Below are 72,089 nucleotides of genomic sequence, written 5' to 3'. Positions count from 1 at the left end.
ATAATAGCTAAGGTTACAGTGTTCTCCCAACAGGTATGAGTAGTAATACACAAAATCTCCTCTGAAGTCTGAACTGACATTTTACTCTTTGTGGAGATTTGGCAACTCAACCTTAAAATATGAGTGCAAATCCAAGGCACTCAGAATAACTGAAAAAAGTCATTGATCACAGAACATCATACATATCACACTTTACTCATCTTCAAATCTAAACTTAATTGTCAGTATCAAGTTATAGCATAATGTAACATTAATAAATCACAGTTCCTAAAATCAGGCATATAAACAATAAAATTGAAAATCTGACCAAAAAACCATCTAAACACTTATGATGCATTAATTTCCGACAAGGGTTTCTGTTAAGTGTAACTGAAAAATAATAATCTCTTTGCACTTTTACCTCATAGGATAAAAACACCTGACTAAATGTAGTACATGTGCATAAGGTCTAAAACTATAAACATCTTACACAGGTATGGGATTAAATATTCACTGTGTCAAATCAGACAATGATTTTTGAGACATAACAAACATCAAAAATATAGCATCAAATTGAAAATATAAACCTGACTAAACAAAAGCACAATTTCTGTTTCAAAGAATACATTGACCAAAACTTCAAAACAAATGCACAATGAGCGAGATATTTGAAAGTCAGGTATGTGATAGGCTACCAGCATCTAGATTATTTAAAATATTGTTTAACTCAAGAGAAAGTGGAAACATATTTTAGCTGAAAATAGAGAAACACTTTAAATGAACCTTATAATAATATGTAAAGCAAGTTTATCAGAAGATATTCAATATCATCAAAGTATGGAAATATGAAATAAATATTATGGGATACCACTTCAAATACACACTGAAATAACAATAGTAAGAAATATGAACTGTGACATATGGCAATAATGTTGAAATTTAGTACAATCCTGAGCTGGCAGGAATTTACAATGGTCCAGTTACTTTGGAAAACAGCATGAACATTCCTCAAAAGAGATTTACCCTATGACCCAGTCTTTCTGCTTTTAGGCATATAACCAATATATCTAAAAATATTTTTCTATAGAAATCTTTATTAAGACTTTTTCTAAGTGTCTGACTTAGTTTACAGGTGACATTTTCTTCCAGACATGACAGTTGTGTTAGTAGTATCTCCCTCTTTCTTTCTTTTTCTTTTATGCTTAGATAAATGTGGCATAAGTGTTTCTTGACTGAATGATTAATTTAGATTTGTTCCATGGGCCTAAATATTTAGGTTATCACTTTGTCTCCCATCCTGTTTACTATCAAGAGAGAGAGGTCAGTCAGTAGGGCCATAAAAGTATGATAAGTGAGAGAGAAATCAACGCAGAATATCTATGAACACTGACAGTCATTGCTGCTGTTCACTGAAATTTGTGAGTTCCAAAAGCAACAGCTTGAATATATTGAACATTCCTTCCTCTTTTATTTCATAAACTCTGCTGTAGTAGTTCTTGTCTCCCTCAGGAGAACAATTAGATGCCCCTCACTCCTCCTTAACATTTCATTCATAAAACAAATGTTTGAAGGACTCTTTATGTAGGCTAGTCTATTGTAAGACACATGACAACTATTTTCAAATAGGAGAGTAGTGTCTTTTTTTTTCTCTACAGGCCAATCAGAGCAGTAGTCACTCAAGCACAATTATGTCCAGACCATCAAGCTACAGCTACAAAAAACACAACAGCATCCCCAGGTCCCAGGTGAAGTTGTTGACTTGAGAAAACTTTCTAAGACTGGTTTCTCCCAAAATATCCAAATTTTCTGAAGTAATTCCTTACTGAAAGAAATTCTGTTTTATTTCATTTTGAAATACATCTCCACATTGCTGGTATGGATCTTTGTGAACTAGCTGCAATATTTTAATTTTAACTCTCTTTTGTTGAGACCAAACTTAAGAGTTGCAGATAATATTTTCTATGATTTTTTTGTCTTTTTCAGCTGCTTTATGGATGTATTACTGAAGATGTAAAATATAGAATGAGTGAAAAGAGACAACTGAAAGAAAAGACAATTGATTGAACAAAGATATAAAATTACTTACTAGGGTTTTGTAGAGTGCATAAAGGGGGTAGAATGAAGTAATTAGTACTCTCTCTCACTCACACACATATCAAAATAATATATATAAGATACAAAGAAGATTCAAAGCTCACATAATTCCCTTTTATTAAGAAACAGCACATCTCAATGTTTTCTTTTATCTGGAAAAAAATGTTATAAAGGTATTATATGTATAGCTAGTAATCTCTTTAAGTTCACTGACCTTTGTGTTGGTCCAATTCTTCCAAAGGGATCTCTGTGAATAACTTTAGAAGCATGGAGATATTAAAAACACCTGGCAGGGTGACTATAGATAGCAATAAACTATGCATTCCAAATATCTGGAAGGAACTTAAAAGCTTCTATGACATAGTAAATGTCCAAAGAAATAGATATGAATATCGAGATTTGAACTTACTAAGTACACACATAATTGAAATATCACATGGTACTCCATATATATGTACAGTCAGCAGTTCAAATTAAATTAAGAGAAAAATCACTAGGCCCACAGTTTTAACACAGGTGTTTTTTCTTAAACAACTTTCAGAATCAGGCTATACATTTGTTTATAGGTCTTTTTCCTTGAATTCTTAGCCAGGAATCATGAAGGCAGCAGTCCTCTTTATGTGGAAAAAGCATGTTTCTATCACATGAAAAAAATTACAGTATATTTGGATCTTTTTACACAGATTCTGATTCAGAAAATGAAGAATAAAAATGTTTATTACCTATAAAAGTAAATCAAAGTCCGATGCAAGTTCAGTAAGAAGGCAGAAACAGATGTTTATTTTTTATTTTCCTTTGAGCTGTTGGGTCAGAAGTATTACCAACCTATTTTATTCCATGGACATAACATCAAGGCTAGAGCATAGAGTAGCTATATCTTTCTTCTGTTTAAATTTACTAGTTTTTCTTCTGTGGAATTTATTTTAAATTTTGTACTTTATCAACTTTGAAAATAATTCTCTATCAGGATCAAACATTTCATATTTGAAATCTATATCTAATAAAATCAAGACAAATATTTATAACTCTTTGAAAAAAATTTTCAAAAAGCAATCAAGTAACGTTTGCTAGGCATTCCTACTCTCAGATACCCTACATTTGTTCCCATATTCCTAGCAGGATGTAAGAAATAAAATTTCCTGTTATATCTTTATTTCTATACATCTTTGCAACTTAGATTTCCTGTGACAGATAAGAGAAAGAATAGTCAAGAATGTCTAACACTCTGTTATTATTTGTGTGGCCTACTGGTGGAGCAGGGTCATCTGTCAATGTGTTACTTTCAATGGTTAATAAACTGCCTTGGCCTTTTGATAGGCCAGCCCTTAGGTGGGTGGAGTAGACAGAACAGAATGCTGGGAGAAAGAAGCAGAGTCAGGCAGATGCCATAATTCTCCAGCCCGAGACAGACGTAGGTTGGAATCTTGCCAGGAAGCCACAACATTGTGGTAAACACAGATTAATAGATATGGTTTAATCAAGATGTGAGAGCTAGCCAGTAAGAGGTTAGCACTAATGGGCCAGGCAGTGTTTAAATGAATACAATTTGTGTGCTGCTATTTCAGGTGGAAAGCTAGCCATGGAGGAGTCAGGCGAGATGAAAAGCAGGCCTGCTTGCCTTATCACTACAGCCTACTGCTAATATTAAGTCACGATTGGAGAATTTCATAACTGAGAATGACTAAAACTCTAATTACATAGGTTAAGTTGTAATCTTGTAATTATATACACACACATATGTGTGTGTGTGTATTAGTGATATCTCGTCTTTATATCATCCTGGATTTTATACTTAGAGCCTTTCCTTGAATTATATAACAAAGAGAAATACTCCTGTCACTAATTATGAAATTGATTTATATAAGTGAAAGTAGTATGCTTTTTACTGGTCTCACCATGCAATAAAATGCATTGGACCTTATGCTTCCAGAGAATATTATTATGGGCAGTTTGGTGAATATTGGTCCAGACCATGTAGGCAATAACCATCCTGATGAGAAATGGTTGTGACCCTAATATATGTTTTTACCTATGTAAGCTGGGCAGTAGAGTCCAGGTGAAGTAAAGCAGAGACAGTGTACCTCATTTTAGTTCAAGAATATGAAAGTTTATATTGCTTCTTTAAAGAAATAAAAAAAACATATTACCTGATAATATCTAAAACTGTGCACAGCCACCTCCCACCTGCTAATCCCAACCCAACCAATTGTTGCTTTCACCCACCAAATACCCTTTCCATTTATAAGTCTCTATCTTTCTTTTTCTTTCCTACTTGACCCATTGGGTTTAATGAGGCATACAGACATGTACATGGGAGTGAATTGATCTATTGTAATAGAAAGAATTTACCAGAAGGTACAACACTGAAGAAAATGTTTTACTCTACATTGGTAACCTTTGATTACTATTAGCTCCCAGGGGCAACTCATTTTGAAGTACTAATACAATCTGTTTCATTAGAGAATTAAACAATTTTATTTTTTATGTCTATGTATGTGTGGGTATATGACTATTTTGTTTGTTGTGTATATGTGTACAAGTGGGTGTGTGTGAATTTGAATGTGGATATATGATGGAGGAAGGTCATTGGTTAAAAAATAAAGAAACTGCTTGACCCTCATAGGTTAGAACATAGGTGGGTGGAGTAAACAGAACAGAATGCTGAGAGGAAGAGGAAGTGAACTCAGATGCCATGCTCCCCCCTCCCGGGCAGATGCAGGGCAGCTCCTCTCAGAGCCAGATGCAATGAAGCAAGCCGCCAGGTCAAACATGCTGAATCTTTCCCGGTAAGACTGATGCTACACAGATTATTAGAGATGGGTTGATCGGGATATGAGAATTAGCCAGTAAGGGCTAGAGCTAATGGGCCAAGCAGTGTTTAAAATAATACAGTTTGTGTGTTGTTATTTTGGGGCATAAGCTAGCCAGGCGACCAAGAGCTGGGGCAGCAGGAACACAGCCCGCAGCTCCCACTACAGATATAGGTGCACAAACATGTGGAAAAATAAAGTTAATATCTGGTATGTTCCTCAATCATGCTATACTCCATTTATTGAGGAAGAGTCTCACATTGAACACAGCGTTCATCAATTTCAGCTATTCTATTTAGATAGCTTACTTTGGGGATCCCATGAGTCTGGGTGGTGGCCTGACATGCAATTTTTAAAAACTGGGTTCTGAAAGACTAAGTTGGTTCCCACACTTGTACAGCATACTCTTGCATTGAGTCATTTCCAACTCAAAACCAAAACATTAATGCCTTTTGTTGAGAAGTGAAATAAATAACAGTTTTTGTAACACTAATTTATAATTTTTTATTATTTTGCATTTATTTCCTACATATTCCCACTTTACTCAGACATTATATTTCTTACCATGATTCAACCTCAGGGAGAAAAAAGTCATTTTAACCTTATCTAGTTCACCTTACAACTTTTTTTTTATTTTTTTGTGGATTCACTTACAAATTGTTACACACAGTTTGAGAACATGACAAGATTTTACTTGAACTAAGACACAGGATGTGTAGCAATATGTGACTTGAAGTGTTTTCAAAATTAGAAATGAGAGGGGCTGAGGAGTTCCATCTGGACGGGTGAGTGTGTGCTATCCAGGGGCAGACTGTCCCGGAAGAGAGCACAAACCCCCCTCCCCAAGCTCCTGCTGCAGGGTCCCTTTTCTCACACAGGACCCAGCCCCCCACCTCCCCCCCAAGCCTGTCCTGCTGTCTGCTAGGTCCTCTGCTCAAGAACAATTTTCCCGCTCCTACACTAAGGCTACCCACCCAGAGCGGTGAGTGCCTACCTATCGGGCAGGCCTCAAGTTTCCCCGCAAGGGAGCGCAGGCACCTTCAGCTTGGGATGCAGGGTCTCCTGTACTCTACTGGACCCTATCCTGTGTGCCATGTTCTTCCTTTTGTCCCTGGCTCATTGGGCTACCAGGCATCCCTGTTTAGGTGCTGAAGAGTTCCATCTGGACAGGTGAGTGTGTGCTATACAGGGGCGGATGATCCCAGAAGAGAGGACAAACCCTCCAGCTCCTGCTGCAGGGCTTTCTTTCCTACACACAACCCCCCCCCCCAAAGCCTGCCTTATCTGCAAGGTCCTTTGCTGAGGAACAGTTTCCTGCTCCTACACTAAGGGTACCCATTCAGACTGGAGAGTGCCTGCCTATCGGGCAGGCCTCAAGGAACCCCAAAAGGGAGCGCAGGCACTTTCAGCTTGTGCTGCAGGGTCTTGTGTTCTACTCGACCCTGACCTAGCCCGCACATTTGCCCTTTTGTCCGCGGGTCATTGGACTACCAGGCATCCATGTTTTGGTGCTGAGGAGTCCATCTGAAAGGTAACAGTTCCTGCTCCTACACTGAGGAGATACACACAGGGAGTCAGTCACAGCAAAGACTGGACCAAAACACCAGGCCTCTCTTGGTTCCATCTGAAGGAAGAGATGGGCAGGCGCCAATGCAAGAATTCCTCCAACAACCTGAAAGGCAACATGACATCACCAGAATCCAGGAATCCTGAAATAAGAAGAGTTGTACACCCTACTCCAGAAGAATTAGAAGAATTCGACTCAGAAGTCCGGGCGGCAGAGGCACTGGCGCGCAGGCAGGCCCAGGCGGCGGAGGCACCAGCAGTCAGGCCCAGGTGGCAGAGGCACCGGCAGGCAGGCCTAGGCGGCGGAGGCACCGGCAGGCAGGCAAGTCCGGGTGGCGGAGGCACTGGATGCGGGATAGTGTGGGCAAGAAACAGTGAAGCCCGCACTGAGAGCAGATTGTCCCGCTACAATTAAATCAAACCCATTAGATAGCATCGATAAGAGGAGATGGGCAGACTCCAAGGCAAGAATTCACCCAACAATCTGAAAAACAACATGAAAACACCAGAACCCAATGATCTTACAACACAAGGACTTGAACACCCTAACACAGGAGAAGAGGAAAAAACTGACTTTTTGAAAGAAATAGAGTCCCTTAAACAACATGTAAAAAACGCCCTCATAGAAATGGATTAAAAGTATAACAAAAAGTTTGAAGAAATGAGTAAATACGTAAATGATACCCTGGGAAGCCAAGAAAAAATGATCAAACAGGTAATGGAAACAGTCCAAGAATTGAAAACTGAAATGGAAGCAAGGAAGAAAGCACAAACTAAGGACCAGTTGGATATGGCAAATATAGGTCAACGAGCAGACACTACAGAAACAAGCATAATCAATAGAATACAAGAGATAGAAGAAAGAATCTCAGATTCTGAAGACACCATAGAGAAAATAAATGGACTTATCAAAAAAAAAAAACACCAAAACCAACAAATTCTCATCACAAAACATTCAGGAAATATGGGACACAATAAAAAGACCATACCTAAGAATAATAGGGATACAAGAAGGAGAAGAGGCACAGCTCAAAGGTCCAGAAAATATTTTTAACAAAATTATAGAAGAAAACTTTCCCAACATAAAGAAAGATATTCCTTTAAATATTCAAGAAGCATACAGAACACCAAACAGACTGGATAAAAAAAAAATGCCCCCTCGCCATATAATAATCAAAACACAAAATATACAGATTAAAGAAAGAATATTAAGAGCTGCAAAGGAAAAAGGTCAAGTAACTTATAAAGGTAAACCGATCAGACTTACACCTGACTTCTCTATGGAAACCATGAAAGCCAGAAGGTCCTGGATAGAGGTACTACAGAAACAAAGAGACAATGGATGCAAACCCAAACTACTATACCCAGCCAAGCTATCATTCACTATCAATGGAGAAAACAAGACATTCCAGGATAAGAACAAATTTAAACAATACGTTGCCACAAATCCAGCCCTACAGAAAGTAATATAAGGAAAATCACAACCCAAGGAATCCAACATTGCCAACACTGCCTACAATAACCCAGGCATCTAGCGACCCTTCAACAGCACAACTCAAAGAAGGGAGACACACAAACTCATCTACCAAAAGCAATGAGAATAACTGGAGTAAACAACCACTGGTCATTAATATCACTTAATATTAATGGTCTTAATTCACCAATAAAAAGGGACAGGCTAAGAGATTGGATACGAAAACAGGATCCAACAGTCTGCTGTTTGTATGAAACTCTTCTAAAACAGGGTCAGGTTTCCCTGCTGGCTAGTGGCCCCACTTACAAAATGCCCCTGCTCCATTTCCTGGCTCCCGCTGTGGGCCAAGATCCCTCTCACCACTCAGAAGGGTCTTCAAGAACAGGACCAGGCTCCTCATTTGCCATGACCTCACCAACAAAAGGCCTACCACTCTGCAGGCCAGCAACCAAAAGAAAAACTCCCACTGCCCTCTGCCCCAAGCACTCGACCCAGCGCCCAAACAGGCTGAACTGGGTGATCCTGTGGCCCCCAGGAAAGAAGGGAGAAGGAAGGAAGCCCCTGGCTGCAAGCTGCGATGGGTCATGGAGAGAGAGGTCGCAGCAGAAGAGGGTAGCCCCTGCAGAGGGGAGCAGTCCCGCAAAATGACTGGGGAGTCAAGGGTGTCGGGGAATGCCCCCGCTCCATTTCCTGGGTCCCTCTGCAGGCCAGGAACACTCTCACCACTCAGGAGGTTCTTCAGGGACAGGATCAGGCTCCCCGTTCGCCAGGGACCTCGCCAACAAAAGACCTACCACTCTGCAGGCCAGCCACCAAAAATCCTACTTGATTTATTTGTAGTGGGACAATCTGCTCTCAGTGTGGGCTTCACTGTTTCATGCTTGGACCATCAGAAAATATAGTATTTAGAATATAGTATTTAGAATATAGTATTTAGAATATAGATTTCTAAGTTAATTTTTTTAGTGTGCCTGGGTTAAGGTCACCTGTGTTTGAATCAAAATAAAGGTATCTCTCCTCCCTTTGAGATGGGAAATGTTCCCAGTCAACAGTTAATGACGTGATTATAAGGAAAATAATTTTGTTAAAGTCAAAGATTCTTTCTTAAAGCAAAATACATTTAGGAGTGCATCACATAAATTAGAATTGTATCCCTTCTGGAAAAGATGTTTGAAGTCTTAAATCCTAGTAACTTAGAATGTCCTATTTTTTGAAAATAAGGACTTGAATATAATAAAAAGTTGCAATTATTAATGAGGCCATATCTATGTGATTGATTTTTTTTGTAAAATAGGAAATATGGACTTGGAGACAGACACACCCAGAGGCAAATATGCCATCAGGAAACACAAGAAGGCTACTTGACACAGTGAAATGAAAAAACGTCTAAGAACATCAAAGTCCAGATTGCAAAAATCATAGGTGGGAAAAAAGAAAAAATTCCATGTGCTAGCTTTAGAATGAACAAGACTCTGTAAACCCTGAGATTTTGTGCTTCCAGCCTCCAAACTATGAGAGAATTACTATTGTTAGTCTAAGACAATAAATTTATAGCATATCTTATATAAACCAATAAACTCCACTAATTGAAGTATTTTATATTCTAGTACCTACACATAGCATCTGTCTTTTATACCAACATTCAGTAAACAAGACAAAAAGTTTTAAACTAACTTGTCTAAATAAAGAAGAATGTGCAAGCTTAATTTAGTATATGAGCATACTTCATGAAGATGAAAGAATGAAGATACTGATCAGAAGAGAAAGAATCATGAGACTTGCTGCAAAACTAAACAGGATACATGAGCCCTTAACTGATTCCTTCTGAAAACACAAGCATTGCTACAAACTGAAAGCAGACGTCTAACTTTCTGAACTTTGGAAGATTAATAAATTTTTACCTAAATCCCTAATTTTATAAACATTGATGATAACAGTCATTAAAATAAACACACTAAAATTATTTAGTCTAGCTCATTGGAAATAGAGGAAAAGAATATGTCAGACATGAGCATATATGCACAAACACATAGGAAAACAAGTACATAACAATATATATGCTAACTTTAGTATAACGTCAATTATAAAACAAAACAGAAAAAAATATACAAGTTCTCTATAACCTCTTATACACACTTATCTTGTTACTCTAACTAAAGTAACCAAAATGCAACACCAGAAATTGTGTGAATTCATAGCAAATATTACCCTTTCCAAAGAAAATGGACTCTAGAACCATAGTCTGTCTCCTAGAACAAATCCCTTCTATGTGCATCATTTTCACATCTAATAATCAAAGACCATTATTACCTCATAGGTTAACTGATTAACCATGTATTTATGGCCTAATATCAGCTTCTCTTATTGATTTTCAGATGTGAATTGCTTTTGGGCTATACAGTGTGATTACTAAATGTTTCTGGTATTATTCAGTTTATTTATTTATTTATATTTAATTTTTAATTTAAGTTTATCTTCCATCTATAGTTCTCCTCTCAACTCTCCTCCCCACCATGTGCCCCAATTTGCTTCTTCCAACAGGTGTAGGCTTTCATGTAAGTCAACAAAGTCTGGCCCATTAAGTTGGAGGAGGAACAAGCTCCTCCCCTGTGCATTAAGGCTGAGCATTACGTTCCAAAAAAAGGGAATGGTCTCCAATAAGATAGCTCATGCACCAGGGATAGATCTTGGTCCTACTGCCAGGTGCCTCACAGATAGTCCAAGCTTTACCACTGTCTCCTACATACAGAGGGCCTAGTTCTTCACATACAGAATCTACAGCTGTCAGTATAGAGTTCATGAGTTTTTAAGAGGTTGGTTCAGTAGTCTCCATATTTTCCCTGTCATGATCTTTATCCCCCTGTTCATATATTCACTCATATCTTTGCGACTGGATTTCTGGAGCTTGGCCTGTTGCTTGGTTTTGTATCTCTGCATCTGGCTCCATCAGTTCCTGGATGAAAGCTCTGTGATGACAGTTGGGGTATTCACAAATTAGATCACAGGGGAAGGCCAGTTCAGTCCCTCTTTCCACTACTGCTAGGAGTCTTAGCTGAGGTTGTCCTTGTGGATTCTTGGGAATTTCCCTAATATCAGGTTTATCTCAATAACAAAAAGGCTCTCTCTATCAAAATTTTTTTTGGTGCTCTCCCATTTAGTCCCTCTCCCCCTCAAACACCCTGTTCCCTCATGTTCTTATCCTCTATCTCCTCCCCTTTGCTGTCCTCCCTCACACCCAGTTTACCCATGAGATCTCATTTAATTCAACTTCCCTGGGTGATCCAAGTATTACCTCTTAGAATGGTTCTTGATACCTAGCTTCTCTAGAAGTATGGATTGTAGTTTGTCTGTCCTTTGCTTTACATTTATTATCCACTAATGAGTGAGTATATACCATGCTTTTCTTTCTGAGTCTGGGTTAGGTTACTCAGGATAGCTTGTTCGAGTTTCATCCATTTGTCTGCAAATTTCATGATGTCCTTAATTTTTACTTCTGTGTAATACTCCATGGTACCACATTTTCTTTATCCATTCCTCAGTTGAGGGGCACCTAGGTTGTTTCCATGTTCTGGTTATTAAAAATAATGTTACTATGAACATTGCAAAACAAATGTCCTTGTAGTATGATTGAGTATCCTTTGGGTATATGCCTAGGAGTGATATCTCTGAATCTTTGGGTAGATTGGTTCACATATTTTTGAGTAAAATGCCATACTGATTTTCAAAGTACATGTTTGCACTCCCAACAACAGTAGAGGAGTGGTCCCCTGACTCCACATCCTCTCCAATATAAATGTGTATCTGCTTTTCCATATAAAGTTAAGTATCATTTTTTCAAGATCTGTGAAGAATTTTTTTTTGATTTTGATGGGCATTGTATTGAATCTGTAGATTGCTTTTGGTAAGATTGCCATTTTTACTATGTTAATGCTGCCTATCCAAGAGCATCGGAGATCTTTCCACTTTCTGGTGTCTTCTTTAGTTTTTTTCTTCAAAGATTTAAAGTTCTTATCATACAAGTCTTATACTTGTTTGGTTAGAGTTACTCTGAGATATTATATGCTCTTTGTGAAGGGTGTTGTTTCCCTGACTTCCTTCCCAACCCTTTTATCATCTGTGTACAGGAGGGCTACTGATTATTTTTAGTTTATCTTATATCCTGCTACATTACTGAAAGTGTGTATAAGTTGTAGAGGTTTCTTGGGAGAATTTTTGGGTTTTCTTCACCCTGCCCCTGTAAACATGTTCAGTTCTACTGTCTTCATGGCAAGGTGAATGGTACATTTTCTAAGTGTTGTAGAAGATAGAGGTGCTGTGTCGTGGGGGGGGTTGGGTAATACTTCCCTTGCACAAACTGCCATATGGTAGAAGAATGGCAAGGCCGGATCTCACATTCTTGTTCTTTCACCAAAAAAAAAAATCAGTTCTACTTTTCTGCGTAGTCGAGGTACAGGGCCCATGTTCCTGAATGTTCCAGTCCTTGAGGGGTAGGGTCATTTCTACCTAGTGATGAAATCAGGGGAAATATGGGCCAATGCTGTGCAGCCCTATCCTATCAGTATTTGGTGGTAACAGGATTCAAGGTCATGAACACAGACCAAGGCTGTAGTAGGAGCTGTGGGCCTCTTCCCACAGCCCGGCTCATGGCTGCCTGGCTAGCTTATGCCCCGAAATAAAAACACACAAATTGTATTCTTTTAAACACTGCTTGACCCTTTTCTGTTCATATGTGTAGCACCCAAGGTGCGCTTACCGGGAAGATTCTAGCCTACGTCCATCCTGGGTTGGAGTTTCATCGCGTCTGCTCTGGAGAGGAGAGAATGGCGTCTGTCTCTGAGAGGAGCTGCCTTGCATCTGAGCTCACTTCCTCTTCCTCCCAGAATTCTATTCTGTTTACTCCACCCACCTATGTTTTAACCTATGAGGGCCAAGCAGTTTCTTTATTACTTAACCAATGAAATCAACAGATTGATATGACACTCCCACATCACAAGGCAGTGGCAATACTTCAGGCCCAGGCATGTACTTTAGCAGATTCACATGTCTGGACATTAACATGTCTCATGTACAAGCAAGGTACCCACCTAAACTGTCTACTCACCACCTTCCTTCATCTCTTCATATCTGCCTTTCTCCACAGTACATGAATCTTTTTGTCTCTCTCTTTCTCCTCTATACCCATCATATATTGCTCACCATAACATTATCTTAACTCCAGGCATTGCAACTTGACAGCCAGCTCAAATGTTGCACTCACAGGCAAGGCAAAGAGCCCCTAGGGAGGTGTGTGGGTTTTTTCCTCTGCTTAGACATAATGACACTAGAATTTCCCAGATTAACACATTAAACTCTATGAATATTTAGATGTTTTTGTGGAACTTATACTTACATGGATGACATTTATAAATTGTATCTGTAGGTTTTTTACACCAGTGAAACCAGTACATGGGAAGTAGTCTCAGAAGGATCTGGCCCAGCTACAGCTCCATAAGTGAATTTCAGGCCAATCTAGGATAAATTAGAGGCTATTTCTAAAACTAAATTAATAGATAAAAACTGTACTAATAAATATGTCATGAGGTCATACTGATTATATTTAGAATATACTTGTTTATTACTCAGGTAATGTTTATTTGCTTGAGATGGTTATGAAGCAAATCTAGAATCACCTTTATGCCATCCAAACATTGCATCACTAATCTAATTTTTCAATAGAGAATAATTTTGGATACACTAGAAAATCATTTTGAAGTTTAAGAAGATAATTGTATAAGCTGCATCAAGTACATTTTAAAAATATCTATTGTGTTCTTAGGTGTTTCTTAGTGTTCCTGCTTCTCTGTACAGGTTTTATTGGAAGCCAGAAGAAGGGGCTTAGCCTGCAACTGGAATTCCAAGCAGTTCTTAGTCACCTAAAGTGGGTGCTGGGACATGAACTGGGATATTTCATGGAAGTATCAAATGCTCTTGGATGCCAAGTCTCTCCCAGTCCCAAAGCATAGAATTTTTGAATAGGACATTTGTTTTAGGCTTGTTCTCCATCAACAACCAACTGTGATAATATAGTTGATATTTTGATTCATCAATCATAATTTTACTTAATTATGTTCAAAAATGAAGCTTACATTTTAATTATGTTAACAGGATTCATGTGGTTAATAAAACAGTTTATATATAATATCTATTAAAATTAAATATATTTTATTGAAAGATAATACATTGAAGTTTTGTAGTCAAAATAGTATTACAGTACTTATATTAGCATGTTCTATGACAAAATACTTATTTAAAGTAAATATTTATCAAGTTTCACAATATGTTTTCATTTCAAAGGCCACTGTTGTATCTTCAAAGTGAGGCTGATGTTTCCATGCTGTGATCCTTCACTAAGAACCAGTTTCATTCTGTTCCTTGTGTTGTAAGTTTTTTTCATTTGTACTGCAGTGTTACTGAAGCCAGGGATGTTTTCAGTTCATTTTACTAATACGGCATATTGCTGGCATGTTTTACATTTTCTTGATAAATTAGTGTAGAGAGGCACCCAGGCACCCCCTCCCTTCTTCAGAGCCATAAGACTTCCGACCTCAGCAAGTTTTGAGGCTGGGAGGGGTGGTGAGTGCAACCTGGCATGAATTCCTTTATTTTATTAAGCCTGCAGGCAGCAAGCTAGGCCTTTTGTCTTCGAAGTCCTGGCCAGCAAGGGGCTCTGATCCTGTACCAGAAGATCCATCAGTTGAGTGAGTGTGTTCCTGACTGGAGGCAGAAGACCCAGAAATGGAGTACAGACATTCTTCAACCCACAAAACTTCCCGGTCATTATGCAAGGGATTCTCTCCCAGGCTACTGCCTCTCTCTTCCTATCCAATCCCAGCTTGAACCCAGGCACACCTTCCCTTCTTTGGGGCCATAAAATCCCCCAGCTCAGCCTGCTTTGGGACTGGTAGGGGTGGTGAGTGCAACCCAGTGGAAGTTCCTTTGTTTCACTAAGCCTGCAGGCAGCAAGCTAAGCCTTTTGTCTGCGAGGTCCCTGGCCAGAAAGGGGCCTTTATTATGTACCAGAAGATCCATTGGAGAGTATTTGAAGGATGAGATGGGCAGGTGCCAATGCAAGAATTTCTCCAACAATCTGAAAGACAGCATGATATCACCAGAACCCAATGAACATACAACAGGAAGACTTGACCACCCTAATACAGAAAAAATAGAAAAATTGACATTATGAAAGTGATAGAATCCCTTAAACAGGATATGAAAAACTCCCTTAAAGAAATGGATGAAAAGAATAGCAAAAAGTTTGAAGAAATGAATAAATATGTAAAAGATACCCTAGGAAACCAAGAAAAAACAAACAGATAATGGAAATAGTTCAAGACTTGAAAACTGAAATGGAGGCAATGAAGAAAACACAAACCAAGGGTCGGCTGTATATGGAAAATCTGGGTAAATGAACAGAGATGACAGAGACAAGCATAACCAACAGAATATAAGAGAAAGAAGAAAGAATCTCAGGTGCTGAAGACACCATAGGGAAAATAAACACACTGATGAAAGAAAACAGCAAATCTAACAAATTCTCAGCATAAAACATCCAGGAAATCTGGGACACCATAAAAAGACAAAACCTAAGAATAATAGGGATAGAAGAAGGAGAATTACAGATCAAAGGCCCAGAAAATATATTCAACAAAATTATAGAAGTAAACCTTCCCAACATAAAGAAGGATATTCCTATGAAGGTAAAAGAAGCATAGAGAACACCAAATAGACTTGATCAAAAAAAATCCCTGAAAGCGTAAATCACAAACAATCCCACACCAGTTTGGAATTATGATTAATAGAACGGTTATTTATTTAAGGGGGAAAAACTTACAGATCACCATCCCAGACAACAGCCCTCTGTGCAATCAGAAAGGGAGCCTAGTCGCCCGAAGTGGAGCCAGAAGCGGAGCCAGAAGCCAGATAGCGAGTGGAGGGAAGTTGCTGCCTTTTTAAAGGATGAGAGACCACGCCCCAATGGGCTGGTATCTCAATGGCTATTGGCTGAAGGAGCAGAAGGAGCTCCCGCAACACCTCCCCCTTTTGTTTAAGTAAGAGAGTTCTAAACCTACGATGAAATTATATACAATAAGTACAAATATCCTATTCTAAATAGCTTAAGTCTTGTATAATAAATAACTTGGCCAAGTCATGAGAGGAAAGTAACTACATTTATATAGTCCTCAACCCCATCAAAGATCTGAGAAGGGAAATAATGTTAAGCAACAAATCAAAGAGACAACTAGCTATCTGGGCAATCACCCAAAGTCACGTTTACAGCATTGAAGCAACCAATTTTGGCTAAGGCCTAACATAACTGACATACGATTTTCATAGGCAAGAAACTTTTCAAAACTATCTTACGCTGTCCTTGCAGGATATGACAGTCCTGTTTTATCCATTTATGGATACTCTGTATCTGTCAGTGGTTGAGGTATGGGCATTTCTTTGCGCAAAGGCCAGTTCTGCCAAGAAGAAAGGCTCCAGGTAGAGTGTCTTTGGCGCTCAACATTCTTTCAGGAATAGATGGGTGTTGCCAGGAGCAATTGTGTCTCACTACCACAAAACTGAGTTAGATTAAAGGCCATTTTCTACAGCTCTTTGAAGAGGTTGAATATAATCTATCTATACTGAATATTATGTATCTAAAGATCCTGATTAGTCTAATTATAAATGAAAAACATAGATATGGCAAATATATATAATATATATCAACACATAAAATGTTTTAAACAGAGGTAGAAGCATGCATACATACAATAGTCAATATAATTTAACCTTGTATCAATATACAAGAATTTATACCAATATATTTATCTAAAACCAGTAACTCACAATTACAAATCTATTATCCCATTATCCAATTATCCCTCTTTTTTTCAAAATGATCCCTGAACTTATAAAATTCCTCCCCCAACCCTCAACTGTATACTAATTATAATCAACCCCTAAATGATGTCCCTAAACCCAAGGACAAACTTTACTGGGAGAAGGGACATCATCCTCTAGAATTACTTCCAGCTGTCATGGGGGTGACGTTCTTTCTGGGGGATCTTGTGAAAGTAAAATGATCGTTAAATTTCAAGATCAATGTCTTTTAAAATTGCAAAGAGTCTCTGAGTATTTTGTGCAGGTCTGGCCAGAATGTTGTATAAGATGTGTACCATTTCAGCTAACCAAGTTGGAAATGTCTTGTGCAGCTGGTACCAAAAACAGTCTTTTAGTAGCACTATCAGTATCATGACATCATATCAACCAGGTGGAGTTGTTGTTATGGGGCCCCATCTTCTTCCTGGAAACTTCAAATGTCACTGCAGGAAAAACTCATGGTTCATTGTGAAAAACTTAAAAATTAATCATATAGATATATATAGACATACATATATTCAATGAAAGTCATGATAGATATATTCAATGAAAGGTATGATAGATATGAAGAAAAGCAAAGATGTTTTCTAAACTCATATTTCTTTCTGTCCCATATCATGGGTCTGGACATGAGACAGAAACTCTGGGTTTTTCTCTTAACAACAGGCTTGGAATTAGAGAGGGACTGAGCCAGAGTCCAACTCCAAAACTAGCTCTATAAATTTAGAAATATGATTTAGTATATTCTACTTATGGAACCTATTCAGTTTTCTTGATAGTCCATATTGGGTTGTCATTTTTCCATCTGTCAGAATTCAAACATCCAGGGTCTCTTGAATTTTTCAAAGATGAATATTTTCCTGTGGAGATAAGAACAGAACCCTGACCCATTCTATATGTTTTTCTTACCACCTATATGAATATCATCATTGTGGATGAGCTGTCATTTCACCTTTCCAAGAGGTTTCTCCTCTTCAAATCGAACCTTTATTAATTTTGATAGTATCCACAATTTTTCTTCTCCTGTGTAAACAAGAGCAAAACCCCTTCCCCAACGTAGCACATCTCCTGGCTTCTATTGAGAGGTCAGCACATCTTTGAAATAAATTGGTTGATTTAGTTCAGCAGACTTTTCCATTATCCAGTGTCTTTCTGCCACTGTTGTTCCTTTCTCATTAGCGCTAAGAAAATTCAAGGTTAATATAGCATTATGCAATCTATTTCTGTGGTTATTTTCCATCCCTTTCTGTTTGTTCAGCATATCCTTTATAGTATTATTTGATCTTTCTAAAACTGCCTGACCTGTAGGATTATTTGGTATACCTGTAATGTGTTTTATATTATAATAATAATCAAAAAAGTGTTTAATTTTCTCAGATATATATGCTGGTCCATTGTCTGTCTTTATTTGTGCAGGTATACCCATGATGGCCATAACTTCCAATAAATGTGTGATTACTGAATCAGCCTTTTCTGAGCTCAGGGCAGTAGCCCATTGAAAACCTGAATACGTGTCTCTGGTGTGGCGTACATATTTTAATTTACCAAATTCCATAATGTGGAACACATCCATCTCCAAGATTTCATTTCTTTGGGTTACTCCCTGTAGGCAGTGGTATTTGATTATAGAAAGAACAAGTAGGACATCTTTTTATAATGTCCTTATCTTGTTGCCATGTAATGGAAAATTCTTTCTTTAGGCCTTTACTATTGATGTGATGGTTTTTATGAAATTCTGAGGCCTGCAACATGCTTCCAATTAATAATTGATCAATCTCAGCGTTACCTGTGCTAGAAAACCAGGCAGACCCGTATTGGACCAGATGTGTGTAATGTACATTGGACAAATCCTATTCCTGATTATGTCTTGTACCTGGATAAACAATGAAGTCAACCCTGTGTCATCTGGTATAAATTCAGTGGTTTCAATATGCAAGATAACTCTTTTGCATATTGTGAATCTGTAACTATATTAAGAGGTTCTTTAAAATTCCTTAGCACCATAAGAATGGCATAATTCTGCCTTCTGGACAGAATTATAAGGGCTTTGTTCCACCTTACTCAATTCATCTGACTTGTAACCGGCTTTCCCTGATTTATGTGCATCAGTATAAAATGTACAGTCTCCAGTTATTGGAGCATCACGTACAATTCTAGGAAGAATTCAAGAAGTTCTTTTTATGAGGTTAAGTATATCACTTTTCTGATAGTTCTTATTAATTTCTCCCAATAATTAGCACAAGGTCTTTGCCATGGTTCATTGTGTTCCCATAACTTTTTTATTTCCTCAGTAGTAAAAGTATCTATACTTGATAGTTGATGAAGTCTCAGCTTACCTTTCATAATTAATTCAGAGACTTTTTCCACGTAAGTTTTTAATTTTTCCTTTGTTTATTAGGTATAAATATCCACTCTAAAATAATATCTTCCCTCTGCATTAAAATTCCTGTAGGAGAAATTCTGGAAGGCAATAGGACTAGGATGCAGCTAAGATTTGGGTTCACCCTATCCACATGTGCCTCCTGTTATTTTTCCTCAATCATTGTCAGTTCCTTTTCTGCTTCAGTTATCAGTTTTCTGGAACTATTCAAATTTTTATCACAATCTAAGGTTTTGTTTAAATGAACTATTAGATCAGGTGTTATCCCAACAGCTGGTCATAGACTGGACATGTCTCCTAACAATCTTTGGAAGTCATTAAGAGTCTGTAACCGGTCTCTCCTAATTTGTGCCTTTTGTGTTTTAATTTTCTCTAACCCTATTTTGTAACCTAGGTAATTAATGGAATTTCCTCCTTTAATCTTTTCCGGAGCAATTTGTAATCCCCATTTAGTAAAGACTTTCTTTACTTTTTCAAACATCCTTTCTAAAGTATCTATTTGAATCAGATAAAAATGTCATCCATGTAATGATAAATTATGGACATGGGAAATTGCTTATGAATTATTTCCAATGGCTTACTTACAAAATATTGGCACAATGTGGGAATATTGAGCATACCCTGTGGGAGGACAGTCCATTGATAGCTCCTAGTAGGATGAGAATTATTATAAGTAGGCACTGTGAAGGCAAACTTTTCTTTATCTTTTTCTTGTAAAGGTATAGTGAAGAAACAATCCTTTAAATCAATAACTATGAAAGGCCATCCATCCCTTAGGAAATAGAGAGGGCAAAGGAATTGCAGATTGCAGAGGACCCATAGGTTGAATAACCTTGTTGATAGCCCTGAGATCTGTCACCATTCTCCATTTACCAGATTTTTTTTCTTAACAACAAATACAGGAGAATTCCAAGGGCTGGTAGATTCTTCTATATGTCCAGTATCTAATTGCTCTTGTACCAGCTGTTCTAAAGCCTGCAACTTTTCCTCAGCTAAAGGTCATTGCCGGGTCCATATTGGTTTCTCAGTCAACCATTTTAGAGGCAGGGCTGTTGGTACCTCTGAAGGGCCATCAATTGCTTTTTGTTCTTGTACAGCCCAAATGGCCGGTATCTGCTGTCTGTAATATCTTCTAATATTTTCCTCAGAAATATAGGCTCTAGAAGCAGCAGAAATGTTAATTTTGGTATTCCATTGCTGAAGTAGGTCCTGGTCCCATAAATTCACTGCAATATTGGCTACATATGGCCTTAGTTTTCCAATTTGCCCTTATGGCCCTATGCATTAAACCCATCTTGTGCTTTGTCTTACTCAAGAGAGGGTTCCAATTCCCAGGAACTGAACATCTACCTCCTGAAGAGGCCAATTCAGATGCCAGGATTCTAGAGTAATGATACTTACCTGTTTCCAGTAAGCCTGTAATAAAAATGTCATTTACACACACTCTTGGCTTTGGTCTTTGTTCATTTATAGAAGTCTGCCAAAAAAGACATAACTCATCCTTCAGTCCATTATTGCTTTTAACAGTAGGCATGGGGCTTTCTAATTTTCCTGATGAGGCACATTCTCTACAGTAACTGAAAATGACTGGACCACATTCGCTATGGGGGCCTGCGAGAGGCCTCTCATTGCATTTCCCAATGGTCTATCTCTTGTTGATCTACACTCATTTGTCCAATGCCTGCCTTTTCCACATCTCCTACATTAACCCGAAGGCTGAGTCCTCCTATTTCTGTTATTTCTAGAAGAGGCATTATTGTTATTATTATTTCTGGAAATTTGTTGACTGCAATTCCTTTGATAAGTCCCATTTTACCACAATTAAAACATTTGGTATCTTGATGCCTTCTTTTACCATTGGAAATTGCTTCTTCTACCCATGCTTCAGTGCCATAGTCAAATGTATTAACATTCATTGTATACAAGAACCATTCATCCAAGGGTGCTGATCTCATATTTAAAGGTTCCAGGATCCTTTTACATTCTACATTGGCATTCTCATAAGCCAAAGACTCAATTATTACACGTCTTGCTTCAGGGTCAGGTATCCCTATTTGTACAGCCTTAGCTAGTTTTTTTTTTTTTTTAAAGTCACTAAAGGGTTCTCTCTGACCCTGTTTAACCCTGATATACAATTCCACTCTCTGTCCTGGGTCCTGAGCCCTATCCCAAGCCCTCAAAGCTGCAGTGGCACATATGGATAAGATGTTATCATCATACAGAGCTTGTTCTTGAGGATCATAGAAAAGTCCTTCACCTAGAATTTGATCTAGGGAGATCTCATTTCCTTTCACTGTTTCCTGTTTTTCTAAAAGTCTGGCTTCTTCCTTGAAAAGGCACCTGAAATGCAACAGAGGCCTGCTCTCGGGAACAGCTGAAGTCAATTGAGCCCAGTCCTGATGTGTGGCCTTTTTACTGAAAGCCCAGGTTTTGGGTATCTCTAACAAAGGATGAACGTAGTCCGTAATTCACAATGGCTTGTTTAATTTCTTTTACCGGACTTCTCTATGGTCACCATGAAAGCTAGAAGGTCCTGTATAGATGTACTGCAGACACTATGAGATCATGGATACAAGTCCAGACTACTATACCCAGAAAAATTTTGTTCACTATCAATGGAGAAAACAAAATATTCCAGGACAAAAACAAATTTAAACAATATGTAGCCATAAATCCAGCCTTACAGAAAGTAATAGAAGGAAAATCACAACCCAAAGAATCCAACAATGCCCACAATAACTGAGACATCTAGCAACCCTTCACCAACACAATTCAAAGAAGGGAAACACACAAACTCTACTACCAAAAAAAAAAAAATAACTGGAGTTAACCAACACTAGTCATTAATATAACTTAATATCAATGGACTCAATTACCTATAAAAAGGCACAGGCTAAGAGATTGGATGTGAAAACAGGATCCAACATTCTGTTGTCTACAAGAAACACACATCAACCACAAAGACAGACATCTACTCAGAGTAAAGGGTTGGGAAAAGTTTTTTTTTAAAACATATTTATTTATTTATTATGTATACAATATTCTGTCTGTGTATATGCCTGCAAGCCAGAAGAGGGCACCAGACCTCATTACAGATGGTTGTGAGCCACCATGTGGTTGCTGGGAATTGAACTCAGGACCTTTGGAAGAGCAGGCGATGCTCTTAACCACTGAGCCATCTCTCCAGCCCGGGAAAAGTTTTTTTTTTCAGTCAAATTGACCTAAGAAACAAGCAGGTGTGAACATACTAATTTCTAACAAAATTAACTTCAAACTAAAATCAATCAGAAGTGATGGAGATGGACATTTTATACTCATAGGAACAATTCATCAGGATGAAGTCTCAATTCTGAATATCTATGCCCCTAATATCATTAGAGACTTAACAGCACAGTTGAAATCTCTAGAAAAAAAAGATGCAGACTCAACCAGGAGTAGTAGAAGACTGGATAAATTGAACTTGTGGCTGAAGTCAACAAAATAGAAACACAGAAAACAATCCAAAGAATCAATGAATCAAAGAGCTGGTTGTTTGAGAAAGTCAACACAATTGACAAACCTTTATCCAAACTAAAAAAAGGCAGAGAGAGATCATGCAAATTAACAAGATCAGAAATGAAAAGGGGGACATAACAACAGACACTGAGGAAATTCAGAGAATAATTATGTCTTACTACAAATCCTTATATGCCACAAAGTTAGAAAATGTAAAAGAAATGGACTTGTTTTTAGATAAGTACCATTTACCAAAAACCTCCCAACCAAAAAAATCCCACGATCTGATGGTTTTAATGCAGAATTTTATCAGAACTTCCAAGAAGAGCTGATACCTATATTCCATAATGTGTGCCACATAATAGAATCAGAAGAGTCATTGCCAAACTCTTTTTATGAAGCTACAGTCACCTTGATTACAAAACCACACAAAGACCCAAACAAGAATGAGAATTACAGAACAATCTCACTCGTGAACATTGATGCAAGAATTCTCAATATAATTCTGGCAAAACGAATCCAAAAACACATCCAAAAAATTATACATTATGATCAAGTAGGCTTCATCCCAGAGAGGCATGGCTGGTCTAAAATAAGAAAATCTATCAATGTAATCCATTATATAAATAAACTGCAGAAAAAAATGATCATTTCATTAAATGCTGAAAAAGCATTTGACAAATTCAACACCCTTTTATGATAAAGGTCTTGAAGAGATTAGGGATACAAGGTTCATTCACAAATTTAATAAAAACAATATACAGCATGACAACAGCTAACATCAAATTAAATGGAGAGAAACTCAAAGGCATCCCACTAAAATCAGGAACAAGACAAGTTGTCCACTTTCTCCATACCTCTTCAATATAGTGCTTGAAGTTCTAGCAATAGCAATAAGACAGCATAAGGAAATCAAGAAGATAAGTTTTGGAAAGGAAGAAGTCAAACTTTCATTATTTGCAGATGATATAATAGTATACATAAGTGACCCCAAAAACTCTACCAAAGAACTCCTACAGCTGATAAACACCTTTAGTAATGTGGCAAGATACAAGATCAACTCCAAAAAATCAGTTGCTTTGTTATACAAAAGAACAAAGAAGCAGAAAGTGTAATCAGAGAAACATCACCTTTCATGATAGCCACAAATAGCATAAAGTATCTTGGGGTAACTCTAACAAAGGAAGTGAAAGATTGATTTAACAAGAACTTTAGGTCTTTGAAGAATGAAACTGAAGAGGATACCAGAAAATGGAAGGATCTCCTATGATCTTGGATTGGGAGGATCAATATAGTAAAAATGGCAATTCTATCAAAAGCAATGTATAGATTCAATGCCATCCCCATCAAAATCCCAACAAAATTTTTCACAGACCTTTAGAGAACAATAATTAACTTCATATGGAAAAGAAAAAAACGTAGGATAGCCAAAACTATCCTATATAATAAAAGTACTTCTGGAAGCATTAGCATCCCTGACTTCAAACTCTATTACAGAGCTACAGGAATGAACACAGCTTGGTATTGGCACAAAAACAGAGATGTTGAACAATGCAATCGCATTGAAGACCCAGATATTAACCAACAAACCTATGAACACCTGATTTTCGACAAAGGAGTTAAAATTATACAATGGAAGAAAGAAAGCATCTTTAACAGATGCTGCTGGCATAACTGGATGTCAACCTGTAGAGGAATGAAAATAGATACATTTCTATCACCAGGCACAAATTCAAGTCCAAATGGATTAAAGACCTCAATATTAATCTGACCACATTGTGCCTTATAGAAGAGAAAGTGGGAAGTAGTCTACAACACATGGGCACAAGAGACCACTTCCTATGTAGAGCACCTGTAGCACTGACAATAAGAGCAACAATGAATAAATGGGACCTCCTAAATTCGAGAAGCTTCTATAATGCAAAAGACACTGTTATTAATACAAAAAGGCATCCTACTGATTAGGAGAAGATCTTCACCAATCCCACAACAGACATAGGTCTTATCTCCAAAATATATAAAGAACAAAAGAAACTATATTTTAAAACTCTAATTAACCCAATTAAAAAATGGGGCACTGAACTGAACAGAGAATTCTCAACAGAAGAATTTCAAATGGCCAAAAGACTCTTAAGGTCATGCTCAACCTCCTTAGCGATCAGGGAAATGCAAATCAAAACAACTTTGAGATATCATCTTACACCTGTCAGAATGGCTAAAATCTAAAACACCAATAATATTCTTTGCTGGAGAGGATGTGGAGTAAGGGAACACACATCTATTGCTGGTGGGACCACTATGGAAATCAGTGTGGCGGCTTCTCAGGAAGTTCAGTATCAACCTATTCCAGGATCCAGCAATACCACTCTTGGGAATATACTCAAGAGATGTCCTATCATACTACAAAAGCATTTGTTCAACTATGTTCATAGCAGTATTATTTGTAATAGCCAGAACCTGAATACCACCTAGATGCCCATCAATGGAAGAATAGATAAAGAAAGTGTGGAATATATATACATAAGAGTACTACTCAATGATAAAAAAAAATAACATCTTGAATTTTGCATGCAAATGGATGGAAATAGAAAACACTATCTTGATTGAGGTAACCCGGACCCAAAGTTGAATATGGTATATACTCACTCATAAGTGGATTCTCGCCACAATTAAAAGACATTGAGCCTATAATCCATGATCCTAGAGAAGCTAAATAAGAAGGTGAACCCAAAGAAAAACATATAGTTATCCTCCTGGATATTGGAAGTAGACACGATTGCCAGGCAAAAATTAGGAGATTGGGGGTAGTGGTGGGGTGGGGGTAAGGGGAGATGGCGAGATAGAAGTGAAAAGGAGAGGACGGGGAGAGCTTCTGGAATGGAATGGGTGGGAAGGAGGAAGGGTGAATATGGGAGCAGGGAAGTATATATTTTAATTAAGGGAGCCATTTTAGGGATGGCAGTAGACTTGACTCTGGAAGGGTTCCCAGGTGTCCAAGGAGATGTTCCCAGCTTGGGCAGCTGAGGAAAAGGCATGTGAACTTGCCCTATCCTATAGCCACACTGATGAATGTCATGCATATCACCATAAAACCTTCATCTGGTGATGGATGGAGATAGAGACAGAGACCCACATTGGAGCACTGGACTGAGCTCCCAAGGTCCAAATGAGGAACAGAAGGAGGGAGAACATGAGCAAGGAAGTCAGGACCGCGAGGGATGCATCCACCCACTGAGACAGTGGGACTGATCTAATTGGAGCTCACCAAGGCCAGCTGGACTGGGACTGAATGAGCAGGTGATCCAACTGTACTATCTGAACGTGGCTAACAATGAGGGCTGACTGAGAAGCCAAGGACAATGGCACTGGGTTTTGATTCTACTGCATGTACTGGCTTTGTGGGAGCTTAGTCTGTCTGTCTGCTCACTTTCTAAGACCTGAATGGAGGGGGAGGCACTTGGACTTCCCACAGGGCAGAAAACCCTGACTGCTCTTTGGACTGGAGAGGAAGGTGGAGGGGGAATGGGGGTAGGGGGAGGGAAATGGGAAGAGGTAGAAATTTTAATAAAAAAAACTTAAAAAATAATTTAGTGTAGAGAATAGGAGCCAAGCTGAAAGTCCTTTTTTCTTTGCTTGTTAGATTCTACAAAATCTCAGGGTACAAACACAAAGTGAGTTCAGGGTCCTCCAAATATTTGTAATTGCTCCGGCGATCATCAGCAAATCTTGTCAGAAGGAATGTTGACAGCTGACTTTCTTCAGTCACTGATTAGCACTATATATGGCTGAAAACCACAAAATAAAAAAAAAATTGGATGTTTTTGTTGTTGACAAGTTTCATATGGAGACAAGAAAGAGTAAAATTACACCCTCTGGAAATAAATACTATTCTTTCTTATAGTTTGTTCAGAAGAAATCAGTGTCATTAGAAAGTCAAGGTTGCTCTACATAAAAACTTACACATACTAGTTTGCCTTTTTTTCTTTTTTTTTAAGTTTTATTTCTTAATTACATGTACAGGGTTTGTCTTTATGTATCTCTGTAGAGCAGAAGAGGGCTAAAGATCTTGTTACAGATTGTTGTGAGTTACCATGTGGTTGCTAGGAATTGAACTCAGGACTTCTGGAAGAACAGCTAGTGCTCTTAACCTCTAAGTCATCTCTACAGCCCCAAGTATGCCTTCTTAACTCTAATAAAACTAAAATGACTTTTCTTCATTTTTTATTTAAAATTAGAAAACAGAAAAAAATACACAGAGGGAAACAAATTATTAATGTATGGTTGAAAAAGGTTTGACTCTTTTACACAATAAAATTATCTGGAATAGGAATGCTAGTAGAATGAATTAGTAAGAAACAAGGGAATCATTTTAAGAGTTAAAAAAAGAAACATAAATTTCTACTTTCTGAAACTGCAGTGTTTTAACTTTATATAAATATGTTGCAATTTAAGAAATTTAAAACATAATATTGAAAAATACATTGAAATTAAATCATTTATTTGATTGAATTATTCATATTTAATTTGGAATAAATGGTTGAATCATATGATTCTACAGAACCATCATACTAAATGCCTCTCTAATGTAACATATTTTATTCCACTCATAAACCTAAATTGATCTTATCTTATCTACCAAAATATTTGCCTTTTATTTAAAATTTCATTAATTTAATACTCAAATGTATTGCAAATTTATCATATATATATAATTAACTTAGATAATGCCATTTTTTGACGATTAAATCATTTAAATACGAAATACTTCCAGTGGTTTGAACTAAGTTGCCACGTCTTTACTAAATGTTATGATTTGAATAGGAAATGCCTTATAGGTTCATGGGTTGAACTCTTTGACTTTGGCCAATAAGTCTCCTTTCTCAGGATACAGAAATAATAGAAAATAGGGCCTAGCTTTGGGACATAAGGAAGGCATGCCTTACAAGGTTACAACTGTTTTCATTATCTTTCTATTTTTTCTTTTCTTTTCTTTCTTTTGTTTTTTTTTTGGTTTTTTTTTTTTTTTTTTTTTTTTGGTTTTTCGAGACAGGGTTTCTCTGTGGTTTTGGAGTTTCTTTTTTTTTTTGCATACCATAGGATGAACAACAATTGCATCACATACTTTCACAGTCAGCCTTGATGAGCACATGGCAGAAGCCCAACATAGATACGATGATTGAGCTCAAACAAATATTTACTTTCTTTGCATTCTTTTCTAAGAACCAGTTATTGGTTGATGATTCCCATTTCTGTGCCACTTGTACCTCAGCACATCTTGCAGAAAGGAAAATGTTACAAGTATGTTACCTAAAGGAAAAATAAAACTGCATTATTTCATTCCTTGTGCATCTAGTCTATATGTTTGGACTTTTGCACAAAACTAAATTTATCAATATTAAGAAAAAGGAGATGTCCTTTCTCCCAAAGATTAACCTAGAATTGGGATTGGCCAAGCATTAAGTGCTTCTCCAATACTTTTTTTTTTTTATCTTAAATGAAGTTCAAATTTGGGAGCATAAATTCACGTGGTATAACATCTGTATTTGTGGTCTCAAATATTCTATTTTGAAGCAGGATTAATATCTTTTCTTTCAGACTTCTATCTCCTAGCATTAGTTGGTAGAACCTTATCCCTCTTGAGATTCACAGTCACTTGATAGTATATAAAGGATAAAAGCATTGACCATTGATTTGTTCTGATTTAATTTCACTTTAACTTTTTAAAAAATATCACCGTTAGTTATATCTAAGTCATAGTGACACACAGTTTACCCTCTAAGCTCTAAACAAATTGAATGATTCATGGAGCAGGGTTGTAAATACACCATTTTGATGGTGAGTGAAGATGAATCTGAGAATTTCAATTTGCCAAGGTCCAGAACAATATAAATATATTGTATATCTCTCCAAATATAATTGCTATATATAAAATCATGAATCCTGCTACATTACCAAAATGTTTATGAGTTGTAGTATTTCCTTGGTAGAATTTTTGGGATCGCTTATGTAATCTATTATATCATCAGAAAATTTTCCAATTTGAATCTTCTTGATCTCCTTTTCTTTTGTCTTATTGTGCTAGCTAGGACCTCAAGAAATATATTGAATAGATATGGAGAAAGTGGACAACCTTGTCTTGTTTCTGATTTCAGTGGAATTGCTGGGAGTTTCTCTCTATTCAGTTTGATGTTGGCTTTTGGCTTGCTATATACTGCCTTTATTATGTTTAAGTATGTTCATTGTATCTCTGCTCTCTCCAAAAAGTTTATAATGAAGGGATGTTGTATTTTGTCGAAAGTTTTTTCAGCATCTAATGAGATGATCATGTTGCTTTTATTTTTCAGTTTGTTTATATGGTGGATTATGTTGATAGATTTTCATATGTTGAACTATCCCTGCATCTCTGAGATGCAGCTGACTTGATTATGTTGGATGATAATTCTGATGTGTTCTTAGATTCGATTTGCCAGGATTTAATTTAGTATTTTTGCATCAATGTTCATGAGTGAAGTTGGTCTGTAATTCTCTTTCTTAGTAATATCTTTTTGTGCTTTGGGTATCAGGGTAATTGTAGCCTTATAATAAGAATTTGGCAATGTTTCTTCTGTTTCTATTGTTTGGAATAATTTGAGGAGTATTGGTATTAGTTCGTTGAAAGTCTTGTAGAATTCTGAGCTGAAACCATCTGTTTCTGGGCTTTTTCTATTTTTGGGGGGAGACTTTTGATGATTGTTTCTATTTCTTCAGCAGTTATAGGTCTCTTTAATTTGCTTATCTGCTCTTAATTTAATTTTTGTACATGATATTTATCCAGTAAGTTATCAATTTCCTTTAAGTTTTCTAATTTTGTGGAGTACAGGTGTGCAAAATATGACCTGATGATTCTCTGGATTTCCTCCATGTCTGTTGTCATGTCCCCTTTTCATTTCTAATTTTGTTAATTTAGATATTCTCTCTCTGCTTTTTGGTTAGATTAGATAAAAGCTTGTCTATTTTGTTGATTTTCTTGAAAAATCAAATCTGTCTCATTGGTCCTTTGTATTGTTTTATTTATTTATTTATTTTTTTATTTCAGCTCTCAATTTGACTATTTCTTGCCATCTAGTTCTTGGGTGAATTTGCTTCTTTTTGTTCTAAAGTTTTTTAAATGTTCCATTAATTAACTAGTGTTGGATTTTTCCAGATTTTTTATGTAGGCATTTATTATGAATTTTCTCCTTTCTTTCTTTCTTTCTTTCTTTCTTTCTTTCTTTCTTTCTTTCTTTCTTTCTTTCTTTCTTTCTTTTTTCTTAAAAATTTCCACCTCCTTCCATTCTCCCATTTCCCTCCCACTCCCCCCAATTCCCCTTTCCTCTCACTCTCCAGTCCTAGAAGTCAGGGTGCCCTGCCTGTGGGTAGTCCAAGGCCCTCCTCACTCCATCCAGGTCTAGGAATGTGAGCATCCAAACAGACTAGGTTCCTAAAAAGCCAGTACATGCAGTAGAATCAAAACCTGGTGTCATTATCATTGCTGTCTCATTCAGCCCTCATTGTCAGCCACATTCAGAGAGTCTGGTTTGATCACATGCTCCTTCAGTCCCAGTCTAACTGACCTTGGTGAGCTCCCATTAGATCAGTCAGACCGTCTCCATGGGTGGACACAACCCTCACAGTCCATCCATTGCCAGATGAAGGTTCTATAATGATATGCAAGATAAAGATATTCATCAGTGTGCCTATGGGATAAGGCCAGTTTGGGTACCCTCTCCTCTGCTGCCCAAAAACCTAGCTGGGGACATCCCCTTGGAAACATGGGAACCCCTCTAAAGCCAAATATCTTGCCAACCCTGAAATGGCTCCCTTATGATATCTTCTTCCCTGCTCCCATATCCACCCTTCCTCCATCTGAACCATCCCACTCCCCCAAGCTCTCTCCAATCCTCTTTTTCTCCCTTTTTTCTCCCCATTCCCCTGACCTCACCCCCTCCCCCGTGCTCCCAACTTTTGCCTGGAGATCTTGTCTACTTCCAATATCCAGGAGGATAAATATATGTTTTTCTTTGTATTCACGTTCTTATTTAGCTTCTCTAGGATTATGAATTATATACTCAATGTTCTTTGTTTATGGCTAGAATCAACTTGTGAGTGAGTACATGCCATATTCCTATTTTGGGGTCTGGGTTATCTCACCCAGTATAGTGTTTTCTATTTCCATTCATTTGCATGCAAAATTCAAGATGTCATTGTTTTTCACCACTGAGTAGAACTCTAAAGTATATGTGTGCCACACCTTCTTTATCCATTCTTCAATTGAGTAGCACCTAGGTTATTAACAGGTTCTGAGTAATACAAATAGTGCTTCTATGAACAAAGTTGAACAAATGCTTTTGTAGTATGATTGGGCATCTCTTGGGTATATACCCAAGCATGGAATTGTCAGATCCTAAGGGAGGTAGACTCCCAGTTCCATGAGAAACTGCCACACTGATTTCCAAAGTGGCTGCACAAGTTTGCATTCCCACAGGCAACGGATGCGTGTTTGCCTTACTCCACATCCTCTCCAGCAAAGGATATCATTTGTGTTTTAGATTTTAGCCATTCTGAAAGGTGTAAGATGGTATCTCCTAGTTGTTTTAATTTGCATTTCCCTGATTGCTAAGGAGGTTGAGCATGACAGTAAGTGTCTTTTGGCCATTTGAACTTCTTTTGTTGAGAATTCTCTGTTCAGTTCAGTACCCTATTTTTAATTGGGTTAATTAGAGTTTTAATGTCTAGTTTCTTGAGTTCTTTATATATTTTGGAGATCAGACCTTTGTCTGATGCGGGGTTGGTGAAGATCTTCTCCCATTGAGTAGGTTGCCTTTTTTTCCTAATGATAGTGTCCTTTGTCTAACAGAAGCTTCTCAGTTTTAGGAGGTCCTATTTATTCACTGTTGCTCTTATTGTCTGTGCTATTGGGGTTATATGCAGGATGTGGTCTCCTGTGCCCATGTTTTGCAGACTACTTCCCACCTTTTCTTCTATCAAGTTCAGTGTGGTCAGATTAATATTGAGGTCTTTAATCCATTTGGACTTGAGTTTTGTGCGTGGTGATAGATATGGATCTATTTTCATTCCTCTACAGGTTGACATCCAGTTATGCCAGCAGCATCTGTTAAAGATGCTTTCTTTCTTCCATTGTATAATTTTAGATCCTTTGTCGAAAATCAGGTGTTCATAGGTTTGTGGATTAATATATGGGTCTTCAATGAGATTGCATTGGTCAACATCTCTGTTTTTATGTCAATATCTAGCTGTTTTCAATACTGTACATACAATGCATAGAGTTTGATGTCAGGGATGGTAATGCATCTGGAAGTACTTTTCTTGTATAGGATTGTTTTGGCAATTTTGTGTTTTTGTTTTTCCATATAAAGTTGATTATTGTTCTCTCAAGGTCTGTGAAAAATTTTGTTGGAACTTTGATGGGGATGGCATTGAATCTATACATTGCTTTTGATAGAATTGCCATTTTTACTATGCTGATCTGTCATGATGAGCCAAGCTGGCTTGCTTTCTATCCCATCCAGCTCCTGCACAGCTAACTTAGCCCCAGAAATAATAACAAACAAATTCTATTTATTTAAATACTGCCTGGCCCATTATATCTAGCCTCTTCTTGGCTAGCTCTCATATCTTGCTTTAACTTATATCTAGTAAACTGTGTATTACTATGGGGTTGTGACTTACTGGCAAGATTCTAATGCAGGTTCATCTGGGGCCAGAGCTTTGTGGCGGTTGCCTGACTCTGATTTCTTTCTCCCAGCATTCTGTTCTGTCTTCTCCACCTACCTATGTTCTGACCTATCAGGCAAATCAGTTTTCTTTATTAATTAACCAATGGAACAACAAATAGGGAGAAGACCCTCCTACATCATTGATCCTTCCAATCCAAAGTATGGGAGATCCTTCCATTTTCTGGTATCCTCTTCAATTTCTTTCTTTAAAGACCTAAAGTTCTTGTCAAATAGATATTTCATTTCCTTGGTTAGAGTTACCCCAAGATACTTTATGCTATTTGTGGCTATCATGAAAGGTGATGTTTTTCTGATTTCCCTCTCTGTTTCTTTGTTCTTTGTGTATAGGAGGGCAACTGATTTTTTGGGTTTGATCTTCTATCCTGCCGCATTACTAAAGGTGTTTATCAGCTGTAGGAGTTCTTTTGTGGTCTTTGAGGTCACTTACATACACTATCATATCATCTGCAAATAAGAAAAATTTGACTTCTTCCTTTCCAATTAAAATACCCTTGATCTCCTAATGATGTCTTATTGCTATTGCTAGAACGTCAAGTACTATATTAAAGAGGTATGGAGAGATTGGACAGCCTTGTCTTGTTTCTGATTTTAGTGGAATGGCTTTGAGTTTCTCCCCATTTCATTTGATGTTAGTTGTCGGCTTCCTGTATATTGCCTTTATTATATTTAGGTATGAACCATGCATCGCTAATCTCTCCAAGACCTTTATCAAAAAAGGGTGTTGAATTCTGTCAAATGCTTTTTCAGCATTTAATGAAATGATTGTATGTTTTTTTCCTTCAGTTTATTTATATAATGGATTACATTGATAGATTTTTGTATGTTGACCAGCCCTGCATCTCTAGGATAAAGCCTACTTAATCATAATGTATAATTTTTTGGATGTGTTTTTGGATTCGGTTTGCCAGTACTTTATTAAGAATTTTTGTGTTGATGTCCATGAGTGAGATTGGTCTTTAATTCTCTTTCTTGGTTGAGTCTTTGTGTGGTTTTGGTGTCAGGGTAACATTAGCTTCATAAAAAGAGTTTAGCAATGACTCTTCTGTTTCTATTTTGTGAAATACATTAAGGAGTATAGGTATTAACTGTTTTTGGAAGTTCTTGTAGAAGTCTGCATTGACACCATCTGGTCCTGCGCTTTTTTTTTTTATAGGGAGGTTTTTGATGGCAGTCTAATTCCTTGTGACTTAAAGGTATATTTCAGTTTGTAGGGATGAGTCCCGCCCCTTAGGGGGCATGTTCGCCTCGGGCTAATGTTTACCTATAAATCTGGCGAGCATGCTGTGTTAGCTAGCATGCTTGAGTTGGGGGGCAAAATAGCCCGACGTTGGATGCCAAAATGTAATGCAGACAGATTGTAAAAATATATACAGCTTTAATGGGGAAATAGACTTACAGAACCACCATTCCCGTGGAGACCAGGAAAGCAGAAGCAAGTGCTGGGAGCTCGCCAGATTTATAGTTAAACATTAGCCTGAGGCGAACATGCCCCCTAAGGGGCGGGACTTATCCATACATAAGTTATTTACCTGGCCTTGATTTGATTTTGGTATATGATACTTATCTTTAAAAATGTCCATTTGTTTCACGTTTTCTAATTTTGTGGCATACAGGCTTTTTTAGTAGAATCTAATGATTTTCTGAATTTCCTCTGTGTCTGTGGTTATGTCCCCCTTTTCATTTCTGATCTTTTTAGTTTGCATGTTCTCTCTCTGCCATTTGATTAATTTGGATAGGGGTTTGTCAATCTTGTTGATTTTCTCCAAGAACCAGCTTTTTGTATCATTGATTCTTTGGATTGTTTTCTTGTTTCTATTTTGTTGATTTCAGCCCTCAGTTTGATCCTTTCCTGTCTTCAACTCCTCCTGGGTGTTTCTGCTTCTTTTTTTTTCTAGAGCTTTCAGGTTTGCTGTTAATATTCTAATGTGTACTTTCTGTATTTTCTTTATGTGGGCACTTAGTTCTATGAACTTTCCTCTTAGCACTGCTTTCACAGTGTCCCACAGGTTTGGGTATGTTGTGTCTTTATTTTCGTTGAATTCAAGGAAGACTTTAATTTCTTTCTTTATTTCTTCCTTGACCCAGAAGTGGTTCAGTAGTTGACTGTTCAGTTTCCATGAGTTTGTAGGCTTTCTGGGGGTAGAATTGTTGTTGAATTCTAACTTTAATCCATGATGATCCAATAAGACACAGATGGTTACTAAAATTTCTTTTTATCTATGGATGTTTGCTTTCTTACTAAATATGTAATCAATTTTTGAGAAGGTTCCATGAGATGCTGAGAAGAAGGTATAGTTTTTTCTGTTTGGGTGGAATGTTCTATAGATGTCTGTTAAGTCCATTTGGTTCATTACATCTCAACCTCAAAGACAGAATAAAGGGTTGGGAATAGGTTTTCCAATCAAATGGACCAAAGAAATAAGCAGGCGTGGCTATACTAATATATATATATATATATATATATATATATATATATATATATATATATATTGATTTCAAACTAAAATCAGTCAGAATAGATGGAGAAAGACACTTTATACTTATAACAGGAACAATTCATCAGGAGGAAGTCTCAATTCTGAATATCTATGCCCCTAATATAAAAGCACCCATATATGTAAAAGAAACATTACTAGAACTCAAAGTATACATCAAACCCCACACTCTAATAGTAGGAGATTTCAACACTCTTCTCTCACCAATGGACAGGTCAACAGGACAGAAACTTAACAGAGAAATATGAGAACTAATAGATGTAATGAACTTTCTTCTTAACAGTGCTTTCATTGTGTCCCATAAATTTGGGTATATTGCGTGGTCATTTTTATTGAATTTTAGGAAGTCTTTAATTTCTCCCTTTATTTCTTCTTTGACCCATTGATGATTCAGGTGAGAATTGTTTAACTCTCATGTATTTGAGGGTTTCTGGAATTAGTATTGCTGTTGGCTTCTAGCTTTAAACCATGGTTTTCTGATAAGGTACATTGGATTATTCCAATTGTTTTGTATTTTTTGAGGTTTGCTTTGTTACTGAGTATGTGGTCAGTGTTTGAGAAGGTTCCATGAGGTGCTGAGAAGAAGGTATATTCTTTTATTTGGAAAGAATATTTTATAGATGTCTGTTAAGTCCATTTGAGTCAACCTCTGTTAGTTCCCTTATTTCTCTGTTCAATTTTGTCTGACTGACCTATCCAATGGAGAGAGGGGAGTGTTGAATTCTCCCCCTATTATATGTGTGGGGCTTCACGTACAACTTAAACTTTAAAAGTGTTTCTTTTACATATGAATGTGCAGTTGTATTTGGGGCATAAATGTTCAATATTGAGATTTTTCTTGCAACTAATATGTAATGATCTTCTTTGTCACTTTTCATTGATTTTAACTTGAAGTCTATTTTGTTAGATATTAGGATAGCTACACCAGAATAGATAGTTAAAGTTATTGTTTTCCTTAGTTATTATAAAAGATAAAGTAAATAAAAATATTGTAACTAATTATTGCTTGACACCTGTTATATGTAATTTTACTATATTAAAGTTAAAACCTTCCTGTTTAAATAAAACAGAAAAGGAGGGTGACTTGGGAGTCCTCTTTGTGTGTTGATTTTCTTGGTTAATGAATAAATGAACTGTCTTGGTCTGTTTATAGGGCAGAACTTAAGTAGGCAGCGAAGATAGAACTGAAAGCTGAGAGAAGAAAAAGTGTCAGAGAGACATCATGGACCCCTGTAGGCCTATATTTCTACATGGTGTGACAGCCAAGTTCTTTGGCCATGGTGAGTATCCAAATCAGTCATGTATCCTTCCAGACTGCCACAACCCTGACAAAGGCTCAGGATGAACTACCCCTTTTCTTTTGTAGTTATGTAGGTCGCCTGAAAAGAGGTGTGAATTCCAAGATAGTGACCAAACTATGGATGTGCTAATCCCAGAAAGAGAATGTTAATGAACTTCCACCTTAGCTTACTTTGGGAAATAAAAGGTGTTTAGAAAATAAATGTGGCTGCTCTTCAGGATTTGAAGGAAGCATGAGACTCTCTTCCAATATTGCTGTGTGAAATGTGTCTCAATTATTCCCATGCCTCCACACTGGTCCAGAGAGGGAAAATTAGTTTATGTTGGGGCATCAGTCCCTGATACTGTCTGAAACAGATGCTGTGAATTTTACCCAGTAAGACATTACAACATGGCAATACACATATTAATAGAAATGGGTTTAATTAAGATGTAAGAATTAACCAATAAGAAACTAGAGCTAATGGGCCAAACAGTGATTTAATTAATACAATTTCTGTGTGATTATTTTAGAGCTAAGTGAGCCAGGAAACCAGAATACCCACTTATTTCTTAGGTCTATTTGATTGGAATATTTTTCCAAACCCTTTACTCTGAGACAATGTCTGTCTTTGAAGTTGAAATATGCTTCTTATATGGAGAAGAAGGATGGATTCTGTTTCTACATCCAATTTGTTAGCCTGTGCATTTTATAGGTTATTATAAAATTTTTATAGGATATTAATGACCAGTGATTGCTATCTCCTATTAATTTAGTTGTCATTGTTGATGACGTTAATTTGTGCAATTTTCCTTCTTTGGGAATTGCTGATATGAGATTATTAATTGTCTGTGTTTTTTGTTGGTATAGCCAACTCCCTTGGTTTGGAGCTTTCCTTCTAGTATTTTGTGTAGGGCTGGTTTGTGGCTAGGTATTGGTGAAATCTAGTTTTGTCATGGAATATCTTGTTTTGTTCTTCTATGGCAATTGAAAAGTTTCCTGGGTATAGTAGTCTAGGCTGGCATCCATGGTCTCTTAATGTATGCATAATTCTTGACCATGACCTTCTGACATTTATTGTCTCCAATGAGAAGTCAGGTATAATTCTGATGGGTCTGCCTTTATATGTTGCTTGGCCCTTTTTTTTTGTAGCTCTTAACGTTTTTTCTTTACTCTGTATGTTTAGTGTTTTGATTATTATGTGGTGAGAGGAATTTTTTTTGGATCTACTCTATTTGGTGTTCTATAAGCTTCTTTGTTTCCATAGGCATATCTTTCTTTAGGTTGGAAAAGTTTTCTTCTATGATTTTATTAAATATGTTTTCTGTACTTTTGAGTTGAATTTCTTTTCCTTCTTCTATACCTATTATTCTTAGATTTGAACTTTTCATGGTGTCTCATATTTCATGAATATTTTGGGTTAAGATTTTTTAGACTTAATGTTTTCTTTAACTGATGAGTTTATTTCCTCTATTGTATCTTCACTGCTTGAGATTCTCTCTTCTGTCTCTTGTATTCTACTGTTCATGTTTGCAGCTGTAGTTCCTGATCATTTTCTCATGATTTCTGCTTCTATAATTCCCTCAGCTTGTGTTTTCTTTATTGTTTCTATTTTAGTTTTCAAGTCTTGAATAGTTTCTTTCACATGTTTTATTGTTTTTCCCTGGTTTTCTTTAAGGGATTTGCTGATGAAAATAAATCTATTTTCTCTCTCTGTCTTCTCATTAGTTTGAATAAAAGTTTGTCTATCTTATGAGCAAAATCTATTTTTTTTTTCTTTTTGATACGGAGTTTTTCTTTAGCATATAGTCTGTGAAGGAATTAGCCCTTTTAGACCAGTCTGACTGTGACCTCACAGAGATCTAACTGTCTCTGTCTCTTGAGTCCTGGGATAAAACATGTGCCTCACCACTGCCAGGCAAACAAACTCTTTGTTTCATTAATTCTTTATCTTGTTTTCTTCTTTTTATTTTATTGATTTCATTACTCAACTTGATTCTACTACTATAAATTAATGAACTCAGAAAATCAAAAATCATGTCATTATTTTAAGGTGATGTAATCAAGAAATTTATTCCATCTTAAACTATATCACCTCTACTAATTTTAGTGTTATTGTGGGCCTGGAGTTGTTCAGAGATTCACCATGACCATGAATAAATTTTAGTAAGAAGAGGCTTTTTCAAATACTGGTGCCAGATAGTCAGGGCACCAAGACTGAATCCAAAAGAGCTCTCAAAATATAGGCTAATTCAAAAACTACAAGAATACATATATCTGGTCTATATGTAGGCATGATCTAATTTTAACAAATACATCTGAAATTGTCCTGTTCATTGAGGATAGGAAGCAAGATTGAGTATAAAAGCAGAAATAACAGTTAGTCAATTTAAGAATAATCTTCAACATCCAGGAAAGAAGGAAGTAAGTTCTAGACTAAAGCCTTGACAAGCTAGGTACTTACATGTTTGAGGCATGTTTTGCTTCTTAGTTTCTCAAGTGTAGTAAGTATAAACTTTAAATATAATGGTATATATCCCAAGGGTTTTCTTAGAGTATGCTGAAGAAACTTAATGGACAACCTTAAGGAGTCATTAATCCACCCATTACTATGAACTTAAAATTAGAAGTTACAATTTTCTGTGTATATATATAAATATATATTATAATAATTGCAAGTGATTTCCTCTCATTATCTATTAATTATTCTTTTGGAATCTAAGTCTCATAAATTAATATGCTTAAACTACTACTGCACATTTCTTAGGTATATGTGCACATTCATGCACATACACACACCTTAACCTTAAAAATAAAAGATACATATTGGCCTTGAAGGCATTAGAAAGTGTGTCAGAACAAAACAATGTTATCAGTGTATGAGTAAAAAATAACTTATGTTGAAAACTGGTTCAAAGTAATATGATATATACTGCTAAGTAGTATGAGCTAATATTATTTTGACCACAGTTTATATCAACAAATATAGAAATCAACTTATGTACACATTTATAGACAAGAGAAATCCACATGAACATTGTGAATTTAGTTCTGGAGATGAAATAAAACTATGAAGACTCGTGAGACTGTACCAACCGGTAAAAGAACTTGCCACCATGCTTTACAGCCTAATAAATTTTGAATACTTGGGGCTATCATACTGTGGCATATGTATGCCCACACAGATACAGCCCCATCAAATAATAAACATGAAAACTTGAGTTTTCATCTTCCCAAAATTACATAAAAACCCAGACGTGTTAGTGTTTGTCTGTAATTCCTGACCTGAGAAGAAAGAAAAGAGTATTTCTGGGTTTTAGGGAACAGGCAGTGTGGTTAAACCTTGATTTCTCTGTTGGTTATGTTTTTTGATTGTTTGCCTTGTTTACTTGACAGTATTAGAGTTTTCTGGGAAGAGGGATCCTCACATGAGAAAATGTCTTTACTAAATTCTCCTGTAACATTGTGCATTGTGTATTTTCTTGATTGTTGACTGATGTGGGAAGGATCAGCCCTCTGTGGCTGGTATCTCTACTGTGCAATTTGTTCCAGGTTTTTATCATAAAGCAGGATGAATGGGTTATGGAAAACCAGACAGGCAGCAATGTTCTCCGTGGTTCTGTTTAAGTTCTAGTTTTCAAGTTTGTGCCTTGAGTTCCTGACCTGATTTCTTTCAGTGATTAATTATTAGGTGGAAATCTAGGATAAAATACATTGCTTTCTTCTCAAGTTGCTTTTGGTCATGGTGTTTATCATATAGATAGAAAGTAACTTAATACAAATTCCAAGTTCAGCAAGAGTTCTGGTCTCAGTATGCAATGTATATAGTAGCTAACTTTGATATCTACACAAAGACACACCCGTTTGATACACACATGCACACAGTTTATCTTGTACTCACATATAAATGCTAGATAAAAGCTCATAGGATTTATAATGAGTAAATAAATGCATTTGGATGCTGTGTTCACCAGGACTGATGAACACTCTATTAAGTCTTGACCACACTAAATTATGATGTTCTATTGCCTTTGTAAGTTGAAAGAATATACACGAAATTAAATATGTCACTTATGAGATTTAAAGAAAGGATACATTTAATTTCAATCTACATGTATCAATAATGTACAAACAAATGTGAAGCAGAGAAACAAGATGCAAACACTGAAGAAGGAAGGAAGATATCAATGAGAACATGGTCAAGGACTAGATTCTGACTCAGGTCAATAGCAAAGACAGGTAGGAACCTATATGACCACAAATGAGACAAAAATATATCTTCTCACCAATATAAAGGAGGTATGGGTAGCTAAAATGACTCTACAGTTAAGAGTATTGATTGTTATTGCAGAAGACCCACATTGATTCCAGAACATACATGGTGGTAAATAACCATCTGCAGCTCCATCTCCATGGGACTTAATAAGCTATTATAGTTTTCTTTGGTAATACAAATAGGTAGAATTATAGATAAACGTAGGCAAAATGCTTGCATACATGAAATGAAAAGTTGAATTTAAAAGCAACTACCAATAAAAGAGGAAGGTAAAGAACATTTTAGAGTTTCAATGATAGGAAAGAAAATTGTCCAAGACATAGCTAAGAATAATTAACAATCCTTTTCCAACCAAGTAAAATGAGATTTTACTAATTTTTATATTTACAGTTCACCATTTATCCAATTCAAAAATTGCTTTCAGGGACATATGGAATGGTTATGTAGTTTTGAGAAATCATCTTTCTTAAGATTTTGTAGGAAATCATCTTTCTTAAGATTTTGTAGGAAATCATCTTAAGATTTTGTAGTTATGTAATTGCATCTCAACCTTTTATAATTTAAGCAGACAAAGGCACTCACTACAGGCTATTCATGTATCACTACAAATATAAAGTGTTTCATAAGAACAGAATTTTTATTTAACTGATAATTATTCATTGAATATTAACTAAAGAGAACCTGTGTATCATGATGACCACAATTACACAACAGCCATGTTTTGAATTATCCCTGCTCTGTGTTGCTGGTCAGGATGGCAATTGGAGATGATCCCAGTGTTAGTCTTCATTCAAAGAGAAGAATGTATATTTATTTCAAAATTGTAGCGATTCCATCTCAAGTTTTCATATTTTAGTGGGATTAATCATAATGGAAGTTTTGGTGGGGATTCCCAATGGTAATAGTAGGAGGCATATAGCTTATCAAACTTGGAAACAAAGATATAATTGAGCTTAACGAAATTATTTGATGGCTACTATCAGTGATCTGAGCACTTCCCACTAGACCATACCTCCTAGAATGTACACAACTTCCTGATGATGCTACCAGGAGACTAAACCTGTAACACTTTGTTTATTGGGAAAACACTAAACTCTGAAATTATATCATCACCTGAAATCTTTTCTTGGGTTGAGTCACTGTTCAACCTGGGCTTGTGTTGGGAACCAAGTGGCCTAGTTTTGGAGGAGCATATGAATGCTTATCCAGTGGATTTCTGTGTGACAAGGCCTATGAATTTTGTTTCTCCATTGGCAAAGAAAAGCGTATCAAGGGATAACACATAATACTGTTGAGACCTCACAGCTTGTATGTTATTGTCTCTCTCATAATATTCATGATTCTCTTGGCAGTTTTTAATTTCACTTTGTTATTCACACATGGGATAGATGTTATTATTTCCAGAAACCCAATTTTTTTCTCCAATATTTGTCCATAAAATTCTTTGGGAACTGATGGTTCTCAGGTTTCTTATAGGGAAATTCAAATTTCTAGAAAGACCTTGAGATCTTCTATGATTTAATGCTGACAGTATTGGAGACAACAAAAGATTAATGGGCTCATATAAGAAAACAACACATGGGACATTAACTACCTATCCTAATTTGGTAAAGGAGTTTCTTCTGTCTATGTGTTGCTTTCATTGTTTGAATAGAGAAACTGCCTTGGCCTTTTCTTAAAGCAGCACTTAGGTAGGCGAAGTAGACAGAATTGAATGCTGGGAAGAAGGGAGAGAGAAAGCTGCCATGGAGCTGCCAGGTCAGACATGCTGAATCTTTCCCAATAAGCCATGACCTCATGGTGACATACAGATTATTAGAAATGGGTTGAATCAAAATGTGAGAGTTAGTAAATAAGAGGCTAGAACTGATGGGCCAGGCAGTGTTTAAATGAATACAGTTTCTGTTTGATTATTTTTGGGGTTAACCTAGCTAGGTGGCCTGAACAAGGGGCCCCACTCCCTATGACAGTAATTCTTAGAACAAAAAGCAGTAAGACAGAAAAAAATATACCTTATCAAAGTTTATACTTTATAGAGATGGTTAGCCATGCAGGAACCTTTTGTAGAACAAGGGAACAGTTAGAGAAATATAAGCTAACTGTATAAAAGTAGCTTATGGCAAACCATCCCTATTTCTTTGAATATTATTTGTCAAGGTTTTAATGATATTGTTGTTATTAAATATGTGTGTCTATGTTTATCACCTTCTAGCATTGTAAGGAAAGGATGTGCCTGATTCACTATTTAGCCAAGCTCACAAAATACTCAGCATTGTTTTTAATTAAAAGTTGTTTTGATATAAAAATTGGGGAAAACATATTTTTTTTCAGGAGGAGTCCTAGAATGTGGAAAAAACATGTTTTCAGGTGAAAATATAGAAACTAGCACCACTTGGGGCTAGCCACTTGAGCGAAACACATCTGGTGAATGGAAACATTTCTTTGGGATGACACTGGTTCCCCATCTCAGGATCTGAACAGGGCTGTGGTGATACTGCTGTAGGAGCACAGCAGGCTTCCTACTGTTATTATAAATCAACCTAAAGTCACAGTCATAGCAAAAAATATGATATGTTTACCTAGGACTTAACTATGTCCTAAATCTGTTACTTTCTACAGTCTCTGTGGAATGCCATTTACAACAACCTTAGTGCTGAATTGATGCAGCTTCTGTGGGTGTTACAATCCCCAAATTAGCCTAGAATTTATTATATGAACTCAAGCATCCCAGGAGCAGAGATTTTAGGCATGAGTTGCCATGTCTGACTGGTTGTTGCAGATATTGCTTAAAAATTTTTAGGTGATCATTGAAAGCTAGCCAGTACTGTGACATAACCAGTCTCAGAGAGTTTCTCTGCTGAGTATTCTAATATATCTCTTCTGTCTCAGATTCTCTGTCAGCTAGTATTGGGTGAGGGAGTCCAGATGATCAGTTTTGACTTGTGTGATTTTTCATATGCTTGTAAAATGTTAATTTGTTACAAATATTTGGTTAAATACTCTCCTTTAAGATGATGGAAATAAAAGTTCAATAATATTTCATATTTCTTTTATAGTTTTTTTTTGTAAGAGGAGAAACCAGTGTCTCCTACAGGTTTTATCCTCATTTCACTCACTAATTACTCTGGCAAGTTCTTTTGTCTTTCAGATGTCTCCAGTGCTGGTAAATCCTTGGTGATGAGGAGGACCAAGGAGAGGAATCAGGACTAAAAAAAGGACCTAGTACTAAACACTTGTAGTGCTAAAATGAAGAGTAAAGATCACTAAATCCTACACTGAGAAGGGGCTGACTTAAAACCAGGCTGCCTTGCATGATTTTAAGAATTTTTATACTTCATCAGAGAGTAGTCAATTTTGGTTAATTTTTTAATTTAATTTTCTTAAAAGGGGAAACAAACTATCTTTTTTCATTTTTCATACTAATCCCAGTTCCCTCTCTCTCCCCTCTTTCCATTCCCTCCACATACCCTCACAGCCCACCCCAAATCTACTCCTCAGAGAGGGTAAGACACATTGCTTTGGTGAAGGTCCAAGGCCCTCCCTACTATATCTAGGCTGAGCAAGGTATCCATCTAAAGAGAATGGGTGGTTCCAGAAAGCCAGTAAAAGCAGAAGGAATAAATCCTGTTCCCACTTTCACTGGCCCCACAGTCTGCCACAGCCATACAACTGTCACCTACATTCAGGTATAGCTTGGTCTTGGTCCTATGCTGGTTCCTTCCCTATCTGGCTGGAGTTGGTAAACTACCATTAGCTCAAGTAACCCGTGTCAGTGAGTGTCCTCATCATGGTCTTGACTTCTTTGTTCATATTCTCGCTCTTCCCACTCTTCAAGTGGACTTTGGGAGGTCAGCTTACTGCCCCATTGTGGGTCTCTGCCTCTGTTTCCATCAATTGCTAAATGAAAGTTATCTGGTAACATTTAAGATATCCATTAATCTGAGCACAAGACAAAGCCAGTTCATGCACCCTTTTTTCTATTGCTTAGGGTCTTAGCTGAGGTCATCCTTATGGATTCCTGGAAATTTCTCTGTGCAAGGTTTCTTGATAGCCCCATAATGGCCGCCTCAATCAAAGTATCTTTTCCATGCTTTCACCTCTGTCATTCCTACATCCCAACTATTTTATTCTCTCAAGTTGTCCTCTCCGCTTCTTCTCCTTCCACCCTGCCTTCTCCGCCTAGCCCCCTGTCCCCAATTTTGTCAGGCGATCTTGTCTATTTCCCCTTTCCAGGTGAATCTATGTATATTTTTTCTAAGGGTTCACCTTGCTACTTAGTTTCTTTAGGATTATGGACTATAGGCTTGTTATTTTTTGCATACAGCTATTATCCACTTATAAGTGAATACATATCATGTTTATTTTTCTGAGTTTGGGTTACCTCCCTCAGGATACTTTTTTCTTTTTCCATCCATTTAAACACTAATTTCAAGAAGTCATTGTTTTTACCATTGAGTAGTACTCCATTGTGTATATATACCACATTTTCTTCATCCATTTTTCAGATGAGGGACATCTAGGTTGTTTCTTTGTTCTAGCTATTCTAGCTGTTACAAATAATACTGCTATGAAATAGTTGAACAAATGTCTTTGTAGTATGATTGAGCATCCTTTGGGTATATTCCCAGGAGTATTATTACTGGGTCCTGTGGTAGGTTGACTTCCAATTTTCTAAGAAATCCTCATTTAAATTTCAGAGTGGTTGTATTTGCATTTCCACCATCAATGCAAGAGTGATACTCTTTCTCCATATCTTTTCCAGCATTGGTGTTTTTGATCTTAGCCATTCTGACAGGTGTAAGTTGGTATCTAAGTGATTCTGATTTGAATTTCCCTGATGGCTAAGATACTAAATATTTTAAGTGCCTTCAGGTCATTTAAGATTCTTCTTTTGAGAATTCTCTGTTTAGTTCTGTAAGCCATTTTTATTTTTTTTCTTTTTTCTATTGATTTTTATTGAGCTCCACATATTTCTCTGTTCCCCTCCCTGCCTCTTTCCTCCACTTCAATCTTCTCCCAAGGTCCCCATTGCTCCCAATTCACTCAAGAGATCTTTTTATTTTCTACTTCCCATGTTGATTAGCTCTTTGCATGTCTTCCTTAGGATTCTCATTGTTGTCTAGGTTCTCTGAGATTATGCTTTATGGTCTGGTTTTCTTTGCCTTATGTTTAAAAACCACTATGAGTCAGTACATATGATAATTGTCTTTCTGGATCTGGGTTACTTCACTCAAGATGAAGTTTTCTAGCTCTATCCATTTGCCTGCAAAATTCAAGATATTGTTATTTTTCTGATGTGTAGTACTCCATTGTGTAAATATACCACATTTTCCTTATCCATTCTTTGGTGAAGGGGCATTTAGGTTGTTTCCAGGTTCTGGCTATGACAAACAATGCTGCTATGAATGTAGATGAGCACATGTCCTTGTGTCACGATTGAGCATCCTTTGGATATATACCCCAAAATGGCATTTCTGGGTCTTGAGGAATGTCTCTTAAAAGACAAAAAAAATATGGCTAAGAAATGTCTCAAAATCTCTTCATTGGTACCTACCCATTTCGTACCAGCATTGTCTTTGGTTCTTGGTTCAACCATTGAGGTGTCTATCTGTGTCTTTGGGAACTGTTTTTTTGTTTGCTCTGCAGTGTCACTGTCTGTGTCTCAGAGCCACTGAGGTCTCTCTTGGCCTGCTATCTTGACCCACTCTTTTGGTCTGTTCCCTTGCTTCACTGTCTTGGTCCACTCTACAATCACTGATTGTGCTTGGTCCTCTCTTGGTACTCTTTTTTTTTTTTTTTTTTTTTGATTTTTCGAGACATGGTTTCTCCGCGGCTTTTGGTTCCTGTCCTGGAACTAGCTCTTGTAGACCAGGCTTGCCTCGAACTCCCAGAGATCCGCCTGCCTCTGCCTCCCGAGTGCTGGGATTAAAGGCGTGCGCCACCACCGCCAGGCTTCTTGGTCCTCTCTTTTGGTCCTCTCAGTCATCTCTCTGTAGTTGCAGCTTAGGTTTCAGAGTTCCTCTGAGTTTGCAGGGGGGATAGGAGGGTTTGGGGCATAGGGGGACTTGTAGCTTGCTGGGCTCAATGCATAGGGTGGGGGTGTTGGGGTGGCCTACTTCCAGGAAAACTGCCTCTTTACTGGCTAGAGAAGCTGAGTCAGGTGGGGGAGGGGCTCAGAATTTTCCCCATTATAAAGGCCCTAGGAGTAGGTAATAATACCTGTAGTACATTTCTGTGCTTTACAAACAGAGTTTTGGTAAAGAAGAAAGTCAAGTAAATGCAGTAAAAATGATTTTTTAATCCTGCTTAGTGGATTGTCACTCATCTCTTTATCCACCTGTGTAGTAGTAGGGCGGTTCCTCAGTATCCCACTGAGGTTGTGAGAGTTAGGAGGGTTTGGGGACAGAATGGGACTTGTAGGTTGTAAGGTCAGATATATGGAGTGGAGGTGTTAAACCAGCCTATCTGCAGGAAACTTGCCTGCTCGCTGGCTAGATAAGCTGAGTTTTGGTTAATCTTAACTGGAATGTTGCTAGTATAGGGAATGTTGACTAGCTTTAAAGTGTTGAGTAATTCTGTACTGTACAGTTGAATAGAGAATCTGTACTGACAGTGTAATGAAACAATGTCTATAACAAAACTGTCCTCATAGTACTGGTGAATATCTCATGACTTTAAAATGAGGTGTAGCTACATGAACAAGTATTTATGTTCATATTGCATTGTATCATTCTGTTGCTGTGGTTTATAACTCAGTGACCAAATTTTGGCAGAAAATGTACAAATTTCACACAACTCATTTATGAAAGCATCAGAATAATATAAAAAATATTTTCTCAAATTTGAAGTTTTAAATGTTGATGTTAGTATTATATTCATATTTTCAGTTATTCAACTCAGTACTAAGAATAGTTATAATTATGTTTGTATCTAAGTTTAAGGTAAAGTTAATTCACCAGCCTAATTTTTATAGTGCAGCTAGAAGTTTAAATGTTTCTAAACAGTCTTCAATTATATACGGCAGTATTAAGTTTACCTTTAGAATATTTTTTTCAGTATGTTAAAGTATCATTTAAAGTTTTATTTTAAGATAATACTCTCAAAATCAGTAATAATAATGGGGAACTAAGCAAGCTATTATTATTGAAATGGTCATTATTATTACACCTTTTTACTGCATTTACTTGATTTTCTTCTTTACCAAAATCTGTTTGTAATTGTAAAGCACAGAAATGTACTACAGGTATTATTATATGGTGCAAAATAGTAAGATGCTTTTGATGGATTAGTCAATTTATGGTTGCTTAAATATTAGTAATTTTTACAAGACAATTGTAAAAATTGTCTATAAATAAAGCAAAGAAAAATGTGCAAGTAAAAATATATTTGTAGAACTGACCATATATGAAAATAAAAGAAGTGACAGATAGTGAGTTTATGTGGCTGACTTGAAAGACCTTTACATTGGAGGTCATCTAGCCTCTATTGAGATCTGGAACTTAAGATCTTCTTCAAATTCAGTAACAACAACAACATTCCAAATAAATGATTCACCAAATGGCAAAGACTAAGGATGCATATGTCTCAAAAGAAGAAATTTAACTTGTTGATAAATTAATGTAAACATGCTCAACACCATCAGCCTCAAATGAACTACAAATAAAGCCCACAGTTGCTTATATCTTAATTTTTGCAAGAATGAAAACAAAGATTAAAGATCTCAAGTGTAGAGCATCCCATAATCACCATTGGCAGGGATTCAGTATATTAGAGCTATTAAAGAAGAATCCAGAGATGTCTCAAATATTTAAAAATAAAAATACCTTATAGTCAAATATTCCTACTACTGAAATGAATCTATCAAGGAAAGTTATGCACTCTACTGATCAATGAAGCTATTGATAATAGCCAATAAAGAGACAGAATTCATGTATCTAGTGACAAATAACAAAGCAATAGTACCTACAGTAGAATCATATTCACCCATTTAAATGAATATCAATCTCTTGATAATAAGATCTAATTGCTGGAGCCTTGCATTCTTCAGTCATAGAAAATGGAGAAGTCAAACTGGTACTTATCTGAAATCATCAGCTCTACTGGTAAGCTTTTAAAGTGCTAAAAGGTCCTCTGCAAGCAAATGGAGGAGAAAAATAATCATCAGTCTTACCTAGATAATTATTCTATGAGCTACAAAAACAACCCTTCTGGCAGTTTAACCCCACTGATGCAATGTTAGGGGAGTAACTAATTATTTTCTGATTGTATTTGAAACCTGCTTCAGAAGATGAATCCAATACTTTGAAAACAAATTTAGGATGAAGAACATGTGCTATATATGGAATAGGCAATCTCTAGAGGAGAATTTGTTTTATTATTTTTCCAAATAGACAAAATTCTCATCAGAGAAGCATCTTGAAAATGACAACAAATACAGGTGCATAAATGGGCAAGTTGCCGAGAAACTGTAGTGTGTATCAGACCTATGTGAAGATAGGCCAGGAAAAATCCAAGCTTTGACAATGAAGATGGGTACCCCAAACTGAGGAGTTATTGTTATTAGGCACCTTCTGGGAGAGAAAGTCTCTTATTTTAAAAGTACAACTCTGGTATCTTGACCATGCTCGCAATAATATTTAGGCTGTACACATTGGACTCAGTCAGCTTAATGAAAGGGAAGGAGATAAATTTGGGTGGAAATGGGAGAGGGATTAATCTGGGAGGAACTTAAGAAGGAGAGTTAATATAAAGAAGATGTATTCAATGAAGTCTCAAAAAAATAAAATGTTATTTTAATAAATAAAACAATTCTGTCAATTAAAGTCTTCCTTGAATTTAATGAAAACAAAGAGACAACATACTCAAACCTATGGGACACGATGAAAGCAGTGCTAAGAGGAAAGTTCATAGCACTAAGTGCCCACTTAAAGAAAACGGAGAAAGCATACATTGGGGACTTAACAGCACACCTGAAAGCTCTAGAAAAAAAAGAAGCAGACGCGCCCAGGAGGAGTAGAAGACTGGAAATAATCAAACTGAGGGCAGAAATCAACAAAATAGAAACACAGAAAACAGTCCAAAGAATCAATGAAACAAAAAGTTGGTTCTTGGAGAAAATCAACAAGATTGACAAACCCCTATCCAAACTAATTAAATGACAGAGAGAGAACACGCAAATAAATAAGATCAGAAATGAAAAGGGGAACATAACCACAGACACCGAGGAAATTCAGAGAATCATTAGATCTTACTACAAAAGCCTGTATGCCACAAAACTGGAAAATGCAAAAGAAATGGACACTTTTTTAGATAAGTACCATATACCAAACCTAAACCAAGACCAGGTGAATGATCTAAATAGACCTGTTAGTCGCGAAGAATTAGAAACAGTTATCAAAAATCTCCCTTCCAAAAAAGCCCAGGACCAGATGGTTTCAATGCAGAATTCTACCAGAACTTCCAAGAAGAGCTAATACCTATACTTCTTAATGTATTTCACAATATAGAAACAGAAGAGTCATTGCCTAATTCCTTTTATGAAGCTACAGTAACTCTGATACCAAAACCACACAAAGACCCAACCAAGAAAGAGAATTACAGGCCTATCTCACTCATGAACATCGACACAAAAATTCTCAATAAAATACTGGCAAACCGAATCCAAGAACACATTAGAAAAGTTATCCATTATGATCAAGTAGGCTTCATTCCAGAGATGCAGGGCTGGTTCAACATACGCAAATCTATCAATGTAATCAACCATATAAATAAACTGAAAGAAAAAAACCATATGATCATTTCATTAGATGCTGAAAAAGCATTCGACAAAATTCAACACTCCTTTATGATAAAGGTCTTGGAGAGATTAGGGATACAAGGGTCATACCTAAATATAATAAAAGCTATTTACAGCAAGCCGACAGCTAACATTAAATTAAATGGAGAAAAACTCAAAGCCATCCCACTAAAATCAGGAACACGACAAGGATGTCCACTCTCTCCATACCTCTTCAATATAGTGCTTGAAGTTCTAGCAATAGCAATAAGACAACATAAGGGGATCAAGGGGATAAATATTGGAAAGGAAGAAGTTAAGCTTTCATTATTTGCAGATGATATGATAGTATACATAAGCGACCCCAAAAACTCTACCAAAGAACTCCTACAGCTGATAAACACCTTTGGTAATGTGGCAGGATACAAAATCAACTCCAAAAAGTCAGTTGCCTTCCTATACACTAAGGATAAGGAAGCAGAGAGGGAAATCAGAGAAGCATCACCTTTCACGATAGCCACAAATAGCATAAAATACCTTGGGGTAACTCTGACCAAGGAAGTGAAAGATCTATTTGGCAAGAACTTTAAGTCTTTGAAGAAAGAAATTGAAGAGGACACCAGAAAATGGAAGGACCTCCCTTGCTCTTGGATTGGGAGGATCAACATAGTAAAAATGGCAATTCTACCAAAAGCAATCTATAGATTCAACGCAATCCCCATCAAAATCCCATCAAAATTCTTCACAGATCTGGAGAAGACAATAATCAACTTTATATGGAAAAACAAAAAACCCAGGATAGCCAAAACAATCTTATAAAATAAAGGATCGTCTGGAGGCATTACCATCCCTGACTTCAAACTCTATTACAGAGCTACAGTACTGAAAACGGCTTGGTACTGGCATAAAAACAGAGAAGTCGACCAATGGAATAGAATAGAAGACCCTGACTTTAGCCCACAAACCTATGAACAACTGATTTTCGATAAAGGAGCTAAAAGTATACAATGGAAAAAAGAGAGCATCTTCAACAAATTGTGCTGGCAAAACTGGAAGTCAATCTGTAGAAGAATGAAAATAGATCCATATCTATCACCATGCACAAAACTCAAGTCCAAATGGATTAAAGACCTCAATATCAGTCCAAACACACTGAACCTGATAGAAGAGAAAGTGGGAAGTACTCTACAACACATGGGCACAGGAGAACACTTCCTACGTATAACCCCAGCAGCACAAACACTAAGGACATCATTGAATAAATGGGACCTCCTGAGACTGAGAAGCTTCTGTAAAGCAAAGGACACTGTCACTAAGACAGAAAGGCAACCCACTGACGGGGAGAAGATCTTCACCAACCCCGCAACTGACAAAGGTCTGATATCCAAAATATACAAAGAACTCAAGAAATTAGACCGTAAAAGGTTAATCAATCCAATTATAAAATGGGGCACTGAGCTGAACAGAGACTTTTCAACAGAAGAAGTTCAAATGGCCAAAAGACACTTAAGATCATGCTCAACCTCCTTAGCAATCAGGGAAATGCAAATCAAGACAACATTAAGATACCATCTTACACCGGTCAGAATGGCTAAAATAAAAAACACCAATGATAGCCTCTGCTGGAGAGGTTGTGGAGAAAGGGGCACACTCATCCATTGCTGGTGGGAATGCAAACTTGTGCAACCACTTTGGAAAGCAGTGTGGCGGTTTCTCAGGAAAGTCGGGTTCAACCTACCTCTCGACCCAGCAATACCACTATTGGGAATATACCCAAGAGATGCCCAAACATACAACAAAAGTATATGCTCAACTATGTTCATAGCAGCATTGTTTGTAATAGCCAGAACCTGGAAACAACCTAGATGTCCTTCAATGGAAGAATGGATGAAGAAAGTATGGAATATATACATATTAGAGTACTACTCAGCAGTAAAAAACAATGACTTCTTGAATTTTGCATACAAATGGACGGAAATTGAAAACTCTACCCTGAGTGAGGTAAGCCAGACCCAAAAAGAGGAACATGGGATGTACTCACTCATATTTGGATTCTAGCCATAAATAAAGGACATTGAGACTATAATTCGTGATTCTAGAGAAGCTAAATAAGAAGGTGAACCCAAAGAAAAACATATAAGCATCCCCCTGAATATTAACCTTCATCAGGTGATGAAAGAAGACAGAGACAGAGACCAACATTGGAGCACTGGACTGAAGTCTCAAGGTCCAAATCAGGGGCAGAAGGAGAGTTAGCAAGAGCAAGGAACTCAGGACCGTGAGAGGTGCACCCACATGCTGAGACAGCGGAGATGTTCTATCAGGAACTCACCAAGGCCAGCTGGCCGGGGACTGAAAAAGCATGGGACAAAACCGGTCTCACTGAACATAATGGACAATGAGGACTACTGAGAACTGAAGAACAATGGCAATGGGTTCTTGATCCTATTGCACGTAATGGCTTTGTGGGAGCCCAGGTAGTTTGGATGCTCACCTTAATAGACCTGGATGGAGGTGGGTGGTCCTTGGACCTCACACAGGGCAGAGAAACCTGCTTGCTCTTTGGGCTGAGGAGGAAGGAAGACTTGATTGGGGGAGGGGGAGGGAATGGGAGGTGGTGGCGGGGAAAAGGCAGAAATCTTTAATAATTAAATAAATTAATTAATAAAAAAAACCAATTCTGTCTATTACCACAACATTGCTGAATCTAAAATATTAGCCTATGGAAATTGAAAAATATAATATTTATTACAGGAGTTATTGAGTATATTAATATGCAAAAGTTAAAGTGAGGGGTAAGGAAATGCTGATAAATGTGTGTTAAGTTACAGTGAGAAGCAAGAAGTTCCAATACACTATTGTATCATCGTACACTGATGATAACACTCTAGTCTGTATTTCAAAAAGCTTAAAGAAATAATGTTTCTCCCATGAAGTTATGATAGATGTATGAAACCTAATAAAGTAAACATTTGCAGTGTTTACCAGTATCAAAACACTAGTTGACAACACATGCATACGTTGAGATTTTGTGTTTATACATCAGGTAAATTACAGAATGAAGTAAAACAAAGACTGTGGAAAGTTTTAATCATGGTCAGCATCCCTAAAATTCCGTTTGTCAACTTATCTTGAGGAGAACTGTGAAGACACATTCATGCTCTAATATTCTGTGTCCAAGATTGGTGAAAATGACCAGAGAATTGATGTCTTTACCAAGATAAAATACCAATGTGGTGGTTTGAAAGAAAATGGTCCTCAAAGAGAGTGGCACTGTTTGATTACGTATGACATTATGGGAGGGAGTATGTTTCTGTGTAGCAGGCTTTATGGTCTCCTATGCATAAGTTATTCTTAGTATCACATTCCACTTCTGTTGCTTGCATATCAAGATGTAGTAGGCACCATGTCAACTTAACTGCCACCATGTTCCTTGCCATGATGATAGTGGACTGAACCTTTGAAACTGTAAGCTAAATACTCCAATTAAGTGCTATTCTTATAAGGGTTGTTGTGACCAGTGGTTGTTAACTCTGGTCATTTTCTCTTTCTTTCTTTCTTTCTTTCTTTCTTTCTTTCTTTCTTTCTTTCTTTCTTTCTTTTCTTTCTTTCTTTCTTTTGGTAGTAGAGTTTGTGTGTTTCCCTTCTTCAAGTTGTGTTGGTGAAGGGTCATTTGATATCTGAGTTATTGTGGGCATTGTTGGACTCCTTGGGTTGTGATTTTCCTTCAATTACTTTCTGTAAGGCTGGATTTGTGGCTACGTATTTTTTTTCTCATTTTTTTTATTCTTTTTTAATTAAAATTTCCAACTGCTCCCCGTTTCCCATTTCCCTCCCCCTCCTCCCACATATTGCCCCCTCTCCCCGCTCCCCTCCTCCTATCCCCACTCCTCTTCTCCTCCCCCCAGCCATTCCCCCTCCCTCTTGATACTGAAGAGCAGTCCAAATTCCCTGCCCTACCAAGGTCCTCCCACTTCTATCTAGGTCCAGGAAGGTGAGCATCCAAACAGGCTAAGCTCCCACAAAGCCAGTTCATGTATTAGGATCGAAACCTAGTGCCATTGTCCTTGGCTTCTCATGAGCCTTCATTGTCCGCCATGTTCAGAGAGTCCAGTTTCAACCCATGCTTATTCAGTCCCAGTCCAGCTGGCCTTGGAGAGCTCCCAATAGATCAGTTCCACAGTCACAGTGGGTGGGTGCACGCCTCGTGGTCCTGATTTCCTTGCTCATGTTCTCCCTCCTTCTGCACCTCATTTGGACCTTAAGAGCTCAGACCGTTGCTCCAAATTGGGTCTCTGTCTCTCTCTCGATCCATCGCCAGATGAAAGTTCCCGTGCCATTCTCCTTGGCCTCTCGTCAGCTCTCATTGTCCACCACATTCAGAGTCTAGTTTTATCCCAAGTTTTTTTCAGTAGCAGTCCAGCTGGCCTTGGTGAGCTCCCAATAGATCGGCCCCACTGTTTCAGTGGTTGGGTGCACCCCTCATGGTCCTGACTTCCTTGTTCATGTTCTCTCTCCTTCTGCTCCTCATTATAACCTTGGGAGCTCAGTCCGGTGCTCCAGTGTGGGTCTCTGTCTCTATCTCCATCCATCGCTAGATGAAGGTTCTATGGCGATATGCAAGATATTCATCAGTATGATTATAGGATAGGTTCATTTCAGGTTCCCTATCCTCAGATGCCCCAATGAACTAACTGGGGACATTGCCCTGGGCATCTGTTAGCCATTCCAAGTTCAAGTCTCTTGCCAACCCTTAGGTGGCTCCCTTAACTAAGGTATGAGTTTCCCTGCTCCCCTATTCAACCTTCCTTTATCCCCAATCACCCCGATTCCCCCAGATCCCCTCATCCTCTCCTTCACACTTTTCTCTCCCCATCACCCCTCATCCCCATCCCACCCCACCCCCAAGATTCCAATTTTTTGCCCATCAATCTTGTCTATTTCCCATAGCTGAGAGGATATCTATATGTTTTTCCTTGGGTTTACCCTCTTGTTTAGCTTCTTTAGGATCACAAATTATAGACTCAGTGGCCCCTAACCATGGCTAGAAACCAATCATGAGTGAGTACATCCCATGATCTTCTTTTTGGGTCTGGGTTACCTCACTCAGGATCGTATTTTCTATTTCCATCCATTTGCATGCAAAATTCGAGAAGTCATTGTTTTTTACCGCAGAGTAGTACTCTAATGTGTATATATTCCACACTTTCTCCATCCATTCTTCCATTGAAGGGCATATAGGTTGCTTCCAGGTTCTGGCTATTACAAATAATGCTGCTATGAACATAGTTGGACAAATGCTTTTGTCATATGATAGGGCATCTCTTGGGTATATTCCCTAGAGTGCTATTTCTGGGTCCAGGGGTAGGTTGATCCCAATTTTTCTGAGAAACCGCCACACTGATTACCAAAGTGGTTGCACAAGTTTGCAGTCCCACCAGCAATGGATGAGGGTACCCCTTTCTCCACAACCTCTCCAGCAAAGGCTATCCTTGGTGTTTTTGATTTTAGCCATTCTGACAGGTATAAGATAATATCTCAAAGTTGTTTTGATTTGCATTTCTCTGATCGCTAAGGAGGTTGAGCATGTCCTTAAGTATCTTTTGGCCATTTTAACTTCTTTTGTTGAGAATTCTCTGTTCAGTTCAGTGCCCCATTTTTTTAATTGGGTTAATTATCCTTTTAAAGTCTAGTTTCTTGAGTTCTTTATATATTTTGGAGATCAGACCTTTGTCTGTTGCAGGGTTGGTGAAGATCTACTCCCAGTCAGTAGGCTGCCTTTTTGTCTTAATGACAGTGTCCTTTGCTTTACAGAAGCTTCTCAGTTTCAGGAGGTCCCATTTATTCAATGTTGCCCTTAATGTCTGTGCTGCTGGGGTTATACATAGGAAGCGATCTCCTGTGCCCATATGTTGTAGGGTACTTCCCATTTTCTCTTCTATCAGGTTCAGTGTGTTCAGATTGATATTGAGGTCTTCGATCCATTTGGACTTGAGTTTTGTGCATGGTGATAGATATGGGTCTATTTTCATTCTTCTACAGGTTGACATCCAATTGTGCCAGCACCATTTGTTGAAGATGCTTTCTTTCTTCCATTGTATACTTTTAGCTCCTTTATCGAAAATCAGTTGTTCATAGGTTTGTGGGTTAAAATCCGGGTCTTCTATACGATTCCATTGGTCGACTTCTCTGTTTTTATGTCAGTACCACGCTGTTTTCATTACTGTAGCTCTGTAATAGAGTTTGAAGTCAGGGATGGTAATGCCTCCAGAAGTTCCTTTATTGTATAAGATTGTTTTGGTATCCTGGGTTTTTTGTTTCTCCATATAAAGTTGATTATTGTCCTTTCAAGATCTGTGAAGAATTTTGATGGGATTTTAATGGGGATTGCATTGAATCTATAAATTGCCCTTGGTAGAATTGCCATTTTTACTATGTTGATCCTCCCAATCCAAGAGCAAGGGAGATCCTTCCATTTTCTGGTATCCTCTTCAATTTCTTTCTTCAATGCCTTAAAGTTCTTTTCAAATAGATCTTTCACTTCCTTGGTAAGAGTTACCCCAAGATATTTTATGTTTTTTGTGGCTATCGTGAAAGGTGATGATTCTCTTGTTTCCCTCTCTGCTTCCATAGCCTTTGTGTATAAGAGGGCGACTGATTTTTTGAAGTTGATCTTGTATCCTGCCACATTACTAAAGGCGTTTATTTGCTGTAGGAGTTCTTTGGTGGAGTTTTTGGGGTCGCTCATGTACACTATCATATCATCTGCAAATAATGCAAGTTTAACTTCTTCCTTTCCAATTTGAATCCCCTTTATCCCCTTATGTTGTCTTATTGCTATTGCTAAAACTTCGAGAACTATATTGAAGAGGTATGGAGAGAGTGGACAGCCTTGGCGTGTTCCTGATTTTAGTGGGATAGCTTTAAGTTTCTCTCCATTTAATTTGATATTAGCTGTCGGCTTGCTCTATATAGCTTTAATTAAATTTAGGTATGACCCTTGAATCACTAATCTCTCCAAGACTTTTATCATAAAGGGATGTTGAATTTTGTCAAATGCTTTTTTAGCATCTAATGAAACGATCATATGGTTTTTTCTTTCAGTTTATTTATATGATGGATTACATTGATAGATTTGCGTATGTTAAACCAGCCCTGCATCTCTGGTATGAAGCCTACTTGATCATAATGGATAATTTTTCTAATGTGTTCTTGGATTCGGTTTGCCAGAATTTTGTTGAGAATTTTTGCATCGATGTTCATGAGTGAGATTGGCCTGTAATTCTCTTTCTTGGTTGGGTCTTTGTGTGGTTTTGGTATCAGAGTTACTGTAGCTTCATAAAAGGAATTTGGCAATGACTCTTCTGTTTCTATATTGTGAAATACATTAAGAAGTATAGGTATTAGGTCTTCTTGGAAGTTCTGGTAGAATTCCGCATTGAAACCATCTGGTCCTGGACTTTTTTTGGAAGGGAGGTTTTTGATAACAGCTTCTAATTCTTCACGACTAACAGGTCTATTTAGGTTGTTCACCTGGTCCTGGTTTTACTTTGGTATATGGTATTTATCTAAAAAAGTGTCCATTTCTTTTACATTTTCCAGTTTTGTGGCATACAGGCTTTTGTAGTAAGATCTAATGATTCTCTGAATTTCCTCTGTGTCTGTGGTTATGTCCCCCTTTTCATTTCTGATCTTATTAATTTGCAAATTCTCTTTCTGCCGTTTGATTAGTTTGGATGGGGGTTTATCAATCTTGTTGATTTTCTCTAGGAACCAGCTTTTTGATTCATTGATTCTTTCAATTGTTTTCTGTGTTTCTATTTTGTTGATTTCTGCCCTCAGTTTGATTATTTCCAGTCTTCTACCCCTTCTAGGTGAGTCTGCTTCTTTTTTTCTAGAGCTTTCAGGTGGGCTGTTAAGTCTCCAATGTGTGCTTTCTCTGTTTCCTTTAAGTGGGCAGTTAGTGCTATGAACTTTCCTCTCAGGACTGCTTTCATAGTGTCCCATAGGTTTGAGTATGTTGTTTCTTTATTTTCATTGTCTTCAAGGAAGACTTTAATTTCTTTCTTCATTTCTTCCTTAATCCAGGTATGGTTCAGTAGTTGACTATTCAGTTTCCATGAGTTTGTAGGCTTTCTGGGGGTAGCATTGTTGCTGAATTCTAGCTTTAATCCATGGTGATCTGATAAGATACAGGTGGTTATTAATATTTTTTTTGTAACTGTGGATGTTTGCTTTGTTACCAAGTATGTGGTCGATTTTTGAGAAGGTTCTATGAGCTGCAGAGAAGAAGGTATATTCTTTCCTATTTGGGTGGAATATTCTATAGATGTCTGTTAAGTCCATTTGATTCATTACCTCCATTAATTCTCTTATTTCTCTGTTAGGTTTCTGTCTAATTGACCTGTCCATTGGTGAGAGAGGAGTATTAAAGTCTCCTACTATTAATGTGTGCGGTTTGATGGCTGCCTTGAGTTTTAACAATGTTTCTTTTATGTACGTGGGTGCTTTTATATTAGGGGCATAGATATTCAGGATTGAGACTTCATCCTGATGAATTGTTCCTGTTATGAGTAGAAAATGTCCCTCTCCATCTCTTCTGATTGATTTAAGTTTGAAGTCAACTTTGTTAGAAATTAGTATGGCCACACCTGCTTGTTTCTTAGGTCCATTTACTTGATAAGCCTTATCCCAACCCTTTACTCTGAGTAGGTGCCTGTCTTTGTGGTTGAGGTGTGTTTCTTCTAAACAGCAGAATGTTGGATCCTGTTTTCGTATCCAATCTCTTAGTCTGTGCCTTTTTATAGGTGAGTTGAGTCCATTGACATTAAGTGATATTAATGACCAGTGGTTGTTAAATCCGGTCACTTTTTTAGTAGTAGATTTTGTGTGTTTCCTTTCTTTGAGTTGCGCTGGTAAAGGGTCTCTAGATGTCTGAGTTATTGTGGTCATTGTTGGACTCCTTGATTACTGATTTTCCTTCTATTACTTTCTGTAAGGCTGTATGTGTCTACATATTGTTTAAATTTGTTTTTATCCTGGAAAATTTTGTTTTCTCCATTTATAGTGAACGAAAGCTTGGCTGGGTATAGTAGTCTGGGCTTGCATCCATGGTCTCTTAGTTTCTGCAGTACATCTATCCAGGACCTTCTGGCTTTCATGGTTTCCATAGAAAAGTCAGGTGTAAGTCTGATAGGTTTACCTTTATAAGTAACTTGACCTTTTTTTCTTTGCAGCTCTTAATATTCTTTCTTTATTCTATATGTTTTGTATTAGGAAAATAGTAGAGTGTTCTAAGTACTGCTTATTGGGTCATCCTAGTAGGAACATGATTGACAGAGATGCTAAGAATTATTTGAACTGTTGAAGTACTGCTCAAGAAGTTTCAGAGAAGAAGAATTTTAGTAGTCTGCCTAAAAATCATTCTTGTGTTTTTTGCTGAGGAGAGTGGCTGCTTTTTGCTTGTGTCTGTAGAATCTGTCTAAAGCTAAGATGAAGAGATTTTGATTAATTCTGTTGACAGAGGAAATCTCAAAAATACCTAGTACAGATTTTTTTGTGTTGCTATTAGTGGTAATTCTAGTGAAGATTTATAATCAGAAGGAGCAACCTGAGCAAATAAAAATGGAAAATGTACAGTCTGAGAAAATGGGTATCAGGATGTGGAATTGAGCTAACTACTGTGTTTAAGCAGAAAAGCAAAAAGGAATTAAAAAATGCAATAAAGGTGGTGATGACCTGCAATCCAACTAAGTTTCCAATTTGGGAATAGGATTTAAGAAAAGCTTAGAACCTGGGGTATCATTCATGGAATCTGTCTTTACTTCAGCACTGCCAAAGCAAAGAGACTGGCAGATCTTTGAGTCTGAGGGAAGCCTGTTATACTTAGCAGATTCAAGAACAGCCAATCATGGGTAGTGAAGCTGGACAACAGAAAACTGGTGGAGATGTAATTGAACAAGTGGGCCATGTTATATACCCAGCAATCAACAGAAGTTAGTAGCTTTGGCCATGTGGTTCTTGCTTTAGTGGTAAGAAGAAATGGGTTATGAAATTTTCTTTAGTGTCTAACAAAAGCATCGAATCAGGCAAGTTTTATGGGTGTATCTGATTCAAGGCTTACTGAGACCATTGTGTGGTACTGTAAATATAAAGCTCAGATTGCCTTAAAGGACCCAAGATTTTGGAGCTATCAGAATTGTGGGATTCCTGCTGAGAAGAGTTACTAACAGGGAGTGTAAACAGTTCAGAAGGAATAAGTATATTGCAGTCAACACAGTTGAACAAAATTGAGTATGTGTATTTTGACATTAAACATAGAGTTGTAGAGTTTAGAGATTGTCCATCTGAGTTTTGGTCTTATTTTGGTCCACTATTTCCTTACTATGCTCCCTTCTGTACAATTTGGAATGGGAATGTATATCCTGTATCATTATATGTTGGAAATATGTGATCTGTTTTCTGATGTTGATATTATAGGGGACTGCAGTTAAAAGATTGCATGAATCTCAGAAGAGACTTTGATCTTTGGACTATAAAACATAGTTGAGACTGTGATAGACTTTTGAAGTTCGAATAATTGCATTTTGCATATACTTTTATAAGCTTATAGGGGACAAGAAGTGGAATGTGGTAATTTGAATGTAATTGACTGATGTGGGAGTGATATCTTTCTAATCTGTTGCTTTCATTGGTTAATAAAGAAACTGCTTTGGCCCATTTGATAGGCCAACCCTTAGGTGGGTGGAGTAAACAGAATAGAATGCTGGGAGAAAGAAGCTGAGTGAGGGAGTCGCCATGATTCTCCCACTCTAGACAGACGCAGGTTAAGATCTTTCCTGGTAAGCCAGCTCATGGTGCTACACAGAATATTAGAAATGGGTTAGATCAATATGTAAGAGCTAGCCAATAAGAGGTTGGAACTAATGGGCTAGGCAGTGTTCAAAAGAATACAGTTTCCGTGTAATTATTTCGGGGCATAAGCTAGCCATGCGGGCGGCTGGGTGCTGGGGACATAGCCCATCCACCGCTCATATTACAACAGAGTGGCACCCAACATGCTAATGAACTCCACAGAAAACCTGAGAGGGCTTAAAAAGGACACAGAGAGAATTTAAGACAGCTTTTTACTGTTTGTGGGTTGCCTGCGGCAAAGAAATTGTCCTGACTCAGCAACAGGAAAAAACTGGCTGTTTTAAAATGCCGGCTTTCTGGGCTGTGCCACCATCACGATCTCTGTCTGGCTCCTGCTGGAGACAGAGCTTTTGAATGGAGCATTTGGAGTAAAGTGCTACGGCTTGCTTGATGGCAATGTGGACTGCTGTGTGCCTGGAATTGTGCTGTGGCTCAGGGGCACCAAATGACTCTGAGGCAGGAGAGGCTCAGCTCCACCATGCTGAACTGTGCTGGTCTCAGGCAGGAACTGCCATAATTACCATAATAACAGGGCAGTTAAGGTTTAGACTGGGCAGGACATAGGGGGTACCGTATTACCTGTATATGGTGCAACCTAAGTTTTAAGAAGTGCTTAACATTTTAAAAAATGCTCCTGAATAGTAAAAAAATTACAGATTCGCAATAGAACTGATTCAGACACTGTTGGATGAATGTACGTAGGCTTGAGAGAGAGAAAAAAATATATATAAAGAATAAAGTTAATGTCTTAAAAAAGGGTAAAGTCTTTAAAGAGACAGAGTACAGACAGTTATAGGTTAAAAGAAATAGAGAAAAATAAGCCACGTAAAAATGGAAAATTCACAGAGAGTCTGGATTCTTTGTATTATTGTGTTTTCTTTAAAATTTTTGTCTGTAAAGGAGCTAAGTGCAGAGAGACATTTCATTATATGGGCTGCCAAGCTAAACCAGAATGGATATAATGGTATTATGATTTCAGAATATGGGTCTAAGGATATGATGCTTTGGAGAGGGTCTTCTTTTGTTTTCACAGAGGATGAGACTCTGTGGATTGCATCTATCCCAATATGTTACGATAGACCATGCCCTCCTGAAAGGTTGCTGTGAACACCTTCAAAAAATTACTTCACTCAACTACCGACTGAGATGACCCTGACACACAGGTTACACCATGAAAGATCTGAATACAGCGCCCCCATTCAGCAGGAAGCAGTTTGGAGAAAAAAACTGCGCCCATGTTCCCAAATATTGTTTATAAATGTTCTTTTACATTTAAAGGGGGATATGATATAGATATGAATAATTTACATTGGTATGGATTTTAAGGTCAATTTTGTTATATGTATATATATTTCTGATCTTGATTAAGGTATTGTGATTGTGTAGTTCATTTTTAAAATGTAATGTATAATTAGGAAATATAGGTTGTTGATGGATAATGATAAATAATAATCAAGCTTGTAGTCATGTTAGTTAGATTTTCTGGATATATATATATATATATATATATATATATATATATATATATTTCAGTTGGATAGGCATTCTTCATATCTTTTAAAGACAACAGAATATGGCATTTAATGTTTTAATAACTTAGGGCTTTTCATGATAATGAGACATGTCTGCTCCTGGCAGCACCAATCTACTTCAAGAGGAAGATGGGCACCGAAGAGGCTCCTTATGGAGTTGGTTACCCATTTGGGCATGAAACTGCTTTTGCCTGGACTGATGCAAAAACTGGACACAAAGAACCCACAGAAAGAGGAGTGCTAAACTTGCCTAAAGGTGAGATGATCTTTCGGGGTTCCTGATTCATGAAAGAGTCTGCAAGACATTCTGCAGGACACAGCAAAAAGTGATTGAATTGTCTTTGGAATTTCCTGCTTGATGAAAATGTCTGCTGGATACTATGGGCATGAAGGCTGAAGAAGGATGCCCCAACAGTACAAAAGAACTTTGGGTGACTGTCCAGGCAGTGAGATGTCTCTGTCATTTCTAGAGTTTTGTATCTCTTGTTTGCTTAGGTAATATTATATCCTTCTGGAGTCTTTGATGGAATTGAAGAATGGTTAGTTATAGTTTTTCTTAGTTATGATAAAAGATAAAGTAGATATAAATATTGTAACTATAATTATTGCTTGATAACTGTTTTGTTATATGTAATTTTACTATGATAAAATGAAAACCTTTTTGTTTAAATAGAAAAAGGGGAAATGATGTGGGAGTGATCTCTTTCTAATCTGTTGCTTTCATTGGTTAATAAAGAAACTGCTTTGGCCCATTTGATAGGCCAACCCTTAGGTGGGTGGAGTAAACAGAATAGAATGCTGGGAGAAAGAAGCTGAGTGAGGGAGTTGCCATGATTCTCCCACTCCAGACAGACGCAGGTTAAGATCTTTCCTGGTAAGCCAGCTCATGGTGCTACACAGAATATTAGAAATGGGTTAGATCAATATGTAAGAGCTAGCCAATAAGAGGTTGGAACTAATGGGCTAGGCAGTGTTCAAAAGAATACAGTTTCTGTGTAATTATTTCGGGGCATAAGCTAGCCATGCGGGCGGCTGGGTGCCGGGGACACAGCCCTGCCGCTTTTATTACAACAATTGACCCCCATAATCCCATAGGGAGTGGCACTAATAGAAGGTTAGCTTTGTAGGAACAAGTATTTCCTTGTTAGAGAAAGTATGTCACTGTGGGGGTAGACTTTTAAGATTCCCACAATTTCAGGGCACTTCCTGATGTCTTCTAATCAAGATGCAGCCAGCATCATGTCTTTCTGCAGGCATTAGTGTGTCATATCATGATAATAAAGGACTGACCCTCTAAACTGCAAGCTTCCATATAAATCAAATGTTTGCTTTCATAAGAGTTGCTGCGGTTATGATGTCTTTTCACAACAATAGAAAAAACCTTCACTAAGACATATTACTTTACCTTTTTAAAATGTGTGATGTCAAAAAAGTCAATGTTTTATTTTAATAAGATAAGATAGAAGAAAAAAATCTTAAACAACTCAATTCTAGCCTTTGACTTCTGTCAAAATGTATACCGTTGTTACATTTTAACTTGAGGAAAATAATTTGTGATGTCTATTTAGTGAAATTTAAGGTATTCTCTGTGTCACTAATAAATTTCAGCAAAAAAAATGTTTCTGACAGTAGGGAGCTAACACAAGAACAATATCAACTAACACAATAGGCCTTGGGATATAAAGAGCATAAAAAGAGATATATTTGACAATTTTCAACAAGCGAAAATTTTAGAGAAAGTGAAAAAGGACAAATTGGAAAAGTATGACTAATTCAAATAAGTGTTATCCATTTTGAACTCCATTTAAAGCGGGTCAGTTAAATATGATTATTTCTTTTCAAGTGAGAATAAAAATGTATCTGGAAACTTCGTTGCATGTAATTAACACATATATGCTTATTATAATATTTATTTAAATATAAACATGTAATAATATAAATTTATATGTTCATATGAAATATAATTATAAGCATAATTATAATAATATAAGATTATATATTTAATATGCATGCATATATACATTGTTAAATTAAAATTGAAATTAATTTAAGTTTCCAAGGAAAATGTAGGTTATATTTTAGAACATTGTAAAATTTAAAAACGTGTCATAATGAGCTTTGTTAATGAAGCTGACACATAGGAAACAGAACAAAACTCAGAGTTTGGAAGATTTAAAGAGGATTAAACTATCACTGTGCAAAAAATACAAGACAAGAAAGTCAGCAGGATGGAGCACCAGAAAATAAATGTGACCCTTGAAACTCTGAAGAGAATCCTCTCCCTATCCTGGGTTTTGGCAGATGCCTGCTTTGTAAGTATTCTGGCTTCCTCTGAAAAAATATAATTGGGGACACGGTGCATGCTTCAGTCTGACAGCATCAGGTAGCCATTAACAGAGAAGTTTCAAAAAACAATTTCAGTATTCAAAAAGTATGTGTTCCTAACCAGATATAATTCAAATTCTTTTTCTTACAATACCCTGGTGGCTTCTGTTTTTTTTTTTTTATTGTTTTATAAATAATACCATTCAAATTTTCACCTCCTCCCATCCTCCCATTTCCTTTTCACTACCCCCACCCAACCTTCTCCCCTCCCCCTCTAGTCCTAAGAGATGGCAGGGTACCCTGCCCTGTGGGAAGTCCAAACCCTCCCCTCTCCATCCAGGCCTAGGAAGGTGTGCATCCAAACAGACTAGAATCCCAAAAAGCCAGTACATGCAGTAGAATCAAACCCAAGTGCCAATATCATTGGCTTCTCAGTTAGCCACCATTGTCAGCCACATTCACAGAGATCACAAGCTCGTTCAGTCCCAGTCCAGCTGGTCTTGGTGGGCTCCCATTAAATCAATCACAGTGTCTCAGTGAGTGGAAGAACCCCTCGCGGTCCTGAATTCCTTCATGTTCTCCTTCCTTCTACTCTTCATCTGGACCTTGGGAGCTCAGTCCAGTGCTCCAATGTGGGTCTCTGTCTCTATCTTCATCCATCGCTGGATGAAGGTTCTATGGTAAAATTTAAGATATTCATCCGTGTGGCTATGGGACAAGGCCAGTTCAGGCACCCACTCCTCTGCTGCCCAAGAACCTAGCTGGGGTCATTCCCTTGGAAACCTGAGAACCCCTCTAGAGCCAAGTCTCTTGGCAACCCTAAAATGGCTCCCTTAATTAAGATATCTTCTTCCCTGCTCCCACATCCACCCATCCTCCATCTCAACCATCCCTCTTCCCCAAGCTCTCCCCATCCTCTCCTTCTCCCTTATCTCTCCCCCTCTCCCCTTCTCTCCATCCTACTCCCACCCCCATGTTCCCAACTTTTGCCCAGCGATCTTGATATATCTCACATTATATGTGGAAGTATGCACAATAACGTCAATGTTTTGCTGTGGGAGCACATTCTGCTCCTTCAGCCAATAGTGTTTAAGATACCAGCCCACTTGGGCGTGGTTTCTTATAATTTAAAAAGCAGCAGGACCCATATGCTCATTCTCTTGCTTCCAGCTCCTGTTCCAGCTGCTAGACTCTGTTCCTGTTTCCACTCAAAGGACTATTGTTTAGGATGGTGATCAGTAAGTTTTCCCCTTAAATAAATAACCCTTTTATTATCCTAATTCTCAACTGTTGTGGGAGTTTTTGATAGCATCAATGTTAGTCATTTTTAACATTTCCCCTTCTGAGTTATTGACTGTTTTCACTTTTTAAATTTGAAAAATCATATTTACGACAGTGCTTAAAATAATCAGTAATATATATGTTTCCAGGACTGATAACTAGGTATTGGATAACCAATTGGTAGGCTCTTTCCCATGAAAAAATTTTTATTCACCTCTCAACATTCCTAAGTTGTCCAGAATTCTTTGTGCAGGGTTACAAGTCTTGTGGACTTTTTCACTCACTTTGGCATGTTTATTGCTGCTGTCCTTGTTTAGTTAATGTAAAGGAAAGAATGCATGGAGGGTACATGGGAGGGTGGTGAGAGAGGAAAGGGAAGGAAGAATGCTTCAATTAGAATAAAAAGAACAACAAAAAAAATGAAAATGTAAATATTTGCTAAAATTATTTGATTGAAATGTCAACTAGTTTCTTTTCATGAAGCAAAAGATAAATTTATATTTTCCTTTCAAATAAAATAAAGTTGAATGTTTAAGGTAAAAAAAAACAAGTAAGCATATTGATTAGTATTTTGAATTTTCAGTATATACTTAACAATTTATACTTTTCCTAATGTTTTGGATCTCAGGAAATTATGTAGAATTTTAAAAGTGGATAAACTTTACTGCTCATTAAATCAAAGTTCCATTTGACAGAAGTGGCTTAGACTGTATATTGCTTTGTGTACAGAGATTAGGAACTGAATTCAATCCCTGGCATGTAAGAAAAACCAATATGCTTAATCTCAGCCCTGGGGAGTCTCAACAGGCAAGAGTCTGGGGATTGATGGCAAGCCATTTTAGATTATTTAATGATCACCAAGTACCAGTTCAATAAAGAAGGTAGAGAGAGATTGTAGACCACATTGGAAAATGATTTGTGCCTTCTACACTCTTAGGCAAATATGCTCATAAATATACACACAAATATTTACACACGTACATTTAAACACATATGAACAGGTACAACAAGACATAGAGAAACTAAACACTAAATAGCTACTAAATTAAGGAAAATATGGCTCATAGAATAAGCTAGGCAGGGTTATTGTGGACTCACAGAGACACGAAGTGGCAATATAAATTCATGTCTCGGTCTGAGCTAGGTTCTCCACATATAATTTTAGTAGTTGTCTTGGTGTTTTTGTGGGACAATTTTCAGTGAGAAAGGTAGTATCACTTGGTCCTTTGCCTATTTTAGGACTATTTTTCTTCCTACTGGATTGCATCACCTGGTTTTGATATGACAGTTTGTGCCTGATCTTATTGTATCTTGTTGTGCCCTGTTCCTTTGATGTCCCTGGGAGGCCTGTTACTTTCTGGAAGGAAAATAGGCTGCAGGTAGTAGTAATGGTGAATCTGATGGAAAGGGAAAGTGGCAGTGAACTGGGAAGAGTGGAGGGAAAGGAAATGAGTGTTGTGATTCACTGTATGAGAGAAGAACAAATAAAAATAAAAAATGTACATTTAAGTTCAAATGATACTTTAGGGCAGTAATGTTAAAACTATTACTTCCTTCCTTTCTCTTTCTTTCTTTCTTTCTTTCTTTCTTTCTTTCTTTCTTTCTCTCTCATTCCTCTTGGTGCTGCTGATTGACATGTCTTGTCAAAAGGTACTTCTTCTGAGAGTTGTCCTTATAGAAAAGCAGACACTGGATTTCTTCTGGTTCATAGATAGAAAGGGATAGTGGAGAGAATGAGTAGATATAATTAAATAAGAATTAAAAATCTTTTATGACAGAAGGTATTGCTAATCTAATTGGATTTTAAAATGAACTTACATTATGAGTGAACGAAAATGAAATTTATACGCTGTCAATTCTGAAGCATGCATGGCTATAATCATTAATGTCCATATATGGTGATTTTGTTGAACATATCCAAAATGGCTTTCATGGTTTAAGTTTGATGAGGAAAACTGACCAACTCTAATTACGGATGGTTGTGGGCCACCATGTGGTTGCTAGAAATTGAACTCAGGACATTTGAAAGAAAGGCAATGTTCATTACTGTTTAGCCCTCTCTCCAGCTCAACCTCACAATGTTATAGTTTTTAATTAAAACATTGGATAATTGTGGGAATATTCAGAGGTGTAATGAAAAATAGGGCATACTTTATATGATATTTTCTTCATAAGTGGCTTTTTGGCAATGATTGCTATAAGCTCATACTAGAAATGAATATTCAAAAATAACAAGCTTTGTTCTTTGAGAGATTCCAATGCCACTAGTAATTAGCTGCATTTGGATTGTTCACAGAATTTGAGTTTTCATGATGTTACTGCACTTTTTATGTCCCAGAAGCTTTTTCAAATATTCTTGTAACCAAGAAAGGACACCAAAGAGGTTTTTTTCCTATTTCAGTTTACAAATATTACCCAATGTTTTGTTTTAAATTTAATTTATTTTAGTTATTGTTTGCATTATTTTAGGTAAAAATTGTTTACAAGGTTAATCTGTGTGGATTCAAAGCATTCTTACCTACCTTCCGTAGATGCCATTGTCTTAAAATCAAAGACTGAACAATCCTAAAATATTATAATAGTAAAATAACACAGCAGGTCAGTATCCTTGAGTCCTGGTGCAATGCAGATGCTGCTCTGTAGTGTCCTTTTATGTCCTTCTTGTTATTTAGTTATGGTTGTATGCATATCTAAGGGATAGACACAATTCCGTTTGTTTTTATATACCAGTTTTATATGAAAGTGAAGGTTCCTTTTCTGCTCATCAGAGCTTCAAAAAGGAATATTTCTTAAGTAGAAGCCATAATTATTTAGTAATACGGGCCTAATGGGAGCTATCAAATAAGCCAATTGTAGAAATGATTCCATTTTCTTATTCTTAAGCTATCTTACTCCCTTTCTTTAAAGTATTATATTTGAAAGTCAGTCATTGGACTTGTAGTAAAAATATCAAAGGCTCAAATTCACTCCTTTACTTCCAAGTTCCAGAACATTGGGAACAGTCCTGCTGGTCTTTAGGGAAAGAAGATGGAGGGATACTGGAAGATGTTGGTAAGTTTACTATAAAAATGTTTGGAAAACTTGTCATATTTATAGTTCAAATTCTAATAGGTCTTAATAACAAAAACCATGAGTCAGATATTAGGGACTGAGAGATAAAAGATCAAAGAAGTATAACACCTAGACTCTACAAAATCCTCAAACTAAATGAGGCATCCTGTTTCTACAAATCCTTAGAATGAATGCCTTCAGCTCCTGTCTCCTCCCACCTTATATTCCTCTCTCCATCCAGACATATTCTTTCCTGTCTCTACTTCCCTAGTGTTGGAATTAATGGTGTCTGACTCCTAAGTACTGTGATTAAAGGTGTGAGCCACCATGATCTGACTCAGTTTCTCTTTTAGACTGGATCAATCTCTTATAGCCTATGGTGTCCTTGAACTCACAGAGATTCAACAGCCTCTGTCTCCCAAGTGCTGGGATTAAAGATAATTAAAGTGCCTACACTGCCTGGCTTTTGTGGCATGTGGCATGCATCAATTGTTAGACTAAAACCAAAATATCATCACACATAGGACATGATGACAGTTCAAAAAAATAAATTGTAGCCTTAAATATTTCTATAATAATAATAATAAAATAATAATATTTGATCCACTTTGGTGAGTGTGTTGAACCTAGAGTCCAATCACCAAGGAGTTTCCCCAAGAGATCACCTCTCACACCACAACTGATGTAAAAGCATGAGGATTTATTAATTCTGTCATGACAGGATCTTCCAGCATTCCTGAGGTTAGAAAGACCCTGAATGGCTGGTACAGGCTATTTTTAAAGGAAAAAGCCACAGAAAGAAGGGTGTGTGTGGGGTTGTTCTTTAACTATTATGATTGGCTTATTCAAAGGGGCTATTACCAATAAAATGATGGAATAAAAACAAACAAGTTAGAATATAAAGAAGCAACAACAAAACCAACACATACAAACTCAGGAAAACATTTGCACACACAGAAGAGAAATAGAGAGTCCTTACAAAGCACTATGAGAAAAGAACTTCTAAAAATGTCACAGAATTCATTTGTGCTGGTTATCTACTGCTGGACAGTAGGCCTGAACTTAAAGAGTAGTTTGTAAACTTTGAAACTCCTTGGTTGAAAAGTAATATTTATCAATCAGAAAAAGCTTCTAAGTTAGGAAGGTATGCTTGTATCTAATTACACCCTCAGGCTTGGGACCCTATCAGGCTCAGATCTGCACAGACTCTGTGCTTACTTCCAGAGTGTCCGTGTGTTTATGTTTCCAAGAGTCGAGCTATGTTTAGAGGTCCTTTATTCTTGGGATCCTTAATCATCTCTGTGTCTTGTAATCTTTCTGCCTCCTCTGATGCTCAGTTCCATGATCCTTGAGGGTATAGGCCTGATAGAAGTTCAGTTTAGGTGTTCCAAGGCCCCTTACAATACATATTGTTCAATTGTGGATATTTGTAAAACTGCCAAATACAAAGCATCATATCCTTAGATCCAAATTTTGAAGCCATAATACCTTCATAACATACATTCTAGTTTAGATTAACAGCCCATACAATGAAATGTCTCTCTGTACTTAGCTCCTTTACAGTCAAAAATTCAAAGAAAACACAATAATATACATAATCCAGATGCTTTGTGAATTTTATCTTTATGTGGCTTGTATTTATTCTATTAATTTACTCTGTCTCTTTAAAGACTTTACAACTTTTTTTTTAAAAAGCATTAACTTTATTTTATGACTGTCTATAATCTTTTTTGTTCTTTTTTCTCTCAAGCCTATGAACATTTATTCAACACTGTGACCCATTTTTAGGTCTTTTATGTCCAAACCTGTCCTTATTGCATTGTCTGTAATTCTCTACTCTCTAGAAAATCTTTTAAAACACTAAGCAACTTGGTTGCAGCTGCTCTGAATGTTGGCTCCACCTCTCTCCAATTTTAAAATGGTAGAAGCACCACCAATGTTAGCTCTGGGGCCATCAGGTAGAAGCCACGCTTAGCAGTCCAACCCTAAGAATGAACATACAGCATATAAACCCTTCTTATCTGAGTTACTGTCAAATCTGCCATGCACAGCACTGCACAGCCTGGAAACATCTCTCTTTATAGTGACGGGAATCTGCCATGCTTTCCTGCTTGTGCCCACTTAGTAGACTGATCCCACCACCTGACAAGACAGGAAGAGCTGAGCCACGGAAATGGTCTTAGCTACTTTCCTCCTCACCCTGAGTGGACACACAAACACCAGTGCCCACAAATGCTATCTAGCTGGAGTTTGTATCAGCAGCAGGGCCCAGGAAGCCATGTTTTAAAATGGCATGGCTTTTTTCTGCTTCTGCTGCTGAGTCAGGAAAATCTCTCTGCGACACACCACCAGAAAACAGCAAAAAGCTGTGTTAAACTCTGTTTTTTTTCTCTCTCTGTGTGTGTGTGTGTGTGTGTGTTTGTCTAGAATTAAGCTCTCTCGGGTTTTTAAGTGGATTTAGTTCATCACATTGGTGCCAATTGTTGGAAGGGGAAGGTCCCTGATTTGTCCTGGCTGCCTGACTAGCTTGGACCTGAAATATCCACATAGAAACTGTATTAATTAAAACACTGCTTGGCCATTAGCTCTAATTTTTTATTGGCTAACTCTAACATGTTAGCTTAATCCATCTCCATTAATCTGTGTATCACCATGCGGCTGTGGCTTACTGGAGATTCTGACC

Source organism: Chionomys nivalis, chromosome 5 (genome assembly GCF_950005125.1).
Source record: "Chionomys nivalis chromosome 5, mChiNiv1.1, whole genome shotgun sequence".
NCBI classification, from domain to species: domain Eukaryota; kingdom Metazoa; phylum Chordata; class Mammalia; order Rodentia; family Cricetidae; genus Chionomys; species Chionomys nivalis.
This window is presented reverse-complemented; position numbering follows the sequence as displayed.